Raw genomic sequence first — 60,948 nt, forward strand, 5'->3', positions numbered from 1 at the left:
TACAAAAATTAGCTGGGCATAGTGGCAAGTGCCTGTAGTCCCAGTCACTTGGGAGGCTGAGATGAGAGAATCGATTGAGCCTGGGAAATCAAGGCTGTAGCAAACTGTGATGGCACCACTGCACTCCAGTCTAGATGACAGAGTGAGACCCTATCTCAAAAAAAAAAAATTAAATTAAAAATTAAAAAAAAAATTCTAGCCAATAGAAATGAAATATTAATGTAAAAAAATGATCATAATAACACAGTGGCTGGTAGAGTAGCCAAGTTGCCCATTTGGCAGATAGTTCTTTGAGGTACCAGGATATTGTGCAGAAGAGAGTGTTAACAGGGCAGACCAAAGAGCCATAGCTGGTAAGCCACATAGCAGTGGTCAGTGGAATGACTCACAATGAAATAATCTGGGCGTGAAGTCCAGAAGATCAGGGACGTTGACAACAGGCAACTTTGGGAAAGTCAAGCAGAGGAGACTCCTCCAAAGTTGTGGAAAGGGGATGTGATGGTGGAGGAATTCGTTTCATGCTGACATTCAATAGATGATCACTGACCTGGCAAGGTGGCTCAGACCTATAATCCTAACACTTTGGGAGGCCAAAGTGGGTGGATCCCTTGAGTGCAGAAGTTCAAGGCCAGCCTGGGCAACATGGCAAAATCCCATCTCTACAAAAATTAGCTGGGAGTGGTAGTGGTGTATACCTGTAGGATCAGCTACTGGGGAGGCTGAGGTGTGAAGACCACTTGAGCCCAGAAGGTCAGGGTTGCAGTGAGCCATGATCTCCACTGCACTGCAGCCTGGGAGACAGAGTGAGACCCTGTCTCAAAGGAAAAAAAAAAAAGAATATGATCTCTAAGTAGCCTTGTCTATTCTACACAATCTCATTTTATGTGCATACATTCTGAAAAGAAACTTAAATAAAATTGTTCAATCCTTTTTTAAAAAATGTCCGTGTAGGCACTGACTAGCTCATTGCTGACAGTGGGGTATGTATCCATTGTAAGAGCTTATAGGAGCATGAATTCAGAATTCACCAATGTCTATCATACAAATAGGAAGGTGTACTAATTCTCTAGATGTCTTTTATCATCAAATAGCAATAACGATAGAGCCAAAGAATCCATGCCATAGTGGCTGAGTTTGAGTCTACATAATGAAGACTCTTGGATATTTTGTACACAAGGACAGGATACAGAATCCAACAGCCTGCATTTGCTGATTTCCCATTTATTTCAGTGTATCCACTTTCAGTTACCTGCCATCTTTCTGTGCCCTTGCTGTGGTTTGAATGTGTCCCTCAAAGTTCATGTGTTAGAAACTTGATCTCCAATATGATGGTGTTGGGAGGTGGGGCTTGATGGGAAATGTTTGGGACATGGAGGGAGCACCATGCTCATGAATGGATTGATGTCATTATTTCAGGATTGGGTTCATTATCACAGGAGTGGGTTCATTACAAGAGGGCAAGTTCAGTCCCCTTTTCTCTTTCTCTACCACTCTCTCACCTTCCACCATAGGATGATACAGCAAGAAGGCCCTTATCAGATACCAGCACTTGCTCTTGAACTTCTTAGCCTCCAGAACGGTGAGAAATAAGTTTCTGTTCATTATAAAATAGCCAGCATCAGATACTATGTTACAGCAACAGAAGACAGACTAAGACACCCCCATCATGGCACTTACCATACTTCGAGAAGCAGGAAGCCTGTTTAAGGAATTTACAAATTGGTAGGTGCACCAGAAAATACTATTGTCCATGCCAGATTCATTCTCCTCTTCTTCCTTATTAATAGGACCCCAATTTTATTCAGATAAACAATGTTCTCTGATAAAAGACCACATTTCCTAGCTTTCCTTGCAGCCAAGTGTGACCACGTGGCTAATTTTGGCCAAGGATACGTAAGCTGAGGTTGTGTGAGACTTTTAAAAGACTCCTTTAAAAGGGGACAGACCTTTAGGGAACACCCTTTTTGCTCTTAGCCTTTCCAAAAATTGGTGGAAACCAGAATTCTGTATGTAATGGTATCTCATTGCAAAACAGAAAGAAGTCTACATTCTAGATAACTCAGTGGAGCCTCCATAAAAGAGGCAATGCCTACCTCTGTAAATCTTTGATGTGAGAGAAAAATAAATTTTGATCTTGTCTAAGGCACTTGCATCCCTGTTATCTGCTGTTGAATGCAATTCCCAAAGAAGGAATGCCAGAATATTACCTATTTTAAAAATGAAAACTTTTCTCAAGGCAGACCTGACAACACAGAGCTAGCTGGGTGTCCAAAGTCACTAGAAGTTCAGTGCCTATTTCCACTGTTTCTAACAACTCCAGCATTCCTGGAGCAAAGTATGCAAAAATGAAGATCAGGATAGAGTCAAAAACACTTTTGTGATTGAGGATTTTCGTCTTATTTCTAGGTCTATACTTTAGAGACCCATCTGTGAGATTAATGGGATGGAAAGAAATTATACATGGGGCCCCAAATTATCAGGGAAGGAATATATTACTAAACCAACGGTACTGGGGGAAATTACCATTTAGAGATATCATATAACAGTGTTCCCTCCCAACTTACAATAAAATAACTTTTGGATGGATTTAAAAGTTAATTGCATAAAACAAAACCTTACAAATGCTATAGGGGAGGAAAAAGTGAACATTTAACTGATATCAATTTGGAACAGTGTTTTCAAAATATAAAAGGCAAATTACAACGACAAATATTACCACTAAAATGGACTGCATCAATTTAATTATCTGCTAGTTTGAAAGCATAAATTTAAAAGGCAAATTACAAATTGGATTGGACTAGGAGATTATCTTTCTCAACTAGAAAAACTGTATTAGCAATCAACTGTATTTTACATTTTAGCTTCATCGTTCTACCCACATTCATTTTTTCTTTATTTTCAATGTTGGTATGAGTTTTCTCTTTTTCTGAGTTTTTATATTTTAGCAAATATTATGTATTCAGCAAAAATTTACTGACCATCTATTACATATAAGAACTGCCCAGTCCTGGGCACAGTGGCTCATGCCTGTAATCCCAACACTTTGCAAAGTTGAGACAGAAGGATTACTTGAGGTCAGGAGTTTGAGACCAGCCTGAGCAACATAGTGAGACCCCATCTCCACAAAGAATACAAAAATTAGCTAGGTTTGGTAGCACCAGCCTACAGTCCCAGCTACTGGGGAGGTTGAGGCGGTAGGATTGCTTGAGCCCAGGAGTTCAAGACTGCAATGAGCTATAATCACACCACTGCACTCCACGCTGGACAAAAGAGCAAGACGTTGTCTCAAAAAAAAAAAAAAAAAAAAAAAAAAAGACACTGGAGACTACAAGAAGGAAGAAGGAAGAAGGAAGGAGGGAGGAGAAGAAAGGGTTGAAAAACTACTTATTGGGTACTATGCTAGCTACCTGGGTAAGGGGTTCAGTCATACTCCAAACCTCAGCATCATGCGATATAACATTGTAACAAACCTGCACATGTACCTCCAGAATCTAACTAAAAGTTGAAAAGGGGGGGAAAAAAGTGTCCTAGTTTCTGGGCATCTGGTGGTGAACAGTGCAGTCACATATGCGGAGATGCAATCTACAATCTTAGAGAGTGACAGGCACAAGCAGTGCTCATTACCAATCAAGTATTTACTTAGAATTGTGATCAGTGCTACAGAGGAGAATTATGTAGAACACTGGTTCTACACCTCTCGGGTTTTTTTTTTTTTTTAATATTATAACTTTTTTTTTTTTTTTTTTTTTTTTGAGATGAAGTCTCACTCTTGTCCCTCAGGCTGTAGTGCAATGGCGCAATCTCAGCTCACTGCAATCTCCACCTCCTAGGTTCAGGAGATTCTCCTGCCTCGACCCCCGGAGTAGCTGGGATTACGGGCACCTGCCATCACGCCTAGCTAATTTTTGTATTTTCAGTTGAGACGGGGTTTCACCATGTTGGCCAGGCTGGTCTCGAACTTCTGACATCAGGTGATCCATCCACCTTGGCCTCCCAAACTGCTGGGATTACAGATGTGAGCCACTGCACCCAGTCTAAGTATTATAACTTTTATAGTAATTACAAAGCAACAGATACGTGGGAAAATTTTTTAAGAAAATAAAAGTTTGAAGTACACTGTCATTTTTAAAAGTGAAAAAATATATTTTTATATAACATCATCTGGATTAAAAAGTAAATGTTTCTGAAAATTATGTAAATGCTTCAGTTAGTAGATCTAGACATATTCTGATAAATTACTAAACTTCTTACTTCACGGTATTTGTAAACATTGTATTTATTAGATTCTCCAACTACCAGAATGAGAAGTATTTGTAAAAACTGGTGATATGAAGAAACATTACTTTCTTCCCATTAGGCTAATTCTACATGTTAAAGTGCATGAAAATGCCTCCAGCAGAAGAAAAATGTATTATCGCACAAAAACAATTTCAGAATTTCGCTACCTTAGGTCAAAAGTATAACGGCCCAATGAGCTATAGATTTATCTCAGTTTTTTCTTACTGTGATATTCTATTGTGAAAAAGATACACATATTGTTTCAGTGACCAGTGCAGCTAGCAGTCAAAATGGATGCTTTCAACTCTACTCAGCAAGCTAGCTATTCCCAAAATAATCTTGAGAGAATAGATCAATAAGGAATTTGGAGTTTTCAGTTTAAAATGATGTCTAGTTGTTCCTTAGAGAACTGGCTGATTTCAATTCTAGAGCAGAAAAAGTTACAAGTTGAGCCTGACACATCTTGTACCAGAACACAGGACAAATTTAAGAAAACTAGAAATGTATCAACACCAGTGCCAGCTGGATGGGCTCCCACCAGCCAAGTCTTGGATAATTGGAGCATCAGAAAGAATAATCATTGCAATTGGTTGTCATACACTGATTAAGTAAAAATTCAACTGCTCACTTAAAATATCTCTGAAAACTCAGAAAAAGAGAAAACTCATACCAACATTGAAAACAAAGAAAAAACGAATGTGGGTAGAACGATGAAGCTAAAATGTAAAATACAGTTGATTGCTAATACACATTTTTCCAGTTGAGAAAAATAATCTTCTAGTCCAAAGGACAGAGGAAAAAAAAACTTATAAAATGAACCAAAATAGAGTAGCTTATTTTTACATTTTTCTCAGAAAAAAATAATTTTTATATCTAATTTTATCCTTTTTTAAAATTAGTGTGACCAGTACATAAAACTAATGGGCCATGTGTAGAACACAGATACTCTGCCCTTACGTGGAAGAATTACTTAGTTAACATTCACTGAGCACTGGTTATGTTCTAGACATTATGAAAAATGTCTTACACACATTATTTCATTTCATCTTCACATCCACACTTGAGACAGGCACCATTACAGTCTCCTTTTTGCAAATGAGAAAACAGGAATCTGTACAATGAAAAATCCGTAACTACTAGTAATCGATAACTACTATTAATAGTAGTAGCTGTGGCCGGGCGCGGTGGCTCACGCCTGTAATCCCAGCACTTTGGGAGGCCCAGGTGGGCGGATCACGAGGTCAGGAGATCGAGACCATCCTGGCTAATATGGTGAAACCTCGTCTCTCCTAAAAATACAACAAAAAAAAAAAAAATTGAGCCGGGCATGGTGGCAGGCACATAGTCCCAGCTACTCAGGAGGCTGAGGCAAGAGAATGGCGTGAACCCAGGAGGCAGAGCTTGCAATGAGTCGAGATTGTACCACTGCACTCCAGCCTGGGTGACAGAGCGAGACTCTGTCTCAAAAATAATAATAATAACAATAATAATAGTAGTTGTAGCAGCAACTTCATAAGGTTATTGTGAGGATTAGAGAAAGGAGTACAACACAATAAAAAGTTTAAAGAATTTCAGATAAAGACGATAGAATCAAGTTAGATCACAGAATCCTTTCCTTCCAACATCTAACAAAATAAATAAAGGTTGTAAAAAACTAACCAAAAAACACAATAAAAAATCAACACAGTAAGAGATGCCAAATTATGTTATAGACGGAAAAGTTTCAGCCAAGACAGGATCATAATCCCCATACCTTCTTCCAAGGAATGGTTATGGAGAAAATGTTAAATTCAACTAAATCCCAGGAATTCCCCCAAACTTTGCGAGAAGTGAGAAAAAGTAGTAAGTAGGTAGCTCAGAGAAACAGCAAGGAAAACCCATGACAGTAGAATTTTCTGCTTCTCACTCATGATCTGCCCGGAGGCTACAATCTAGTTGCACACTAGAATCATCTGGGAAGCTTTTTAAATTATCAATTGCTAGGATACAATCCAGATAAAGTATAATTTTTATTGGTAGGATACAGGCATTGGCATTTTGAAAAAGCCCTTCAGGTAATGAATATGCAGAGTTGACCACCACTATGATAGAGCAATCCCTTGTGGTAATCATTTCGCATGGCCACATGCTGAATTGGAGCCAGAAGATATCTCCCATTATAGGCATAGAATAAATTCCAATTACACGGAGTAAGCCTGATGCAGGACATTAACAAAAACATCAAGAGGCAGTAAGACCTAGGTCTTTCACCAAATAATACATGGAATATAATTTTTAAAACAACTAGAAAGATGGTAGATTTTAATATTACTAGATCCATTATTACATTAAATATAAATGGTCTAGGCTGGGTGTAGTGGCTAATGCTTGTAATCCCAACACTTTGGGAGGCTGAGGCAGGAGGATCACTTGAGACCAGGAGTTTTGAGACCAGCCTGAGCAACATAACAAGACCCTGTCTCAAAAAACAAACAAACAAAAAAAAGGTAAATGGCCTAAACACACCAATTAAAGGCAAAGATTATCAAACTGGATACAGAAACAATACATAACTGTATTTTTGTATATAAAACAATACATAACTATATAGTTTCTATATAAAAAATTAGATAAAAGTAACAGGAAAAAAGGAAATTGGAACTCTGATATATTGCTGCTATTAGAGCACTGTAATGTAAAATGGTGCAGCCATTTTGAAAAGTGAAGTGGCAGCCAGGTGCGGTGACTCACGCCTGTAATACCAGCACTTTGGGAGGCTGAGGCGGGCAGATCCCCTGAGGTCAGGAGTTCGAGACCAGCCTGACCAACATGGCGAAACCCCGTCTCTAATAAAAATAAAAAAATTAGCCGGGTGTGGTGGTGGGCACCTGTAATCCCAGCTACTCAGGAGGTTGAGGAAGGAGAATCATTTGAACCTGGGAGGCAGAGGTTGCAGTGAGCCAAGGTCACGCCACTGCACTCCAGCCTGGGAGACAGTGGGAGACGCCGCCTCAAAAAAAAAAAAAGAAAAGAAAGAAAAAGAAAAGTGAAGTGGCTGCACCACTTCACAGTCTAGAAGTTCCTCAAAAGATTAAACATAGTATTACCACAAGATACAGCAATGTTACTTTTTTATTTTTATTTTTTTGGTTTTTCTCCCCCAATAGTAAATAACCAACCAAAGTAATTTGACTCTTAAGTGTATATCCAAGAGAAATGCAAACATATGTCCATACGAAAACGTGTGATACACAAATACTCATAGCAGCATTATTCATAATAGCTAAAAAATATAAACAAGCCAAATATCTATCAACTGATGAATGGATAAATCAAATCCAGAATATTCATACAACAGAATATTATTCAGTGATAAGAATGAAGTATTAAAACACATTACAACATGAATGAACCTTCAAAACATTATGCTCAGAAAAAGATATCAATCACAAGTGACCACATATTTTGTGATTCCACTTGTATGACATGCAGAAGAGGCAAATCTACAAAGACAGAAAGGAGATTCCTGATTGCCTAGAACTGGAAGGTCTGGAGGGAAATAGGAAGTGACTGCTAACATGCGCAGTTTCTTTTTGGGGTGTTGAGAACATTCAAAAATTGATTGTGGTGATGGTTGCACAATTCTGTGAATATACAAAAAATGATTAAACTGTACATTTTAAATGTGAAATATATAGTAGGTAATTATGTCTCAATAAAGCTACACAAGAAAAGTAGATTAGGAAAATAAATTACGTTTGCATCCATTAAAAGATTTATTCAAGTTAAAGCCAAAGTGATTTATCTAACAAATCTATAAACAAGTTTCTCATGGTTTCAAGTAACTTATCTATTCAGAACATCCCTAATTAAAATGGGTCGTTATTGGCATGGCAATAGACAAATAGGCCAGTAAAAGAATGCCTAGGAAAAGGTCAACCTATGTCTAGAAATTTGGTATATCACAATAGTAGTAATAAAAATTAGTTGGTATGGGAATAAATAATTCAATAAACAGATTTGGCACAAATGACTACCCATATGGAAAAAGATAAAGTTAGACTCTTACCTCGTAGTATATACAAAAATAAATTTCCAGCTAGATTAAAAATCCAAAATTGAAAAGTCCTAGGCCAGTCGTGGTGACTCATGCCTGTAATCCCAGCGCTTTGGGAGGCTGAGGCAGGTGGATCACCTGAGATCAGGAGTTCGAGACCAGCCTGGCCAACATAGCAAAACCCTGTTGCTACTGAAAAAAACAAAATTAGCTGGGCATGGTGGCGTGCACCTGTAATCCCAGCTGCTCGGAAGGCTGAGGCAGAAGAATCACTTGAAATTGGGAGGCAGAGGTTGCAGTGAGCTGAGATGGTGCCATTGCACTCCAGCCTGGGCAAAAAGAGTGAAACTCCATCTCAAAAAAGAAAAAAGAAAACTCCTGTTCTGCAAAACTTATTACAAACAACATGAAAAGACCAGCCATTTCTATATAGATTCTCTAGAGAAAATCAAGTACATATGCATTGCAGCATATTTGACAATAGAAAAAATTGGAAACAACTGATACCCATCAGAAGAAATTGTGAATTATTCATAGGACAGAAATCTATACAACACTACATGTAACAACATGGATCAATCTCTAAGATATAATGTTGTGTTAAGAAAGAAATTTCAAAAAGATATATGAAATATTATACCAATTATATAAAGTTTAAAAACAAATATATATATGTAGATATCATGAATGCATACATATATATAAAGGAGAAGTATAAAAGTAGACATGGAAAGAATACACACCATCTTGAAGATAGTAATCATCATGAGAAAAATCTACTGGTCCGAAGAGTACTTTTTATCATGAGAACTTTTGATTATTAAAATTCTGAAACAAACACAGTAAAATCTCCCCAGTGAATGTATAGGTGTCTGTTATTTTCTGTATGTTTCACATTTGAAAACCCCAAAGTAAATTTAGAAATCAAACACAAAAATTCTATTTTTATAATCCTATTTCTATAAGATCTTCCTGTCTACTCCAAATATAACTACATAACCTGTACAACCTATATATAACTATATAACTTATATGGATATAAGTTATATATATGTAAAGTAGATGGGAAGAAATATGTGTGTAACATATATATTATATATAACATATCTATATGTGTTATGTATGTATACATATGTGTGTGTAACTTACATATATCTAACTTACTGTACAATCATGGCTCATTGCAGCCTTGACCTCCTGGGCCCAAGTGAGCCTCCCACCTCAGCCTTCCAAGTAGCTAGGAAAACACGCAAGTGCCACCACACCTGGCTAAGTTTTTTTAATTTTGTAGAGATGAGATCTCCCTATGTTGTCTAGGCTGGTCTCAAATTCCTGGGCTCAAGTGATCTTCATGGGAGGATATATCTTATCAGAATTTTATCTGAATTGTATTCAGATTTCCATATATAATATATGGAAATTTGAATAAAATATGGAGAAACGAAAAAGCAAAGCTTTTTGTCTTTTTATTTATTTATATATTCCTCTCATTATAAATACACGTATGTAACATATACATAACTTACGTATATATAAGTTCTACCTTATAAGGTAAAGATCTTCCAGATAAATAGATAGATCTAGAAAAATGTTCACCTAATATTGACATTTTATAATAAAAATATTGGTATTTTTTCCTATACTATACTTCTCAGTATTAATGAAACTTCTAATAATGATCATGTATCAATATTTTTTCTAAAAGACAAAAAGGCTAGGTGCTGTAGCTCACACCTATAATCCCAGCACTCTGGGGGGCCGAAACAGGAGGATCACTTGAGCTGCGGAGTTTGAGACCAGCCTGGGCAACATAGGGAGATATCACTTCTATAAAAATTTTTAAAAATTACCGGGCATGGTAGCTCCCATCTGTAATCCCAACACTTTGGGAGGCCAAGGCTGGCAGATCTCCTGAGGTCAGGAGTTCGAGACCAGCCTGGCCAACATGGTGAAACCCTGTCTCTACTAAAAATACAAAAATTAGCCAGGCATGGTGGTGTGCACCTGTAGTCTCAGCTACTCAGGAGGCTGAGGCACAAGAATTGCTTGAACCCAGGAGGCAGAGGTCACAGTGAGCTGAGATTGTGCCATTTCACTCCAGCCTGGGCAACAGAGTAAGACTCTGTCTCAAAAAAATTAAAAAATTAAACAAAAAATTAGCCAGGTGTGGTGGTACTTGCCTGTGGTCCTAGTACTTGGAGGGTTGAGGTAGGAGGATCACTTGGGGCCAGGAGGTAGAGGCTGCAATGAGCCATGACCACGCCACTACACACCAGCCTGGGTGACAGAATGAGACCCTGTCTCAAAATCAATTAACTAATTAATTAAAAGAAAAAAGGTTTGCTTTATTTTTCTCCATATTTTATTCGGATTTCTTTAGTTTTTACCTGATGCTCATTTTCTGTTCTGGAATGCCACATTACACTTAGTAGAAGTTTATGTCTCCTTAGGTTCCTCTTAACTATAATGGTCTCTCAAATTATCCTTGTTTTTGATGACCTTGACAGTTTTGAGGTGTACTAGTCAAGTATTTTGTAAAATCTCCCCCTATTGGAATTTATCTGACATTTTTCTCAAAAATACACTGGGGTCATGAATTTGGAGGTAGAAAACCACAGGTGTAAGACACCATTTCCATCATGTCATAAAAAAGGTACATACTAGGAACATAACCCATAGCTATTGATACTGACCTTGATCACCTGACTGAGGTAGTGTTTGTCATGTTTCTCTACCAGAAAATTACTCTTTTTTTTCCCTCCTTCCATACTGTGCTCTTTGGAAAGAGGTCACTACTTGCAGCCCACACTTAAGGAGACAGGACTTTTACTCTACCTCCTTGAGGATGAAGAAGCTACATAAATTATTTGGAATTATTCTGTGGGAGATTTGTCTCTTCTTCTCCATTCATTCATTAATTTAATCTCAGCATGGACTCAAGAATATTTAATTTTTTACTTTGGGTTACCATCCATTACTACTTTATTTTCTTGCTCAAATTGTTGGAGCTTTGGCCATCCAGAGCTCTTTTAATGGACTCCTATGTGTCCTTAACATACCCTCCCATGTGTGTTTTTTCTTTTGTTTTGTACCAATTTTTCAAATCAATTCACAAAAAGATGAATATATTAATAATTAGACTGATACAATAGGTATATTAACAGTGCTTATGTAGTGTTAGGCACAAAGACCTTAATGATAAGACTGCTGATATAACTTAGCTAACAATATTAGCTCAACAACAATATTATTACAAAGTTCTCCCTTTTTGAATTCTCCAAGTTAGAGAAACACTGACAAATCTATGGTATTAGTAGGTGCTAACCTTTGTGGACCACTTACTATTTCAGGTACCATACTAAGCACTTAACATCTAATACTCCGCTTAATCTTCACAACCCCAGAGCTAACCCCTGAGGAATGTGAGGCACTCTAGGAGTCTAGGTCAGTGGTTCCCAAGGTGTGGTAGGGACCAGCAGGTTCAGTATCAACTGAGAATTTGTTATAAAGGCATATTCTTGATCCTCACCTCAGACCTCCCGAATGAGAAAGTCCGGGGCTGGGGCCTAGAAAACTGTGTTTTAACATGTCCTGCAAGTAATTCTTGCTAATGCTTGAGAGAGCGGTGGAGCCAGACTTTAAATCCAGATATTAGACATCAGAGCCCATAAAAGCCCTTGTGCTTAATTACTTAATTGTACTCCCTCCCTATTATACTAAGAAGAAAACCAGTAATAGGTGATTTCTACTTAAAAACCGGTCATAAAAGAGATAGTAATCCAGGGCAATTTCATTCTATTCCCTTTGTCTCCCAGTGCTTGACCAAGTAACTTTAAGTATTAAATTTACCACTAGAGGGAGTCCCGACATTCCTCAAATGCTGAACCTTTTAAGAGCATGTAAATAAACACACACTCAATCTTTTGCTGGAAAAAAAAATTTGATTTACATGTATCATCGTTAAAACAATTTGTTTAAGCTACTTAACATGGAACAGCTGCATCTGGAGTTATATTGTTAGGCACAAATCTACTTTTAACAAATAAATATAATATACCATGATTGGTCACTTAACATCTTTCTTATTTCTAAAACAGAACTGGAGAAGGGAAGGAGGAAACTCCAATTAGCAAAATAACAATATACTTTAAATAAAAATAATCTAGTTTAAACTACATCATCATCTCTAAATTCCTGATGAAATAAGACTGGAAAAGAATTCAACAAAATTAGCCAGTTGCCTCTATAGTATCTCCTTCCACCTTGCTCTGAGAAATGAGTTCAGGAATGTTAAATTCAGCACCTAGTATGTGGCAAGTTCTCAGCAAGTAATGCTGAATAAATATGTAAATAAAGCTAATGCAACTCTCTGCCTCCACTAGACCCCCCTTAAAACATGCTAAATAAATTGGAGTTCATTCAATGTTATACAAAATAATACTGTGTTGTTTTCACAATAAATATATAAATATCACATAGTAGTTCAGAAAAGTCAGACCTTATAATGCTTCTAACCTGGAACAACAATTTCCAGAGATTTTGAAATGCCTTACTCAGGGATAGATGGATCCTATGACACACACCCTCCTTCTTCCAAATATGGAATGACATTCAAATGTTTCAATGTGTTTACGATCTTTGCAAAAAAAATCACTTTTTTGTTATTTTATTTAATTTTCTATTTCAATAGGTGTTTGGGGAACAGGCAGTGTTTGTTTACATGAATAAGTTCTTTAGTGGTGATTTCTAAGATTTTGGTGCACCCATCACCTGAGCAATGTACACTGTGCCCAATGTGTAGTCTTTTATTCCTCGCCTCCCCCTCCCAATTTTTCCCCCGAGTCCCCAAAGTCCATTGTATCATTATTATGCTTTTGTGACCTCATAGCTTAGCTCCTACATGTGAGTGAGAACATCTGATGTTTGGATTTCTGTTGCTGAGTTACTTCACTTAGAGTAATAGTCTCCAATTCCATTCAGGTTGCTGCAAATGCCATTATTTTGTTCCTTTCTATGGCTGAGTATAATTCACTCATATTCCATGGTATATATACATATTTTCTTTATCCACTCATTGACTGATGGACATTTGGGCTGGTTCCATATTTTTGTAATTGTGAATTGTGCTGCTATAAACATGCATGTACAAGTATCTTTTTTGTATAATGACTTCTTTTCCTCTGGGTAGATAACCAGGAGTGGGATTGCTGGATCAAGTGGTAGATCTACCTCTAGTTCTTTAAGGAACCTCCACACTGTTTTCCACAGTGGTTGTACTAGTTTACATTCCCATCAGCAGTGTAAAAGTGTTCTCTCTTCACCACATCCACGCCAATATCTATTATTTTTCGATTTTTTTGATTATGGCCATTCTTGCAGGAGTAAGGTGGCTTTGATTGCATTGTGGCTTTGATTTGCAAAAAATAAAAATAAAAATAAATCACTTTTAAGAGAGAAAGAGATCCTGGTACTCTGGAAAGAACAGTGAAGAAAGAAGACAAAGATTTAGTTCCAGCTCTTCTGCTATCTAATCTCACAACCCTGGCCAAGGCACTTGTCCTCCCAGGCCCCCAGCTCCTCTTTGATGAGATAATGTGTCCCTGGAAAAAGTGTAGCCTGTAAGAAAGAGCATGCCTGCAAGTAGTTAAAAGACTTGAGAACTATTGTGTTAATGCATGATTTTTAGGTATCTGCTGACAGAAGAGTAAGATCAAGGGCCCATATCTCAGGAGGAAGTTTCCTTGAGCACTTTCATTTCCATATATTGAGTGCAGATTGAAGAGGGATAATTCAATATGCGTCTGTTCAACAATTATGACACCATTTGCCAAGCATTTGCTAACAGCTTTAAGAGTTACACAATAGACCTCCCACCTGAGGTCAGGAGCTTCTCACCAGCCTGACCAACATGGAGAAACCCATCTCCACTAAAAATACAAAATTAGCTGGGAGTGGTGGCACATGCCTGTAATCCCAGCTACTCAGGAGGCTGAGGCAGGAGAATTGCTTGAACCCGGGAGGAGGAGGTTGCAGTGAGCTGAGATTGCATCATTGTACTCCAACCTGGGCAACAAGAGCAAAACTCCATCTCAAAAAAAAAAAAAAAAAAAAAAAAAAGAGCTACCCAATAAATAACTTGCTTTAACACATCAATAGCTTCACATTGATACACAGACAATGACTGTGATGGTTAATTTTATGTGTGATTATGATTGAGCCACAGGTGCCCAGGCATTCCAACAAACATAATTCTGCATGTGTCTGTGAGGGTGTTTATGGATGAGACTAACATTTGCATAAAGGAGAGTGCCCTTCCTAATGTGGGCAGGCCTCATCCAGTCACTCGAAGGCCTGAATAGGAAAAAGTCTCAGTAGGAGGAAACTGCTCCCACCAGACTGCTTGACTTGGGACGTCATCTTTTCCAGCCTTCCCTCTAGGACTCAGTCATCTGTTCTCCCTGGGTCTCTACCCTGCTTGCTTTCAGATGGGAAATAAACCATCAGCTCTTCTGGTTCTCCAGCCTTTGGACTTGAACTGAAATGACATATTGGCTCCCCTGGGTCTCCAGCTTGTGAACTGCAGATTTGGGGACTTCTCAGCCTGCATAATTATTTGGGGACTTCTCAGCCTCCATAATTACTCAAGTAATTATGGAGTAATTATATATATATATATAATTATATATAATATATATTTGTGTATATTATACAATGTAATTTTATTGTATAATAAAATTATACAATATATTATATATTATTATATTATATTATATCATATTATATTTACAAACACAGACTATTGGTTCTGTTTCTCTAAAGAACCTTGACTAACACAAGAACCAATCTCTAAACTCCTTAGAATGGCCAAAACGCCTTATACGACCTGGTCCCCAACTACCCCTCCAACTAAATCTCAGACAGAAAATGATGCCACCTCCTCCACTCCACCCTCATCAGCTTTCTTCCATGTCCTCACACATACTGTGTTCCCTGTCATGGGGTTTTCACTCATTTATGTATTTATTCTTTGATAAACTCAACTAATTATTGAATTTCTACTATGAGTCAAGCACTGAGGTGGTAATGGGAATATAAAGTGAACAGGTAACAACATGGCTAGTTTCATGGAGAATATATTCTAGTCACAGAAGACAGAAATAGATCTACGGCCATACCTGAACATGCCTGATCTTGGAAGCTAAGTGGGGTCCAACCTGGTTAGTACATGGATGGGAGAAGACAGAAATAGCATGTAAATAAATAGGTTAATTTCAGGACGTGACATGTGCTTCAAAGGAAACAAAACAGGGTGATAGAATCATTTGATGATCAGAGAAAACCCCACTCATAGGTGCTTTTTAAGCACCATTTTATACGAAGGGGCCATCCATGTGAAGACTTGAAGAAGGAGCATTCCAAGCAGAGAGAAATACAAACACAGAACTAACTCTGAGATAAGTTTATCTATAGATAGACACAGAGAGAGAAACTTACATATATATGTGTGTGTGTGTATATGTGTATATATACACACATATATATGTGTGCATGTGTAGATATATATATATACATATATATGACATGTGTCTATAGGACAGTGGGGCAGCAAGAGAAGGTAGATGGGTAAACAGAAATGAGATAAAGCCTTAACGGCCAGAATAGGATTTAAATTTTTATTTGAAGCACACTGAGAGACTTTGGAGGGTTGACATCATCTGATTTACACGTTTGATTTCACACTGCAATGTTTAACAGTGGACATGGGGAGACTAGTAAGGGAGGATTACAGTAAGGATGGCTGGTGGTCATATCTTGGATTATGGGGATGTAGAAAAAAATGAAGAAGGAATGATTCAGGATATATTTTGGAGATGGAACAGATAGGAACTGCCCATGTGGCTGGAGAAAAGAAAGGGTAACTCCTAGGTTTTTGACTTAACAATCAGCTGGACAATAGTACCATTTTCTGAGATACGAAATTCTGGGTAGGGATGGGAATGGGGCTGGAAGAGGCAAGCGGGCAAACTGCCCACACTATCCTTCTCTTGGGACTGTTTTTCACTCCCTGTTCACCTAGTTGACTCCTTCCTATTCTTTGGATCTTAGCTCAAATGTCACTTTCTCAATGAAGTCCTCCCCTGACAAGTTCAAACTAAAGCTCTATATTAAGTATACGCTCAATTGCTGCCAGGTAGTTTCCCCTAATAGTAGCCTGGAAAAGTAGCCACCAATTCCTCTAGCAACCACACCATCCATAGCATTTCCACTTCCCTCTCACTCTGATCCCTCCAGTCTAGGCCACGTGGCTTGCATCTGCCAATAGGGTATCAGCAAACATAACACAGGCAGAGACTTGAAAGGCACTTGGGCAGTTGACTTGTCCTGCTCCACTATTTTGGAACTCTGAAAGCATGGAAAGAAGCTTGACTGACGTGCTAGACAATGAGAAACATGTGGCCCCTGCTGACGACCTGCCAATGCCATGACACAGGAGTCAGGCCCCCTAGATCATCCACCCGCCAGCTGACCAGAAAGGTGAGTAAGAGCCCACCTGAGCAGAACCAAGGTAAAAGAACCACCCAGCCCACTCAGAATCCCAAGCTAGCCAAACAATTGTAAAAAGTCACTAAGTTTTGTGGTGATTTGTTACACCGCAGAAGTGGATACAGTAGCACATACCTCAGTGGCAATTTTACACATCTTTGTTTGATTAGCTTCTATCCCTGCCACATGACTGTGAGCTCTCTAAAAGCATAGACTATTCCGATCTTAGGTTACTGTGCCAACCTCAAAGCCGAGCATAATACCTGGAACACACCAGGCATCCAACCAATAACATGCTGAGTGAACGCAAGGAGCAAAGAGAGGTACACATTGTAACTCAAGCAAATAGGGGAAGTTGAAAACAAAGGACGGCAGACATCTATTTGTCCAAAATAAAAACTTAATCAGCAGCACAGGGCAGCGAGGAATACCAGAGCAAAATCACATTTCCTCTGTCTCAAAGGGCTCAAAGTCTAGAGTATAGGAGACAGTACAAAATCAACAAAGTGTACCGTTTTAGCATTCCAACACTTTGCACTTCGCTCCTTCAGACAGTATTAGGGCCCTGTCCCAAAGCGTTAGGACCAGGCCCTAACGTTGCCTGAAAAAGCGAAGTGTGGGAGGATCCCAGAGAGGTTTCTCGAAGCAGATAAAGTCTGAATTGAGGCTCATGCGTGTAATCCCAGCACTTTGGGAGGCTGAAGGGGGGCAGATCACTTGAAGCCAAGAGTTCAAGACCAGCCTGGTCAACATGGCGCAACCCCATATCTACTAAAAATACAAAAAATTAGGCCAGCATAGTGGTGCATGCCTGTAATCCCAGCTATTTGGTGTTTGGACGAACGGAGGCAAGATGGCACAGTTCCGGGTTCTTCACCGTCAACTTTCCCGTGCCGGGGAAAGACACGGGTCGACTGCGCAGGCGCAACCCGACTTCCAACGGAGAGAAACCGGAACCCGCCTAGCCACGCCTACCGCCCCGCCCCTGACCCGCCTATGTCCCGCCCACTGCCCTCCCACTCCCGGGCCCAGGACATAAAAGCCGCTCCCGGCGGGCGCGCGGTGCAAACTTCCTCGGCCCTCCTCGTATGCGGGACCCAGGAACCTCGTCCGAGAACGCCGGAGCGACTTCGTCGGCCTCCACCGCCGGAGACTGGTGAACCTCACCCCTCCCTCACATTGGCTTGTAAATAAAGTTTTTTTTTGCCTTGCCTACTTGCCTTTTCTCTGGCATTTGCTCTGGGGGTCGCATTAAAGCAAATCATTTGGGAGGCTGAGGCAGCAGAATAGCTTGAACCCAGGAGGTGGAGGTTGCAGTGAGCCAAGATTGTGTAACTACACTCCAGTCTGGGCAACAGAGCACGACTCCATCTCAAAAATACATATAAATAAATAAAGTCTGAATGGAGTCCTTGCAGTGTTTACTGGGAAAAGCAGCACACGCGAAGGACAGTAGGGTCAAAGGGACAGAGGCGTTCAAAGGACAAAGGAGAGCCTCCTGTTTGGGGTTTTAGTCTTCTTGAATTTTTGTTGCCCCAGGCCAACCCCGAGAGCCAGAACTGTTCGTTATTTATCTCAGCACAGGTTCCGTGTAAGCGTTGCCTCCTCATCCCACGCTCAGGCCCTTCAGGTCCGGGACCCCTGCTTCTTATTTATGTGTCTGTTATTCCCAGTGTCTAACACAATCTCTTCCGCGAAGTCGGAACTTGATACGTATTTGCTGAACAAATGGAAAGTTAGGCAGTAAGCACCGCTCCTTCCAAGGGCAGCTCTCAAGAGCCCACGTTTTCAGATTAAGCAACGAAGTGGACGCGTCTGGTACGAGACTACAAGTAGTACAGGCGGAGACGCGGCCCCCAGGCCTCTGGTTTCACATCTCCCTCCTAGTTCCCGGCGGGCCGGCGTCTTTTCTCTGCTCGGAGTAGCCGAGCAGCCCTGGAGGCTGAGTGTCTGGTAAGCGCGGCTGTTAGGGAGGATGGAGGAGCCGCAGCCCCGCGGTGCTTCCCACACGCTTCGCCAGCAGGGACGCGCGGGACGACCGCGCAGGCGGCTCTGCAGGGGTGGGCGCCCCATCACCCGTCTTGGTCCCTCGCTGCTTTGCGCTTTCCGAGCCCCAGCCGCGCTCAGGCTGCCTCGGGCATTGACCGCGGGGGCGCGCGCCCCGTTTCCATAGAAACGTCCGGGCTGGCGCGGCGGCGCGAGGGGCGGGCTCTCCGGCTCCCGGCGGCTGCTTGCGCCCCAGCGCGCGCCCAGGCGCCTTGGAGTCCCCGTCCTTGGGCCCCCGCAAGGTCCCCTGCCGTGCGCGAGGCAGCATGATGAGGCGCACCCTGGAAAACCGGTAACAGCCCGAGCCCAGCTGCCCAGGGCCGCCCACGCTGGAGGGCTGGGGTGAGGGAAGTGGAGCCTCTGTCCGTGGGGCCTCTGCGCCGTATTCCGACCCTGGGCGGCAGGCTGCACGGTCCCAGCTGTGGCCTGGGGCCTAATTCCCTGGGCTGCAGCGTGCGCCGGCGGCGAAGGGGAGCCCGGGGCCCGGCCGGCTGCCACCCACCCACGCCTCCGGGTCTTGGGTCCCCACACTGCCGCGGGCAGTGCAGAAGCCTAGGAGGCAAGCCGGGCTCCCAGGCCGCGCTGCGCGGAGCAGCCAGACCAGCCACCTCCCCAGTTAAGGCCAGGCCCGCCCGGCCTGGGCCTCTTCCTGTGCCTCTTCCTGTGCCTACACTGCCCGATAAGTGAGGTCAGGACCCCATGGAGAGCAGTCCGCGCCGGGAGACGGTGGATCGTTGGTGGGTTTGTGTCTTCAAAGCTGCAGAATGCCCGGGGAATGTTCGCATGTTACATTAACGTGAAGCCTTCTCATCTCTAACGAGAGTATTTTGCCTTTTGTGTCACCTTTTTCTCTAGGAACGCTCAAACGAAACAACTGCAAACAGCTGTCTCAAATGTGGAGAAGCATTTTGGAGAACTGTGCCAAATCTTCGCTGCCTATGTGCGGAAAACTGCCAGGCTGAGAGACAAAGCCGACCTCCTGGTGAATGAAATCAACGCGTATGCTGCTACAGAGACCCCACATTTAAAGCTGGGCCTGATGAACTTTGCTGATGAGTTTGCCAAACTTCAGGATTATCGACAAGCAGAGGTATGGAGTGAGATCACAGTGTCATTGTTATGAATGAGCCATGAAGTAGTGGATGAAGGAACCGTGGGAACTTTCACTTGTAATCTACCTAACTGCAGAGGTGGATACAAACTTAATGAAACCTACATTTTCATGTCTATAACACTGCGTGAATCTATTAAAGAGAAGCTTTCGGCCGGGCGCGGTGGCTCACGCCTGTAATCCCAGCACTTTGGGAGGCCGAGGCGGGCAGATCACGAGGTCAGGAGATCGAGACCATCCTGGCTAACACGATGAAACCCTGTCTCTACTAAAACTACAAAAAAATTAGCCGGGCGAGGTGGCAGGGCTCCTGTAGTCCCAGCTACTTGGGAGGCTGAAGCAGGAGAATGGCGTGAACCCGGGAGGCAGAGCTCGCAGCGAGCCGAGATCACGCCACTGCACTCCAGCCTGGGCGACAGAGCGAGACTCTCTCAAAAAAAAAAGAGAAGCTTTCTGTGTTTTATTTTACCGTTTTCAAGCTAAATTTTAGGGAATCCTGAAGTCTTGTATTTCCCCACTTTATTTGCCAACTTTTGGCCAAGGGGTGGCTGTTTACTGGGGGGTAGTGGGAATAGTACGCAGGGGGAAGAAAATAAGCATAACTTAATGTCTTGTGTGGCACGTAAGTACATTTTAAAGAATGACTAGGGATGGAAATGTTGGGAATGGTAATGTGGATGGATACATTATTAATAAATGGGCAAGAGATCATTGCTGCATCCAATTGGAAAATTGACCAATGGTTTACTAACAACAACAACAACAACAAAATGCTATGAATTATATCATGAAAGCAAACCAATACTGAGACACCGTGTGGACTTTTTGCTCTGGGTAGCAGGAGAGGTATCCTTGTGATTGTTTTCTTTCTAAAAGCCCATTTTTTTCCTTTAAATACTTAATGAGCACTTTTACTTGTATTTATTTTGAGTTTCACAACATAGGTGAACTTATCAGAAGTTGCCCATTTAGAAATGCATTGCTGTTTTGTACTTTTCTCATCAGAACCTAAAATGGAAATTTCAATTTTCAAAAAATAGAATAAGTATAAAAAAAATTGAACTCATCATTGCTATCCATGCAAATTTGAAGAGTAATCATGTTTGGAGGTACTTTTAGAAAAATGTTGAGTTCTTGTCATGAAACTTCTTCTGTAATAAACAAGTAACTCTCAGTTACATCTAACTGAGAACAATGTTTCAAAGATAATTTATATTCACAGGTAATCCTAAAATCTTATTTTAGCCAATAATTTCAGTGCCCCTTTGTAGAAAACCTTTATGCTATTTATCAAATAGCAAAGTGAATTGATTTGCATTTGTTCTCCTTTTATTTCCCTTGCTTACCAAATGGTGGAGGTCCTAATGAACAATGACAAAAAGGTAGGCAACAAAAAGGAGAACAGAAAAAGACTTAGATAATCCTTAAGCTGAATAATCAGTATGGATTATAAGAAATGGTGTAAACCAAACTGTCCTGAATATCCATGATTTTAGGATTTCTAATATTTGAATACTTAATGGGAAGTTGATTTTTATTTTCCTAACATTTTAAAATGAAACAGTCATATACATTTTGTTTACAGAAACTAAAGAAAAATCAATATGAAATTAAGTGTATTTGTCAATTATATAAATATGTATCATTAAAAAGCCCTTTTCCTGCTATTAAAATATGACATGTTCATTTTAAGCAATTGAATACATGTCACCTGTCTTGAGAGAAAAAATTTTAATGTCCAAGAGAGTTATTTTTCCTATGCTGTATTTAAATACTTGCCTTAAAAAAAAATCTGTCTCTTCAGTGCCTTCCACTAGTGCTACTTGTAAAATAAGTAATTACTCAAAATGTGATTTAAAAACCTATAACGTTTAAGAAAAACTACTTAATTCTAAATGAAACAGAGATGAGACATACAGTTTGACAGCTCAGCAACTCAGACCATTTATCTTGTTCTGTAGGCTTTGATAATTCACAAATGGCTTCTCAGAAAAAAAAATGCAGCAAATACAGTGATCTCTAAGCTTTTTTGCTTTTGAAGGTTATGTTGCTTTAAATGTTTCCAAGATGCTCTTTCAGCTTTGATTTTCTTTTCTGAAAAGTTGAGCTATTACAGTTCAGAGATAATATACCTAAAGTATCCAGTACTGTGCTGAACACACTGAAAATGTTAGCTGTATTAAAATTTGAGCTGTCTTAACACCCTTAAACTACTACTTTAAGGTAACAAAGTAATCCTAAGATGATGATGTGGCCAGGATGAGCTCCTGGGAAACCTGAGACATTTTCTTGTCATTTTGCTTACCAGATGCTTTTCTACTTTTACTATTACTGTGCAGCTTAACAGTTTTTAATGTGTTTGAGTTTAGATTCTGAGTCTTACTAATTTCTAGTGATTAGCCTTTTATTTATAGGCTAAAAGGTTAAGCATTCTAATTTAAAATTTTAATAATTTTCAATAGGTTGAAAGACTTGAAGCCAAAGTAGTTGAACCCTTGAAAGCTTATGGGACCATTGTGAAAATGAAACGGGTAAGTAAATCCATTTTCTCACTTACTATGAATTACTCTGGCAAAGAGTATGAGGTTTCCAATTGTTTTTTTAATAAGAAATACAAAGTAGTGGCCAGGAGTGGTGGCTCATGCCTGTAATCTCAGCACTTGGGGAGGCCGAGGAGGACAGATCATGAGGTCAGGAGTTTGAGACCATCCTGGCCAACATAGTGGAACCCTGTCTCTACTAAAAATACAAAAAATTAGCTGGGCGTGGTGACGTGCACCTGTAATCCCAGCTACTCAGGAGGCTGAGGCAAGAAAATCGCTTGAACCCGGGAGGCAGAGGTTGCAGTGAGCTAAGGTAGTGCCACTGCACTCCAGCCTGGGCGACAGTGCGAGACTCTGTCTCAAAAAAAAAAAAAAGAAAGAAATACAAACTAGTATATAGTCATTCTTTTTACTCTGAAAGATCCCTTAGCTCTTTAAGAATAATGAAATATTTTTAATGAGCTTATTAAGTATACTGTAGCAACATAGATAACATAGGCATTATGGAAACTTTAAAATAATTATAATCATGAAAAATATATGGACAGAAATTGCTTTACTATATGAATATAAGTTTTTGTTTAAAGCAGGTGATAGCATTTAGACTTTTAAAATGTGTGAGAGAGTTCTATTTTTAAAACTAACTTTATTGAAGTGTAATTTACATCAGCAGTCCCCAACCTTTTTGGCACCAGGGACCGGTTTTGTGGAAGACAATTTTTCTTTAGTTCACAATAGGGTTTGCACTCCTATGAGCATCTAATGCTGCCTCTGATCTAACAAGAGGCAGAGCTCAGGCCTTAATACTAGCTTGCCCCCCGCTCACCTGCTGTGCTGGCCGAGTTCCTAATAGACCTGGGAGTTGGGAGCCCCTGATTTATGTGCAATAAAATTCTTCCATTTTAAGTGATCATTGAGTTTTGACAAATGTTTATACCCATGTAACCACTACCACCATCAAAATTACACATTTATATACATATATCTATTATGGTTAATAGTTTTGCACTGAAATTGTGTCATTATTTTGAGAGAATATTAACACATTCTCACATACATAGACACTAATTATGTAATACTTGTAATTCCTGTGGTAATGGTACCAGGATCACACAAGAAGTATTCTTCCATTCTTAAAACAGAGTGTGTGAATTTTCTTAAGTCAGACATTTTTACTAACAAAAAAATGCCAATTTGCAGGATGACCTCAAGGCAACATTCACAGCAAGGAATCGAGAAGCTAAGCAGTTAACTCAGTTAGAAAGAACACGCCAGCGAAACCCATCTGATCGACATGTTATTGTATCCTTTGAATTTGGGTCTTTAAAAAAATGTTTAAGGTATGGAGTACAAAAGTAAATGTATATAGAAATTGTGCATTTTTACTTTTAAATGAGTAGAGAATTTGAATATAAAGATTGAAAAGAAATGCATTTAGAAATTCTCAGTATAGAAATTGTCTAATTTTAAAGAGGTTACACCACCTAATTCAAATCCCCTTATATTGTTTTACACAGTAGACTTTGCAAATGAACAAACAAAAAATTCAGATGTTTTTATAAAGAGTAAATTCAGATTTCTGAATTTTATTTTCACATGGTGATGACTAAATATTAATTCTACAATTAACTTAAAGATCTATCGTTAATCCTAATATATCAGTGTCCTCTATGCCCTGTTTTGAGAAAAGGAAAGAAAATTTTCCCATTTAATTTCCTTCATCTTTTAGAAATAAAGCAATTATGTGGGCCAGGCGTGGTAGCTCACCCCTGTAATCCCAGCACTTTGGGAGGCTGAGGCAGGCGGATCACAAGGTCAGGAGATCGAGACCATCCTGGCTAACACAGTGAAACCCCGTCTCTGCTAAAAATACAAAAAATTAGCCGGGCGTGGTGGTGGGCGCCTGTAGTCGTAACTACTCTGGAGGCTGAGGCAGGAGAATGGCGTGAACCTGGGAGGCGGAGCTTGCAGTGAGCCGAGATTGCGCCACTGCACTCCAGTCTGGGTGACAGAGCCAGACTCGTCTCAAAAAAAAAAAAAAAAGAAAGAAATAAAACAACTATGTGAAATCATGACTTCCAGCCAGTTAACCTCAGGAGGGAGACTTAAGAGTATAATTAAGATCCAAGTTGGACACAAACCTAGACACGACTGTCTACTGTAACAAGGTTCTTCTGTTAAACGTGACTATTTCTTAAACTACAATGTGCCTTGTTCATTACTAAACAAAAGCATACAAAATAGTGCCTAACTGCCAGCAACTAAGATAGGTAGGACTGTGTAGAAAGCACTAACATCTGGCCGGACGCATTGGCTTACGCTTGTAATCCCAGCACTTTGGGAGGCCGAGGCGGGCAGATCATGAGGTCAGGAGTTTGAGACCATCCTGGCCAACATAGTGAAACGCCGTCTCTACTAAAAATACAAAAATTAGCCAGGCATGGTGGTAGCACGTGCCTGTAGTCTCAGCTACTTGGGAGGCTGAGGCAAGAGAATCGCTTGAACCGGGAGATGGAGGTTGTGGTGAGCTGAGATCACACCACTGCACTACAGCCTGGAAAACAAAGTGAAACTCTGTCTCAAAAAAAAAAAGAAAAAGCACTAACATCCCTACCGCCTCTTTTTTCCATTCCTTCTATGTGTCTCCTTCCTACTTCCTTAAGGTTGTTACTGCCCAGCTCAGCCAGAAACCACATGAGGAGTGGCTCTTTGAGAGCATTTGAGGTTCCAGAACACCTCCATTCCTGAGGGGAGTCCCTTGAGCAGCGATTTGGGGCTGCACCAATTGCTTGGTCCTTCTTCCTTTGGACCAAAGGTACAGAAGCCCAGCTTTGTACTAAACAAAAATGGGCAGCCATAGGGCTGGGAGTGGAGTGCCCACTGGAGACTGGGACAGAAACATCTAGATGGTCATAGTGGCATAAGATCTGCAAATGGAGATGATAGAATCTGTGTTTTAAGCAAGTCAGACAAACCAGAGAATGCTGGAAAATTTATGACTGATAGCTAGAGATCAAGGCAGAGGCTGTGGGTTGGGGCCGGGGGGAGGGGGTTCACCAGTGTTTAAGAATTAAGCTAGGGATCAATTTTTTGTTTTGTTTTGTTCTTTGTGGCCTGGAGTGGGGGAGGTGGTGATATATGAAGACATCTGGAATCCTGAGTAGTTGGCAAGATTGAATCAGGAGTACTGGTGTCTACACTAAACACAGAAACGAATCTATTCCTAAGACAAACATTTTTCTGACTTGAATGCTGTGCTGTAAACTGCTGTGGAAGGGAGACAGTCTTAGAGCACAGATGAAGCAGGTCTGTGGGTTCACATGGTGGGGAGATGAATACAACCTAAAAGGTTATTGCCACAGGTGAATCAGCGTGCTTGCTGGGTAAGATCTGCACCTTGTGTATTTTGACAACCTGAGACCAAAACATGAAGGACAATCTACATACAAATGTAGTCAATATAAATATACAAATATTCAATCATAGTATCATGGAATATTTCCCAGGATAAACTCTTAAAATTCATCTATGTAGAAGTATGTTTAAGTTTGATATGTAAGATAAGATAGAGTCACTCTGATAGAGAGGATAGGGAAAAGAAGAATTCCAGGGCTCTGCCTGCTCACCACCAAAGGAGGACTCCGGGTGGCTTCTAAACAAGCTTCCTGTAATGCAGTGTGACAAATACCAATCTGGCTTACCCTTTTAAAAATCATTTTAAACTCTTAACTAATTCCATTTAATACACAAATATCTTTATTCATGGAGTTGTATCTTAGTATTTTAATCCAAAGCATTTCCTATTCAAGTTGGTATATTATAGAATTTTGAAGAATTTTCAGTGAAAAGAAGAAATATTAGAAATCTATATTCTCTTTGCTAAAAATGGATGTGTTACTTTGGGTGAGTTGCTATGCTCAAGTAAAGGGATTTGAGACTTTCAGAAATAAATAGTAGTTGCTGGAGGGTGATAGAAGGTGAAGCTACACATATCCCAGCTATGGCTTCTGTTTCCCCATGCTTTCCTGATTTAGCCAACTCTACTTACCCTTCTAAATTTTAAAATGAAAATATCAGTAAATGAGGAGGGTAAAGACATGAGTCAAAAGGAAGTAGTCACAAGTAAAGAGCTGCATCAGTCATATGTAATAAACAGTATTAGGAATTAGTCTGCTTGAATATTCTCACTAGCACAAGGTTAACGTGTATCAAGTAACTGTTAGAGATTTTTTCATAGTAGTAATTCTTCAGAGGAGCTCTATTTTATCTTTGAATTTCCTGTAATGAAGTTGTAGTTTAAAGAATCTCAAACACAGAAATATAGAGAAATGTTTTTGATTCCTGGTTATGAATAAGTTGAAAGTTTGTATGATTTTTAAAAACTCTGCAGCCCATATGGTAAATGTATATACAAATACAGAGAGGTATAAATGAATATAATTTTAAGTAGTTAGTATCTTGAAAATGTGTAGTTGAATGAACCTAATTACAAAAGTAACCATAATTGATATATGGTTACAATTAATATATAACCTAATTGTAAGTGTGTATAATTCTGTGGGTATATAAATTTATTGAAAGAATTGTTATACTCTCTTTGAAATGTATTTTTTCCTTTATGAAAAATTTCAGTCACAGGTGGGTAATAAAGTGGTGTGTCAAGAAATGGATCCTTATAGTAAACCCTTTTACTTGTTTCAATTTATACATTTTCTTGAAAAAGAAAGCAAAAGCTAAATGTCACGGTATTACTTATCACAGAACTTTGACAACAAATGCAAACTTTTTCTATGATTATTAAATGATGATATATGTGACTTTTGAGTAAATATAATATTAGCACAAGAAACAAAACTTTATTAGGAAGAATTTAATCCGAAAATTGGGCTGTACCTTTTTAAATTTCTGTGTTACCGTTTAAGAAAAAATCTTAAATATTTTGGGGCAACTTTTGTTCTAGCAGAGGAGATGCTTAAAGAGAGATACACAATTAGATTAGAAATATTCTGCGCTTGACAGTACTATAGCCACTGGCTGTATATGGCTATTGAGTTCTTGAAATACAACTAGAGTAATTTTGGAGCTAGTTTTTAATTTTTTATTTAATTTTAATTAGTTTTAATGAAAATAGCCCCATATGGCTAGTGGCCACCATACTGATTGGACAGTACAGATCAGATAATATGAGTACATGTCCAAATGTGTAGACTTGCCATCTGATTCATTAGTTACTAGTGTATTTATTTTTTTGTAATAAGCCTTAACTAAATAGAAGCAGTGTAACATGGTTGTCTTGTAAAGAAGAATCTACAAGTAGAAATCCCATGCTGAAATATTTTGTAGTGTATATTATATTCCACCTGATGAGGATATTATAGAGTTAGGAATATTTAATGCATTTGGAGAACAAGTAGAAGCAAGCAAGGTAGAAAGAGTCTTGGTTATATACCTGCTAACCCAAAATACCTCAATGTTGTACATTTTAAAGATCAAACTCTCAGTGGTAGAACTTGTCATAGCTGTAGGTCTCTCTACTGTGTGCCACTCTCCTTAGTCCTTTCCAAAGATGATTTCATGTAATCCATACAATAGTCCTATGAGATAAGCATAAAGAGTAAGAGATAATAGGCCGGGCGCGGTGGCTTACACTTGTAATCCCTGCACTTTGGGAGGCTGAGGCGGGTGCCCCATCTCTTCTAAAAATACACAAAATTAGCTGGGCATGGTGGCATGCGCCTATAATCCTAGCTACTCAGGAGGCTGAGTAAGAAGAATCGCTTGAATCCAGGAGGCGGAGGTTGCGGTGAGCCGAGATTGCGCCACTGCACTCTAGCCTGGGCAACAAGAGCAAAACTCTATCAAAAAAAAAAAAATGAGATAATCTGTAATTTTGAGAGAATTGAAATAATCTTTACTAAGTCATAAGTCCTTTTCAGGGGAGAAATGGCTAACGGAGAGAGAGAGACAAAAGAAAAATAATTTTTGATAAATGGCACAGATAGTGAAATAGAGGGAAGCAGTAGAAAATATGGGACATGGTTTTACAGTAGGTTATCCAAGGGTGTCTGGAAAAAAAAATGATTTTGTAGACAGAAAAGGAAGGATTTGGGGGTAGTTTTTGTCCTTGGGGTTTTTTTTTCTAGATCGTGAATCAAGTCACTAAATAAAGTTTTTTATTCTGCATGTGCTTACATAGATCATTTTATTATATATGGTAAAATATAATATTAACAATTTACACTGTTATGCCAAAAAGTCGGTACTGCACAATGGTAGAATTTACCAGTAAGCTCAACTGAATGAATTTTCTTTTTTTTTTAAAATCTTTGGTTGGGGAATACTTTTGTAGGCAGAAACGGAATTACAGAGAGCTGCAATGGATGCTAGCCGAACAAGTCGTCATCTGGAGGAAACTATTAACAACTTTGAAAGGCAGAAAATGAAGGATATAAAGGTAATAAAGTAACTGTTAGGGTTCAAAATGTGTTTTTAACCTTATTTTTTACTTTAAACTCATGAAAAATTTAAATTACTCTATATTTTTTAGCCCATAAATACTGCTTATAAAGAAAATACGATAAATAAGGGGCTGGGCACAGTGGCTTATGCCTGTAATCCTAGCACTTTGGGAGGCCTAGGCAGGTGGATCAGTTGAGGCCAGGAGTTTGGGACGAGCCTGGGCAACATGGAAAAACCGCATCTCTACAAAAAACTAGCCAGGTGTGGTGGCACATGCTTGTAGACCCAGCTTCTTAGGGGGCTGAGGCAGGAGGATCACCTGAGCCTGGGTAGGTTAAAGCAGCAGTGAACCATGACTGCACCACTGCACTCCCTGCGTTCCAGCCTGGGCAACAGAGCCAGACCCTGCCCACCCCACCCCGCAACAACAACAAAAAGAAAACAGAAAAAGCAAAAAATATTATAAATAAAATATATCATGGGTTTTTGTTTTTTTTTAAATGGAAACAGTGGTATATAAAAGACCAACATTTCCAAACAGTAGCCAGATATTCAGCTTTTTATAACAAATACTATTTAATCAAGGGGAACTAACATTTATTGTGTTTTTATATACCAGGCGCTACAACAGGCACTTTATATAAATTCTTGCAGTCTTCACAGCAACTCCATGAGGATGAGGTGGTGTTATTAAGAAATTAAGCAGATTACACCTGTAATCCCAGCACTTTGGGAAGCTAAGGCAGGCAGATCACTTGAGGTCAGGAGTTTGAGACCAGCCTGGCCAACATGGCGAAACTCCATCTCTACTAAAAATAAAAAAATTAGGCATGATGACATGCACCTGTAATCCCAGCTACCCGGGAGGCTGAGGCAGGAGAATCACTTGAACCCAGGAGGTGGAGGTTGCAGTGAGCCAAGAAGAGCATGCCACTGCATTCCAGCATGGGTGACAGAGCGAGACTTTGACTCAAAAAAAAAAAAAGAAATTAAGCAGAGACATAAATATTTTACCCAAAGTACAATAGCCAGAAATAGGAGCTATAAACCAATTTTTTAATGTGTGATTTCTGTTATAATACAGTCATTAATTTTTTTATAGCTTAATACTGTGTAGTAACTACATATTATCAAATAAGTAAACAGGGTAATAGTAGCCAACCACATAAATTTGCATCTACTATGATATGGTATCTTAGTCAACAAAATCACAAGAATTGCCTTACTCTAACACATTTGTAGATTTGAAACTTTCTTGGGGATCATGAAATTCAGCAGGTATTTTTGATAACCATCGTGGAAACACTTGAAGGACCTCTTATGACCATCTTACAGACTTTAAAACTCATCTAAGGCTCTTTTTGGCTCACTGAAGATTTTCCTGTAACAAGCTTTAAATATTTGTTTTACTTCTATTGACAAATCTTCCTTCATAAGCTATATTCTTTCAATAAAATAAGCATTATCTGCCACTTAATTATATTATTTATCTCTGAAATCCATGAAACAGTATTCATTTACATCTTTTATTTTCTTTAATTTCCTGTCATAGTTTCAAAGGATTTCTGAGCTTCTCAATTTAGTCACAGGCTCTGTACTCTTCTGTGTAATAGTAGATTGCTACCCACAGAAGAACATCTCAGGGGGCTGTCCCGAGACAAATTCCTTTACCAAGCTAGGAGAGTATGGTCAGGGTATAAAGTTTTATAATTGCTGACATCCCCTCTTAAACTGAGGGAGGAAGGAGAATTATTAAGATAATTAACCTTAACCTGAAACATGGGAATGGAGACTTGTGAGCTATGCCTGATTCCACTGTTGGGTAAAGGCTTCTTTAGTGATGGGAAACTGATTCCTTGCTCCATCGCTGTTCCTCAGACCTGCAAATTTTTCATTTGCACATGGAAATTTGTCTCTACTCTGATCTTTGGGCTCACTTCTGTGTTCTGCCTGGATGCTGGTTTTAATTCCCTGAGCATTAGAGTACCAAACCCTGCAGAGAAAGTGAGTGCAGCATTCCCAGCTACAATTCCTGCTACCTGGGATTTCCTGAAGCAACAGGAGATGGGAGTAAGGTGCTGTACGGTGGAGGGTGCACAGAGAAGAAAAGAGCTTCTAAGTTTTTCTCTATTATGCCCCCAAAAGAGGGAAGTCTCTTGATTTCAGGAAGTCTCTTGGTCACAGAAGAAAATTTTAAAAAGACAGCAAGAAACCTACACTTCAAAAACATTGAGCTATAATTCACTGTGTAACTCTGGTTTTGAGTGTATACACAGATATATATATATATATGTCTCTCCACTCCATGTTAGAACATTGTCGTCACTTCAGCGTTGTACAGTTTAGCTTTTGCCCCTGTCTGCTTCCCAACCCTAAGCAACCACCACTAATCTTCATCTCTATGGATCGAGCTATTCTGCACATTTCATAGAATGGAATCATCAAATACATTGACTTCTATGACTGGCTTCTTTCACTTAGCCTGCTTTCAAGGCATATCCATGTTGTAGGATGTGTCAGTACTTCATTCCTTTTTTTGACCAACTAATATTCCATTGTATGGATATACCACATTTTGTTTACTCATTTCAAGGACATTTCAGTTGTTTCCACCTTTTGGCTATTGTGAATACTAATATAAACATGTCCAAGTGTTTATGTAGACATATATTTTCATTTCTTTTGGATATATACCCAGGAGTGGAATTGCTGGATTATTGGTAACTTTATGCTTAAGAATTTGAGGAAGTGCCAGACTGTTTTCTAAAGTGAACGCACCATTGTGTTTGCCCACCAGCAGTATATGAGGGTTACAGCTTCTCTGCATCCTCAGTACTTGCTATTCATCAGACTTCTTGATTGTAGCCTTCCTAGTGGGTTTGAAGTAGTAGTTTCATTGTAGTAGTCATCTCATTATAGTTTTGATTTGCATTCCATGATGATGCATTTTTTTTCTTTTTTTAAAATAGAGACAAGGTCTCACTATGTTGCCCAGGCTGGTTTTGAACTCCTGGTCTCAAGTGATCCTCCCACTTCAGCCTCCCAAAGTGCTGGCATTTACAGGTGTGAGTCACTGTGCCTTGCCTGATGATGCTTTTTGGCCATCTGTGTCATCTGCCTTGAACAAATGGCTATTGAGATCCTTTACCCTTTTTTTCTCCTTTTCGGTTTTTTTTTTTTTTTTTTTGAGACGGATTCTCACTGTGTCGCCCAGGCTGGAGTGCAGTGGCGCGATCTCGGCCCACTGCAACCTCCACCTCCCAGATTCAAGTGATTCTCCTGCCTCAGCCTCCCAAGTAGCTGGGATTACAGGCATGCACCACCACGCCTGGCTAATTTTTGTATTTTTAGTAGAGATGGGGTTTCGCCACGTTGGCCAGGCTGGTCGTGAACTCCTGATCTCAGGTGATCTGTGCACCTCCACCTCCCAAAGCTCTGGGATTACAGGCGTGAGCCACCATGCCTGGCTCCTTTACCCTTATTTTAACTGGATTGTCTTATTTCTGAGTTGTGAGAGATTTTTATATATTCTAGATAGAAGTCCCTTATCAGCTAATCTGCAGTTTTTCCCATTCTGTGGGTTGCCTTGTCACTTTGATAGTGTCTTTGAAGCACAAGTTTTTAATTTTGATGAAATCCAGTTTCTCTCTCTTACTTGTGCTTTGATGTTATAACTAAGAATCCACTGCCAAATCCAAGGTCATGAATATTTATTCCTATGTTCTCTAACAGTTTTATAGTTTCAGCTCTTATATGTCTTTGATCCATTTGAATTAATTTTTATATATGGTTAAATTTTGTAAAGGTTAAATTTCATTATTTTGCATGTGACTGTCTAGTTGTTGCAGCGCCATTTGTTGAAGAGACTATTCTTTCCTCAATTGAATGGTCTTGGCATCTTTGTTGAAAGTCAGTTGACGTGGTTTTACTTCTGGGCTCCCGTTCCTTTTCATTAATCTATGTGTCTATCCTTATGCCAGTACCACACTGTCCTAACATTGCTTTATGGTATGCTTTTAAATCAGGTAATGTGAGTCTTCGTACTTTCTTCAGATTTTTTAAAATTGATATGGCTATTCTGGATCTATTGCAATCCTGTATGAATCTTAGAATCAGTTTGTCAATTTCTACAAAGAAGTCAGTTCGGGTTCTTACAAGGATTGTATCACATATGTAGATTAATTTCAGGAGTATTGACATCTTAAGAGTAATTCTTCCTGTCCATGAACATGGGATGTTTTTCCATTTATTTTAATATTCTTTACTTTCTTTAAGCACTATTTGTAGTTTTCAGAATATAAATTGTGCATCTTTTGTTAAACTTCTTCCTATTTTATACTTCCTGTTGCTATCGTAAATGGGTGTTTTCCTAATTTCATTTTCAGATTGCTTGTCACAAATGTATAGAAAGACAGTTGATTTTTGCATACCGACTTACGTCTTACAACCTTGCCAAACTTGATTATTAGTTCTAATAGTTTTTTAGTAGATTGGTTACATTGAGATAAATTTAATAAATTGAGATAAATTAGATTTTCCACATATAAATTTTGTTTTCTGCAACAACCTGCAATTTAAATGCAAACTCCCATAACCCTAGCAAACTCCCAGAAACATGAGCACCAGATTATCAATACCAGAGTCTGTTAGGGTTCTCAATCTCCATTCTGCACATCATTCCTCATTGCTGTCAAATTGCTTCCTTTCCAAGTAAGGCCACATTTGGGATCTTTTATGATAAAGAGGGATGTAGAAATCTCACAAGTTTGCCTCAAAGATCAGTCAAAAGGGTTACATTACAGCTTTTTTTTTTTTTTTTTTTTTTTTTTTTTTTAAGAGCTGGTGTCTCCCTGTGTTGCCCAGGCTGGTCTCAAACTCCTGGGCTCAAGCAATCCTCCCACCTCGACCTCCCCAGGTGCTGGGATTACAGGCGTGAGCTACCATGCCTGGCTGGCCCCCTTATTTCTAATAACAATATTCACATATTGCCATGTTGATCTTAGCATGTCTCATAAACATTTCTGCGAGAAGAATACTTGGAAAAGTCAGATTATTGATACCACTCTTAATTTGGGGAGAAACAGACAAAACATTCCTATTCCTACCTGTTATCAGGCTACTGCTTCTGATAAGGGCAGAGTCTGTGGCTCCTTTAACCACTCTGGAAGCAGAAATGATTGGCAGTAGTGAGCACTGCTCATAACTGTGTATGCATTACTGTGTTTGAGGTGAGTTTAATTGATAAGTCCATTTGAATTTTGGTATTGGAATTAAACAGCAAAGTAATACATTTTTGACAGACTTTTCATAGGAACTTTGCAGAGTATCTCTCTGAAATAGGCTGTTACAGAACTTAGTGTACAAAATGAGAGAAAAATCACAATCCCATTTGCTTCCATGTATTAGGAAAAGTCATCAGTATATGATGAATGTCAAGGGAATTTCACAATTACAAAAAAGGTACTTAACCAGGAGTTACTCCTGTCACAAACGGGGATAGGAACTCAGTATGTAGTGAAATAGCTGACATAAGCAAGAAACATCATAATTTTTTATAGCTTTATTTTTATTATAAATATAAATCATAAAACTTATCCATAAAATTATAGAGAAAAATTTAGTCTTACCACCCAAAAATATTCACCATTTTTTATTTTACCCTTCCAGATTTTTCCTATGCATATATACAGAGACATGGTAATAACAATAACAAACATTTCTTAAACATTGACTGTGTGCCAGGTACCATTCTAAGCATTTTGCATGAATAAACTCATTAATTCCTCAAAACATCATTATGAGGAAGGTACTATTTTTAGCCCTGACAGTTATACATTAATGGGACCACCGTATATATAGCATCTCTTCTTAAAACTTATGGATGGATGTATTTATGCCAAGAAACAGATCCATATCATTTTTTGTTATCTTTATGATATTCTGCAGTATGGTTATACTGGTTCATTTAACCAGTCCTCATTGGTGAATGTCTAGGTTATTTTTGCAATTGTAGCTGTCACTGCATCATTACACATCGTTAAATAGCCTTAACTGCTAGCCCAGTTATTTTCTTGAGACAAATTACCAGATGTGGAGCTCCTCCTTCAGAGCATACACTTTTAATGTTAATATATATTTTTAAAACTTCTGTCCACAAAGGTTAAACCAGTTTACATTCCTACTAAACCTTGCATAAGCACAGGTACAATGATGAGTTTGTTTGGTTTTTTTGTTGTTGTTGTTTTGAGACGGAGTCTCGCTCTGTCACACAGGCTGTAGTATGGTGGCATGATCTTGGCTTACTGCAACCTCTGCCGCCTGGATTCAAGTGATTCTTCTGCCTCAGCCTCCCGAGTAGCTGGGATTACAGGCGTGCACCACCATGCCCAGCTAATTTTCGTATTTTTAGTAGATGGGGTTTCACCATGTTGGCCAGGGTAGTCTAGAACTGCTGACCTCAGGTGATCCACCTGCTTCGGCCTCCCAAAGTGCTGGGATTACAGGCATAAGCCACTGCACCTGGTGTGTTTTTTGTTTATTGACACCATAAGTTGCAGTATTTTTAATAAGACGATAGGTAAAAAATCAGTATCATTTGCATTATTACTGCTGAGCTTTTTAAATGTATTTAGCAATACATTTCTTTAGTAAATTATATTTTTCCTTAACCTATATTTCTGTTGGATGTTGGAATTTCTTACTAATTTCTAAAAATTACTTATATGGAGACAATTAGCCCTTCAAATGAAAGAGAAAGTATGTTGCAAATGTATTTTCTCATTTTACTGCTTACAGTGTTTTTGCCACCTCTTAAGTTTTTTTATTGCCAGATTTATCTGTCTTCTTTTTGGTTTCTTCCTTGGTGTCATGCTTAGAAAGGTTTTCATCCCCTAGGTTATATAAGTATTGCTTATATTTTCTTGATTTTTAAAATATTTTAAACATTAAATATTGAGCTGGCAGCTGTGTTTTGCAGTGTTATGACATGGATATATAACTTTAATTTTCAGATGGGTAGACAGTTCTCCTGACATCCTTTATTGAATATCCTATACTCTGGAGAGCTGTCATTTCCTCTTTGCCAAAATGTTCTTAAAACCTTTTCATTAAAGATCTCTTTTGTTAATCAAACAAGATAGAGGCTTTACTGTTAGTCACTACGTCCAATTTAGCTAGTTGACTTTGTTGTTGTTGAGACAGAAGTCTCCAAATGTTGCCAAGCTGGTCTGGGGCACCTGGACCCAAGGGAACCTCCTGCCTCAGCCTGCTAAGTAGCTGGGATTATAGGCACATGCCATTGTGCCTGACTAGTTTACTTCTTGAGCATTAAAAATGGGTGTTTTGGCTTGTCATCAACTCTTAGTTCAGTTTTCCTTCTGGGAGTTTCCACACTCAAGAAAACCTGACTCCTTTCTGGTTTGCAACTATCATAAGGACACTAACAACTAAGAGTAGGTCCCAGCCTTGGTCAGAAGCCATTCCTCCTCTAAAGTATTCCTGGGTATCTAGAGATACTTTAATATGAAATCCAAAATTGTATTTTAGCATAAGGCCATTTATCAGTCAGTTGCCAGTCTGGTATACCTGAGCCCTCTCTAACTTACATGAAGTGACAATAAGGGTGATTGTGAATCATAGTTACAAGTCTCTTTTAACCTAGGCCCTGTCCTCTCAGTTAGAATGACATAAATCACTGAGTAGCAATCAAAGCCTCTTAATGCTCCCTTAAGTGTTTTTCTAATCATCTAGGAAAGAATGGGGCTGGAGGGAAGAATCACAGGCCACTGATAATTATCTGTATGGCTGTCCTCCAAAGTATATGACCACTCTTTTCTGGGTTATCTTAGGAGAGCAGGGATGAAGCGAAATGTGTATTTGACTAGCCTTCTAATATAATCCATGCTTCAGTATTTTCTGCCTTGTTCTTATTCAGCCCAGTTCTCTCTACATTGCTTATTTTGTTATAATTAACAAGATGATACGATCATGTTTATTAAAAACTTGCCTGGTTCCCATCTTTTCCCTATCTACTGATTACCTCATCCCCTGCTTAGATCAACATGCACATCTTCACTCATACTTTTTGTTCATGATCTTCCTTGTCATAAGTTTCCATCATGCTTATATAGAGGTTACCTGCACAGTTTATCTGTGAAGGAAATTATTGATTCTGGCAAGAACAGCACAGTTCAGTGGGCAATAGCAAAAAAACCTTAAATGAGCTATAACCTTATAGCCTTAGAATCAGATCTGTGTCTAAAGAGTTTTATCTGTCAGCAACACTGGGCAAGTCAGTATCTGTAAACTGGAACGCTCTATGCAAATATATGGTATTATCAGTGGCAGGAGTGTCATTACTACCAAGTAACTCCTTTATGTTTAGAGAATACAAGTAGCATATAGTGTGGAACCTAATTCCTGTTGAAAAAAATGTTCTACTGTTTAAACATCAGTTGGAATTGCTAAAACACCAGCTTCATAACTGAACTGCTCTAATAGTAAGTATATGGTATTAAAAGTATACAGTAGCATACATTTTAGTCAGATCTTCTGTTATTATAAATGTCAGTTACTAAGTATAAAGAGAACTAAAATAAAAAATAAGATGGAAGTGAATGGTGATAAAGGAAATACTTTGTATAATTTGAAGGTTTGGCAGCAAAAGGTCTTCACAACTGTTTCTCTTTCAGTTATCTTTTGTACTTTATTTGCCCTGTAGAAAAACAGATACTTCTGTATTTTATAAAATACCAAGACTATAGTGAGGAATAAAGTTACTATATTCATAAAGAAATTTAAATCATTGTTTAAATTCAATTCTTTGGTTTTTTTTAGACTATATTTTCTGAATTTATCACAATCGAAATGTTATTTCACGGCAAAGCTTTAGAGGTCTACACTGCTGCCTACCAGAATATACAAAACATTGATGAAGATGAAGATTTAGAGGTAGGACTATGTCTATGTAAGCTCAGTTCTTCTGTTAATGTGGAAATATTTAAAAGAGAACATTAGTTTGTATGTGATATCTTTTTTTTTTTTTTTTTTGAGACAGAGTCTTACTCTGTTGCCCAGGTAGGAGTGCAGTAGTGTGATCTCAGCTCACTGCAACTTCTGCCTTGTGGGTTTAAGCAATTCTCCTGCCTCAGCCTCCCAACTAGCTTGGATTACAGGTGCCCACCACCATGCCCAGCTAATTTTTGTATTTTTAGTAGAGACGGAGTTTCACCATGTTGGCCAGGCTGGTCTTGAACTCCTGATCTCAAGTGATGCGCCCACCTCGGCCTCCCAAAGTGCTGGGATTACAGGCATGAACCACCATGCCCAGCCATGATTAATATCTTAAATTTGAACACTACAGTGGTTATTATGCATAATCCAAAACAGATGAATTTTTATGATTTTCCATTTATTTTCAACTTTTCAAATTAACCATGGCAAAAGTTCCAGGAGTTAACTTATTAATAGCTAGTAAAATACAATTTACATAAAGCCATTAAATAAAATACTGTGTATCATTTTGACTGGTGATATAAGCCCACTGAAGTGTGCTAAAAAAAACTAACATTTAGTGACTTCAGTAACATTTTAGTGTTTACATCATGCACAATACCCAAAGCTTTACATGCATTTTCTCATTCAAACCTCAAAATCTTAGGTGGTAGGTGCTGCTGTAACTCTCATTTTACAACTACAGAAACAGGCCGAGAGGATTTAAATAACTTATTTGTGGCCACTTAGCTAGTAAATAGCAGAATCAGGATTCTGACTATGTAATGTAATCACTAAGCTATGAAATAAATGTAGGTTATGTAAGCTTGCTTTATGCTGATGGTTTTAGTTAAATGCAGATAATTCTGATTGGCCAACTAACATTAGAGCAAGTAAATATCAAAGCCTGGTCCTCAATGAGCAATTCTGTAAATATCCAACCCTCTTACCTTCCAAAAGGAAAAAATAAAGGTACGAAAGTATTTATGCTGAAGTAAACTGTTCAAGACATACTTTCCCCATCTCTAATACAGAAGTGAAAAAAGCCATGTAATCCCAACATATAACAAGAATTCTGTATTAATAAAATATGGAAGTGTCTACCACTTAACAAATTTGAAGATTCCCCCCAGTTTTTTTTTTTTGTATCTTCCCCCTGCCTCCAAGACAGAGTCTTGCTCTGTCACCAAGTCTGGAGTGCAGTGGTGCGATCTCGGCTCACTGCAACCTCCACCTCCCAGGTTCAAGTGATTCTCCTGCCTCAGCCTCCCTAGTAGCCGGGATTACAGGTGCCTGCCACCACGCCCGGCTAATTTTTCTATTTTTAGTAGAGATGGGGTTTCACCATGTTGGCCAGGCTGCTCTCAAACACCTGACCTCGTAATCTGCGACCGCCTTGGCCTCCCAAAGTGCTGGGATCACCAGCGTGAGTCACTGCGCCTGGCCTAATTTTTTTTTGTATCTTAACTATCAATAAAGAGATCCTCTGAGCCTTCCCGTGCCATTACTCCATGGGCTTCAGGAAACTTAAAACCAGAATATAGGTTAAAGAAAATGAAGAAAGTACATATTACAGTATGTGTATATATGTTTCTAATGTCAAAATCTAATTTGTTTTATATCAGTTATATATACATATTTGTCAGTAATGACTTCCCAAGTGTTACTTCCAAACACTACAGCTAAGGTTTCTTAACTTTCACTCCTTTTCATGTCCTGCTTTTAAAAATTGATTATGAAGGCCAGGCGCAGTGGCTCACACCTGCAATCTCAGCACTTGGGGAGCCCAAGGCGGGTGGATCACCTGAGGTCAGGAGTTCAAGACCAGTCTGGCCACCATGGTGAAACCCCATCTCTACTAAAAATACAAAAATTAGCTGGGCATTGTGGCAGGCACCTGTAATCCCAGCTACTTGGGAGGCTGAGGCAGGAGAATCACTTGAACCCGGGAGGCGGAGGTTGCAGTTAGCTCATATTGTGCCACTGCACTCCAGCCTGGGTGACAGAGTGAGACTCCATCTCCAAAAATAAAAAGGGCAGGCACGGTGGCTCATGCCTGTAATCCCAATACTTTGGGAGGCCGAGGCAGGTGGATCACGTGGTCAGGATATTGAGACCATCCTGGTCAACGTGGTGAAACCCCGTCTCAAAAATTAGCCAGGCTTGGTGGCACAGGCCTGTAATCCCAGCTACTTGGGAGGCTGAGACAGGAGAATCGCTTGAATCCGGGAGTCGGAGGTTGCAGTGAGCCAAGATCACGCCATTGCACTCCAGCCTGGCAACAGAAACTCCATCCCAAAAAAAAAATTGATTATCAAGCTTTCATCTGTCATTTATAAAATAATAAAATAGCAAATGTTTACATATTACAGTGAGTCAGCTATTGATCTTTGCATTTTAATTATATTATTTTAATCCTCTCAACAACTTTGATGAAAGTACTTATTTCTGATTTCTGTGGATGAGAAAACGGAAGCATAGTGAGGTTAAGAAACTTCCCAGAGATCTCATAGCTACTAAGTAACAGAGCTGAAAGTCTGATCCGGAAGTCTGACTACAAGGCCCATTATGCTTTAATCCTCTCTACATTAGACTTCCAGAAGTATGGTTCTTGCTGAGTGACATTAATCATTTCCTGCAAGAAATAACACTGCATTTAGTGGCAGGTTCAAAAGTGATCCCCCAATTCTTCTTCAAGACTGTAGTCCACTTTATAAGTATTTTCATTCTTCTTTGTATAATACATTTGACATGACATTTGTTAACTGACCTTAAAGTTCCTTCAAGCCCTTCAGTCCCCAAGGTTTTCCTTCTTATCCCAGAGGTCCTAGGTATTTTTTTGTTACACCACTTCCTTTATAACTTACCACTACTCTTAATCAGCCATCTAAGTAGTTTGTGGGAAAAGAGCTCTATGTAAAACTAAAGGTCTCAGGAATATGTGGTAGATGTTTTTTTTTAATATCAACTCCCCTACTTTCTAGTGAAGTAATACTGAGCAAGTTAACTTACTCGCTCTTCAGCTTCTTCCTTTCTAAAATGGAGATACTGTAGTACTTACCTCATGTCGTGTTTGTTCAACAACTATTTATTGAGCACCTCATATGCACCAAGCACCATTCTAAGTGTGAAGGATTTAGCATTCTAAGTTAGAAACAGTCCAAGTTGTCAAAGCAGTAACTTTAAATCTACCAGGGAATTCAGACATTTAAAAAATAACTAACCATTTTTTAATAATATGACCAGTCCTATAAAGGGAAAAAAAAAAAGTGTGCTGTGTGTGATGGAGGGTTACAAATAGTCTGGAGAATCAGAGTGATTTCTTAGAATCTTGAGAGATGCATGGGAGGGTGCCTGGCAAAAACTTTCAGGGAGAGTGCATAGATATACATACAAAGGTCCTGCGGCAGGACTGTTGTGAAGAAAGAACAGTGTATTTAAAACAATACAGTTGAGAATCATAGCATGTCATGGAAAAAAACAAAAGCAAAACAGCACAGTATAGGGCACGAGCACATGTTCAATGAACCACGGGCATAAACTATTTATTATTATGCCATATAGCAATTGTGGAGAGAACAGTCTGGAGAGAAATGTGGGACCAGGGGAAGTAACTAATTCATGTAACTGATACAATATCAAACAGGTACCTACCAAGAGGAAGGATCCTGTAAATACAAGGTTTCTTGGAAAGAAGCAAAGAAAACATGCAGAAAAGGACGGAGAAACAACTTGCTATTCTTCCAGATAGTCCATGCTTTGTAAGAACCGCTGAGATTTATTCCAGCTGCAGCCAGTGTTTTGTAGTTAGGCTCCTCTAGTTGTATCACAAACCATCTTAATTGTTTTTCACATAGAAAGTATTGTCAGCCAGGCGCGGTGGCTCAGGCCTGTAATCCCAGCACTTTGGGAGGCTGAGGCAGGCGGATCATGAGGTCAGGAGTTCAAGACCATCCTGGCCAACATGGTGAAACTCTGTCTCTACTAAAAATATAAAAAATTAGCCGGGCGTGGTGGCGCGTGCCTGTGATCCCAACTACTTGGGAGAATGAGACAGAAGAATCACTTGACCCTGGGAGGCAGAGGTTGCAGTGAGCCAAGATCGTGCCATTGCACTCCAGCCTGGGTGAAAGGGTGAGACTCCATCTCACAGAAAAAAAACAAAAAGTATTGTCAGGTCACCTCTGTATTAACTTCAGAGCACATTCAGATCTTGAGAACTGCTCTTAGAAGAAATATTGGACCATGTTGGAAAATGCATTATTGCCAATAAATTGGAGTAAAATGTTAATTTTAATAAATATTTAACTGGTATAGACTTGTATCCCAAGGGTTACATACTGTTTTCCATTTCCCACTTTAAATTCCATCTTTGCTAGAAAAGTTAAAGGAATGTTTTTAAGAAAAATGTTTCTCCTCCAAATACCAGTTGTTTAATGAGTCATTGCATTTTTTTTTTTTTTTTTTTGAGATGGAGTCTCACTCTGTTGCCCAGGCTGGAGTGCAGTGGCACGATCTCGGCTCACTGCAACCTCCACCTCCCGGGTTCACGCCATTCTCCTGCTTCAGCCTCCCACGTAGCTGGGACTACAGGCACCCACCACCTCGCCCAGCTAATTTTTTGTATTTTTAGTAGAGATGGGGTTTCACCGTGTTAGCCAAGATGGTCTCGATCTCCTGACCTCGTGATCCGCCCGCCTCAGCCTCCCAAAGTGCTGGGACTGCAGGCGTGAGCCACCGCGCCCGGCCCGTCATTGCATTTTTATATCATACCAGGATGTCAGTGGTCCATGTCTGGCACCAAAATTGAATTTGGTCCTTGGTAACCTGTTAACCTAATTAGCACCCCTGAGTTACTTTAAAACACAAGTCTCACCTCCTATGTTTTATCCTTGATTCCTTCCGTGTCCTGCAGTTCTCTGAGATTTAAAGGAATGTATAGCCATCCCCTAATTTAGGTCTCCTTTCCCCCCTATAGAAGATGTTAATTAAATTCACTTTTGCCAAATGAATGATGTTAACTATGTTTGCAACTTAACGGTTAACATCATTCATTTGGCAAAAGTGAATTTAATTAACATCTTCTATTTGCCGGGGGGAGATGCATAGGTAAAACAGGGCTCCCTTGCTTAAGAGAGAACTTGAGACAGATATGTAATCAATTACAAAACACTGAGTTAAAAGCCATACTTGAGAGTATGAACAGTAGGAGCTACTCAGACAATAGGGGAATGTAGAAGAAAGATGGTGTTTTACATTGTTCTTGAAGGACAAGTAATTCTTGAAGGACAGTTTGCTCTAATTCTAGGCTAAGGAACCAGCACTGCAAAGGCATAGTATAACTTAGGTTCTGCATTTACAGTCAAGAATCACAAAAAGTTTTAGAATAGAGAAAGAGGCCAAGCATGGTGGCGCACACTTGTAATCTCAGCATTATAGGAGGCTGAAGCAGGTGGTTTGTGGCCAGGAGTTTGAGACTGCCTGGGCAACATAGCAAGACACTGTCTGCACAAAAAATGTAAAAATTAGCCAGAGTACACCTGTGGCCCCAGCTACTCAGGAAGCTGAAGCAGGAGAATACTTGAGCCCAGGAGTTCGAGGCTACAGCGAGCTATGACTGCACTACTGCATTTAAGCCTGAGTGACAGAGGGGTCCCTGTCTAAAAAAAGACAGCAATAACATGTTTTAGCCTTAAATTAAAAGTAAGCTATAAAGGCATAGTATGTAGAGTCAATAAAAGAGAAGTGCCTCAGGTGAAAAAATTTGTATAAGTTTTATATATATATGAATTTTATATATATTCATAGGGTCTCATCCTATTGCCCATGCTGGCGTGCAGTGGCACAATCACGGCTCACTGCAGCCTTGACCTCTGAGCTTAGGTGATCCTCCCACCTTGGCTTCCCAAGTAGCTGGAATTATAGGCACGTCCCACTATGCCTGGCTAATTTTCATATTTTTTGTAGAGATGGAGTTTCACCATGTTGCCCAGGCTGGTCTTGAACTCCTAGGGCTCAAGCGATCCACCTGCGTCAGCCTCCCAAAGTGTCAGGTGAGAAATCTAGAGAGAATGCCCAGGCTTATAGCTTGGTCTTCTAGGTAAAAGATAATGTCTTTTATTGTAATATCTAATCTAGAGCTACACTGTTCAGTAGCCATTAGGCATATATAACTATTTAAAGTTCAATTTAAAAATTCAGCTCCTCAGCCACATGAACCACATTTCAAGTACTTAGTAGCCACACATGGCCAGTGGCTACGTTTTTGTACAGTACAGCACAGCAAGCATTTCCATCATCTCAGAAAGTTCTACTGGACAGTGCTGGTCTAGAGCAGGAGATAATTGGGAGCATGAATACAGCTATCACAGGGTATGCTTGTCAGGGGATTAGTTGAAGGGTAGTCATTAACAGTGTAGGTAAGATCTTGCAGAGAATTTCTGAGACAAGGTCTCACTCTGTTGCCAGGATGGAGTGCAGTGGTGTGATCTTGGCTCACTGCAACCTCTGCCTCCCAGGCTCAAGTGATTCTCCTGCCTCAGCCTCCCAAATAGCTGGGACTACAGGCATGCACCACCACCCCTGACTGATTGCTTTTTTAATTGTTTGGAGAGATGGAGTTTCGCCATGTTGCCCAGGCTGGTCTCAAACTCCTAGGCTCAAGTGATCCTCCTGCCTTGGCCTCCCAAAGCGCTGGGATTATAGGCATGAGCCACTGTGCACAGCAGCATTGTTTTTATATATAAAAAGTGGCCTAACGGAAACCCTTTAAAAATATTTTAGGTATAAGTAGTAGAAAAGGACATGTAAAGAAATAGAGAAGCTAGGACAATGAAAGAGCTTGGTAGCATTTAAGTTTCAGGAAGGGGGTCAGTGAGGATGAAGAGGAAAAAAAGACCTGGTGATGTGAGCAAGAGCAATTTTAGTGGAAGGTGAAAAGCTCAACTGTAGTTTGTTGATAAATAAATAGAAATTTTTTTAAAAAGAAAAAAATGGAGATGGAAGTCGAATATTCTAGAAAGTTTAAGAAGTTATACCTTGAGATAACTAAAAAAAAAAAAAGAGAGACTGATCTTGAGCTTGTTTTCTAGGAGAGGGAACCTGTGGACAACAGAAGCTTTTGTTTGCTGGTTGGGTTTGAAGTTTTGGTTAAAGGAAAAAATGCACATTGGAAATAAATGAGAATGGTATTTTTAAAAAGAGAGAAGGGAAAGGAGGAAAGCTGAAGAGATTCATATCTGATAACCTTATCTAATTAGTCTATTAGAGAAGTGGTGGGGATAGGGTAGAAAAGATGAAGCTAGAAAGGCTTGAGAGTGGTAACATTTGGAAATAGTGCCTTAAGGAAAGAGAACTGACAAGTCTTGGCATTCCAGATCCTAGTAAGGTTGGAATCCATACATTATAGTGGTTCCAATTTAGTCTTATGTAATTTTCATAGCAGTACTGCAGAGTTAAATTGGTAGGAGTTGAGAATATGCAGAACAGAAAGATTCAAAGGCATGAGTTGCAGCCTCCCTACTAGCTTGCACGCTCTTGGAAGGTCTCAACTTTCACAGTTCTCCTGGCAAAAGCATTTAAATGGTTGTTTCATGACTAATTAGTTTAATATCTGTCATCATCTTGCATAGTTCAAATAGAATTTTTAGCTTTCATCTTTCTAGCTTATTTTTGTTTTTTCTTTTACATTTACAATAATTGGAATTTTGTCCATTTGGGGGCAGTTGTTTTTAAATAAAAAAAAAAAAACTAAGGAACTTAATTTGACTGTCTTTTGTTTAGCATCTAGTTTATAATGCTCTTTTATCATTATAATAGGTTTTCCGAAATTCTCTGTATGCACCAGATTATTCATCTCGTTTAGATATTGTACGAGCAAATTCAAAGTCACCTCTTCAGAGATCACTGTCAGCTAAGTGTGTATCTGGAACAGGACAGGTGAGCAAGAAACCATACTCTTAAAGGAATTTGAGCTGCTGCCTTTGGAATTGTTGAGTTCTAAAAATGTTTCCCCTCAGTCGTACCACCTCAGGTAAAATTTACCTTCCCCTGGACCTATTTCCTCTTCTATAATAACAGAAGATTGCACTAAGTTGCAACTCTGTTATTTCTTAAGTATCTTTTATACTGTAATTACATATTACTCTCTAAAGCATAACACTTCAGAGCAGAAGTGGAAAAGACAGAAGAATGCTCATGCAGATGTGTTATTTGCTATAATATGAAGAGCATAGATTCTGAAGTCAAACTTAGGTTTAAATCTCGCTATCAAGACTTAGTGGATCTGATTAAATTATAAAGTTAAATACCAAGTTATACCAAAAAAGGGCTTTTACTGAACACAGAAATCATTTTTGTCTACATCCAGAAAGCCTGAATTTCCCAGTATCTAGAGCAGGGGCTGACAAACTTTTTCTGTAAGATGTGGAGACTAAGTGTCTTAGGCTTTGTGGGCCATATGGTTTCGACCCCAACAACTATAAATAACAACTAGAAGTAACACATAAAGCAGTATGACTGTGTTCTAATAAAATTCTATTTACAAAAGCAGGAGGCTGGCTGGGCCACAACTTGCCAAACCCTGATCTAGAGAGCTGTGCCCTTTTCATATCTAGCCTTCAGAATGTGAAACTCAACAAACTATTTTCAAAATACAACTTTTAGGTAAATTTCATACCTTCTATTTTCATTTGATTCTTCTCTAAGCATTTATTTTGTTTTATATGTATGTATCTCTCCCCCAACCCAGTTATATTTTTATTATTCCAACATTAAGTGCTTTGAACATAAATTCTATAAATTTACTTTTATAGTCCATATAAAGTTTTGCCGGGCACAGTGGCTCACGCTTGCAATCCTAGCACTTTGGGAGGCCGAGGTGGGCAGATCACGAGGTCAGGAGATCGAGACAATCCTGGCTAACACGGTGAAACCCCATCTCTATTAAAAATGCAAAAAAAAAATTAGCCGGGCATGGTGGCAGGCGCCTGTAGTCCCAGCTACTCGGGAGGCTGAGGCAGGAGAAGGGCATGAACCCGGGAGGCGGAGGCTGCAATGAGCCGAGATCGGGCCACTGCACTCTAGCCTGAGCAACAGAGCGAGACTCCCATCTCAAAAAAAAAAAAAAAAAAGTTTTGACTACAACTAATAATGTTACCTTAGCTAACACTTGTATAGCACTTTAGAATGTATTATCCCAGGTTTCTCAACCTCAACACTGCTGACTTTGGGACAAATAATTGGGCCCACCAGGAAGGAAGAAGGGGATGGAATACTGTCCTGTATATTGTGACAGTATTAGGCAGGTATTAGCATCCCAGCCTTTACCCACAACATGCCAGCAGCACACATAAACACACAGCCCCAATAGTGACAAACAACAGTGTCTCTAGACATTCCCAAATGTCCTCTGGGTTAGATATACTCACTCTCAGAGAAGTTTTAAGCAACATGCCCTATGTGGCAGCAGTCAGGCAACTTAAACTGGTGAGTTCAGATTCTCAACTGATTCCATTTAAATCACACTACTTTTACATCAGTATTTCTGTCCCACTGCCTACCTGAAATACCTTCTATTTTTGCCATCCATTTTATGATTCTCAAATGCTGTTTTTGTGACCCAAAATTTATTTTTAATATTCATAATATACTATATCTATACTTTTAAAGCAGTGTTTCTGAAGTATTGATGGCTATCCAACTAAAATCAAACGGCTAATTACACATTTTTATTCAAAAAATATCATGAATGAAAAAACTGGCCTCTGACCTTAAAATTCATAGGGAATTGTCACTACTAAAAATTATGACATGGACATTTTTTTGAAATATTTGTTGTGTGCCCTTTAATAGCATAAAAAGATACCAAGCATGTAAAATTTTTTTAAGTTAGTATTTTTATTTTAAAAAGTGTGTTGACTTTTAACAGGTATCCACTTGTCGACTAAGAAAGGATCAACAAGCAGATGATGATGAGGATGAAGAGTTAGATGTCACAGAAGAAGAAAATTTTCTTAAGTAAACTACACATTTCCATTTTCATCATAAATGACATGGAATCCACAATGACTGAACTATAGAACTTTATACTCACTTTGATATGTTAAGCCTCAAAGTGAAGTCCAACTGGAAACAGAAAAACAATTAAAGGAAACTTATGTTAACCAAAAATGAAGGCTTTAAAAAATAATTACATACCAGTCATTTCAACATCCTACCTAGTGTTAGGTGATTTTTGTGTAAGTACCTCTTTTTTTCAAAGATGCTGTATTTCAAAGTATTTCATATGAATGTACTATATCTACTTGAAGTTCCAATAGTACATTATGACAGAAACCAAAAGATCTAACAATTCTGCTTAGCTTTTTGGGTTAAGACTCCATGCTTTCATTACCAGAAAAGGGTCCTATGTAGTCATTCTGATTACATGTAATTCTATTCCATGAAGCCTTAAGAAAAAATATTTTTTTTTACTTTCCCTTAAAACTTTATCATTTGATAAGTAAATTTACTTTTCAAGAGTATAATCAAAGAGTAAAGATAATGTGACACTAAGATATCAGTGTTTTATGAATACACATAAGGCATAAATTTCAGCTGTAAAAAAAGCCACATTCAATCTGACTCTGGTTTTAAAACAAAACTGCTGTCATACTTATACATGATACTGCAACTTTTGGAAGGCTAATTTAGTGGAATGTTGCCTCATCACAGAACACCATAAATCATCAAAAATTCTATAAAAATTTTACCAAGCTACCATGCAGTTAATAAAAGGGTATACAATCACTTTTATTTCTGAAAATATAAAACAGTTGGAGCCTTTCAGTGTCTCTGATGCTTCTCTTTTGGTAAGGATTTATACTTTTATTTCATGGATCCCAGGCAGGCATATAAAAGTTAGGGAATTTATAAAATCATTTGGGATAATTAGAAAATGCAATTATTCATAACAGAAAAATAAAGATTTCTAGAAAGCTTTTGACTTTGTCATTCATGGCTCTTAACAAAGCACTCCTTCCTGAGAATAGTCCTAAGTGACAAAGTTATTTCAGTACTTTTTTGTAAAATATTTAAAACATTTTAAAACCCTAAATAAATTGATATTAAGAAACTCAAGATTATCATTGGATATTTACTGCTCCCTCACTATTTAAATTTGGTTGTAGTTCGGGGGGAAAACAGTTACTATATTTATTTTGCTGTTTACTAAACAGCAACTTCTCTTGAGCATTATTTGCCTTATTTGTAAAGTTAAAACTGCATAAAACAATAATTCTAGAATAAAACATACATTCTGCCTACCTCAAAGAAATATTCTAAGAACAAAAGGAATACTATCCGTGAAAATACTTTCATTAATGTAAAATTTTCATTATTTAGACCAGACCTAGGTTGGCAAACTTCTTAAAGGGCCAGATAGTAAACATTTTTACTCTTTGTAGGTTGAGGCAAATTCAAGACTATTATACGGGTACTTATGTAACCATTTAAGACTTAAGTACACTTAAAAATGTAAAAAACCATTCCTAGCTTCCCACTGCAACAACAACAAAAAACAGGCAACCAACCCAGCCTGTAAGTCTCCATCTCTTATCTCCAAAATAGGAATACAAATTGAGTATCCTTTATCTGAAGTGCTTGGGACCAGAAGTATTTAAGACTTTGGATTTCTTCAGATTTTGGAGTATTTGCATTATACCAGTTCAACATTCCTAACCCAAAAATCTGAAATCTTAAATGCTGCAATGAGCATTTTCTTTGAGCATCATGTTGGCACTCAAAAAGTTTGCAATTTTCGGAGCATTTGAAATTTCAAATTTCCAGATCAGGAATACTCGACCTGTAGTACATTTACTAGGATTATCAGAATTAAATGATAGTTAATTCATACATAATTATACATCATATAGTATCTAATACACCTCAATAAACAACAGCTATTTACTGCAAAAACAGAGGCAGCAAGGTCACTACTTAACAGGTGATATATGGATCAAGAACCACTGCTCTTAACAGTGATGTCAGTAAATTAATAGAAATGCATTCCTAATATGATTTTTACCTATCTCTTGGTTGTGGGATTGACTTTCTAGACATGATCTACATTTTTTTAGATACTTTCTAGACAAAAATGTTTAAGACAAATGCCACTGGATATCAGACTAGAGAACACACCTCCAGTGTACCTGGTATACCTTGAGGACAGGAGAGGAAAAACTGGCTATGAGATGACAATTACTGAAGCTGAGTGATGTGTACATGAAAATTTACTATTCTTTTTTTATAACTGAAATTGATGAGGTGCTGGGAAGCTGGCTCTCTGAGGGGACAACGGAAGGGGAATTCCTTGATTTGCTGCATTTATCAATTTCCATGGTGTAAAATACTCCTGTCATGGCCAATTTGTTATTGACATATCACTAAAGGCAGAGTTGGAGAGAGATGTGCAAAGATGGCTCCCAACTAGAAGACATCACTTCTGTAATAAACGTTTTACAATGAAGTTTAAAAATATTAAGCCCTGATATGGAGTAAAATGAAATATTCACACAATTTAAAAATCAAAATACAAGGCTGGGCATAATGGCTCACACCTGTAATCCCAACACATTCTGGGAGACCAAGGAGGATGGATTACTTGAGACCAGGAGACCAGAAATTTGAGAACAGCCTGGGCAACACAGTGAGACCCTGTCTCTACAAATAATAAAAAAGTTAGCCAGACAAGATGGCACACACCTGTAGTCCCAGCTCTCAGGAGGCTGAGGCAGGAAGACAGCTTGAGCCCAGGAGTTGGAAGCTGCAGTGAACCATTATCAGACCACTGCACTCCAGCCTGGCCAACAGAACAAGACTCTGGCTCTTAAAATAATAAAACTACAAAGCTTATGTTTACTATAGCTGGCCTCTTATCTACCACCACCATCCCACCTCAGCCTAGTTTGAAAAGCAATTCCACAGTAAGTAATCCCTCACGTTAAGCTTCATCTTAGCTTTATTCCTTTGTATTTGAGAAGTATTTTTTAACTTTCCATATATTCAAGATGGGTGACCAAATGAACCATCTATACAATCTCTGCTCAATTAAAAATATTTCTTTCTACTTTCTTTATTGTGCTTGGTTTGGATATTCCAAACAATGTAACGTTATCCTAGCTACTTACAAGCTTAAAGAATCATACTGCGGTGCTTTTTTGTATCAAATTTACCTTTATTCATTCCATAGTGAGCAGGATATTCACTATTCAAAACAAATTTAAGCAGATTTGTTAGATTTCTTTAAATCACTGAAAAGTAACACAAAAATACATATAGGTAGTAACTAAGTACTGACAAAGTATTCTACCTATGCAATATCCTATTAAATGTCTAAATTACCCTATGCAAATTCAATTGTATTCTTATTTACTCAATGGGGAAAATCTGGATTACAGAACTGAGGAAAATTATGTTTTATGAAAATTATAAAAGGCCAACCAGAGTCAATCATGTTGAATAAAATGAACAATTATGAAATATAAGCCAGTAATATACAATGTGAGTATCCCAAGAGAAATCCTGGATAGAAAGAAACTTTTAAAGTCACTCGGGTTTTTTTTATTAATAATGTTAATGTTTGAGCTTAATGTTTGAGCATGCTGGTTTTACCTTTTTATGCTAATTTTAAACCAACAACCGAAGTGAGAAAATATATCACTTATCCTTGAAAGTATCTTTAGCATGGTCTTCCTAATTTAAAATACTACTTAAAAAAGTGAGGCAGCAAAAGCATGAACTGGAGTCAGTGGTCTGTCTGGGTTAAAACTGGCCCCATGATTTACCTGTGACTTCAAGCAAGTTGCTTAACCTCCCACTTCATTATCTCATTTGTGAAATAGAGGTAAATAATTAACCCTGTACTCATAGGGAATACTGAGATTATGCATGTAAAGTGCTTACAGTGCCTAGCACATAATAAGTGCCTAATAAATGTTAGCCATAAATATTATTATGGGTACAGAAAATCAAATTCCCTATTTGCAAAAATGTACGCACTAAATGCTGAATATCAAAGAAGTCAAAATACAACCACACAAGTCTTAACAGTTATGGAGTCTTTGCATGGACACAAAGTTTTGAAGCTAAAAAATGAGAACCTAACATTACATGCAAGTTATGTGACTCATCAGTAAATTCTTCCTAGGAAAACTATACCATTTGTCAGATTCTTTCCAGCATAAGCCTGAGTCCTCTTGCACCTATAATTAGATTCTTATTTTACTGTCTTTTGCGTATGTTGTATTAATCTTATTTGGTTGATAAGATGTTGAAGAAACCATGGAATTATACACAGCACTATACATTATTACTATAGAATGTCTGGTCCCTCCCATCATAAATATAGTTTAATGAAGTTACTGAAAAACTTCACAGTATCAAGCTGCAATTCTTTTTTTTTTATACAAATACAAGTTAATTAGTTGTTCTATTAAGTTGCAATTTTATTGTTATAAAACTTTGTAAAGTTATGAACATGGAAACCCTAAGAATCACCTAAGCTTTTTACATAAGTAAATTTCAAGTTGACAGTCTGTCCATTTTGAACTATTTATAATTAACAGGACACTTAACACAGTAATATCTCAGACAAGGAAGAGGGCATTAATTCTGCAGGCAAGTAGCAATGAAAATGCCAAACCTGAACAGTCACTATTTCCTTATACAGTTTGAGTAAACGATGTAGACTACAGAATGAAAAAAAAAAAAAAAAAAAAGTGAATATAAAATGTATCTTCCCCAAATACAACTCAACTTCAATAAGTCTTGAAGCTTACCCATGACATCAACAAAAATGAATGAACTCAGGGAATTAGTTCTTTCTCCCCATCAAAGAAAAAAACAGCATATGTAATTTTAAATTAGAAAAAAAATTAATGGCAATTTGCAAGCAAAAGAAAACCAGATTCACATTCTACTATTTACATTTGTTCTATTCACAGGTCAAAAATAAAATATTTCATTAGATAATTTAAAAAAAAACACTTTTTAAAACAAATGTATTTTACTCCATCAATACTGCAAGGAGGATAACTGAATTTAGAAATGCTCTCTCTCTACAGCAAAGTTAACTTAACTTTTCGGGGCCCAACTGGCCTATCATTCAGATCTTTAATAGCAGCCATAGCTTCGTTATAGTTTATCATAGCAACAATGGCTTCCCCTGTAGGTAAGCCTTGCTCATTATACTGTATTGAAACTGAATCAGGTATGATTCTGTAACCATGGAAAAAGTCTAAAATTTCATTAACATTAGCTTTAAATGGAAGATTCATTATTTTAATAGGAGTTACTCTACCTGAACCACAATTTATCTTTGGATCAGGCATAAATCTCCCCTCAGGAAAACTTCCCATATTATGCTTTCCAAAATCAAACTTGCCACCTTCTGGACGACCAAAATTCACAAAAGGGCGGTGACTTCTAAAATCATCAGGCGGGCTCCTAAAATCCTCACCAGGTGGTCTAAAATTGTCAGGAAGTCTAGGGTCCTCCTCCGGAGCTTCCCTAAGGTCTTCCTCTGGGAGCTGCCTGAAGTCCTCATCAGAAGGGCATCTAAAATCTTCCTCCTGGGGGCTCCTGAAGTCCTCATCAGGAAGGTGCCTAAAGTCTTCATCAGGAGGGCCCCTGAAGTCTTCATCTGGTGGGTGCCTGAAATCTTCCTCTCGGGAGCGCCTGAAATGCTCCTGAGGCGGCCGCCTGAAATGCTCCTGGGGCGGTCTCCGGAAGTGCTCTGGGGGTGGGCGCCTGAAATGTTCTGGGGGTGGGCGCCTGAAATGCTCTGGGGGTGGCCGCCGGAAGTGCTCTGGGGGAGGCCGCCTAAAATGCTCTGGAGGTGGTCTCCGGAAATGTTCTGGGGGTGGCCGACGGAAATGCTCCTGAGGTGGCCTCCGGAAATGCTCCTGGGGTGACTGCCTGAAGTCTTCCTCAGGGGAATGCCTGAAATCCTCCTCTGGGGGCCGCCTGAAGTCATCCTCGGGTGGTCGCCTCCATTCTCCCTGAAGAGGCCGCCTAAAGTCCTCCTCTGGGGGCCGTCTCCAGTCCTCCTCAGGTGGCTGCCTGAAATCTTCCTCTGGGAGCCACCTGAAGTCCTCCTCAGGGGGTTGCCTGAAGTCCTCCTCCGGGAGCTGCCTGAAGTCCTCCGTGGGAGACCGCCTGAAATCCTCCTCCGGTGGCCGCCTCCAATCCTCCTCAAGGGGCCTCCTCCAGTCCTCCTCCCTAGGGTGCCTGAAGTCTTCCTCCCAAGGACGCCTGAAGTCCTCCTCAGAAGGCCGCCTGAAGTCTTCCTCCCGAGGTCGCCTGAAGTCCTCTGGGGAGTGCCTGAAATCCTCTGGGGGGAACCTAAAGTCCTCTGAGGAGTGTCGGAAGTCTTCTGGAGGGTGCCTGTCAGGCTGCCGGAAATCCCTCTGGGGATGCTTGAAGTTATCCAGTTGCCTCAAGTCCTCTAGCTGATGTCTAAAGTTTTCAAAAGCACCAACTGAGTATATTGGTGGGTCTTTTGAGTCAAATAAATGAGAATGGTCACCTCGCTCATGTGACTCTGAGCGAGCTTGCATTTTTTCACTGGACATCAAGGAAAAATTTACACCAAACTCCTGCATTTGTGCCTCCGATATAAGTCTTAATAATACCTCTGTCCCTAAGAATCTTCGTCGGTTTAAACGTTCAGCTTTCATGGCCTGTTCTTCTGATTTAAATTTCACTAATGCTTCTCCCAGACCAACACCTTTGTCATCATAAAGCAAGTAAATGTCATCCTCAGCAAGAAGAAAGTCTGCAAAGAACTTCTGCACTTCAACTTTTGTAACATCAAATGGAAAATTTCTTATATAGATGCACAGCTTTTGGCCAGAGTTACCTTCTTGAGAGTATTTTTGTGAAACATGTCCAGGCCTCTCTCTCTCTACTGACCCTGATCTCTTCTTTTCATAACGTGCAATGAACTTCAACATTTGTTTTCTAGAAATTGGATCAATATGAACTGGACGATACTGTAAAACAGTTTTATGTAAACTCAGAGCAGTATTATAGTCTTTCAGAGTCTTGAACATGACAAAGGCATATCTTGTTCTGTTTTCATCTTTATATAAAAACCTAATCTGTTCATCAGTCAGATCAGTACCTCTAAAGAAATTTCTTAAATCTCTTTCATCAATACTGAGGGACAGATTTTTTAGGTGAACATAAAATCCAAGAGGGGAACGAGAACGTGTTCTTCTGGGAGATTTTGAATGAGACCGTTTTCGAAAATGTCTATCATTAATTCCTCTTGGTGGAGAATGTTCTTCAGATCTCCTAAGAACGTCACCCTCCTTAACTGCATTACCACCAAACTCAATCCACTGTTGTTCTGATCCTTGCATTACTTCTATAAATCTTGAACCCATGAAACTTCTATGACATTTAAGACCTCCTGAAGCATCAACACATGAAGCAAATTTTACTATGGCATCACCATTATTTCGGCCATCATGATGTTTTAAGAAAATTACTCCATCCACGCACAAACCAGAGAAAAAGACACGTACATCATCTTCATTTACTAGGTAAGGCAAACCTCGTAGAAACAAGAAAGGATTCTCGGCCTTCAATGGCCTTGTCTTTCTCGGCCTTAAATTACCATGTCCTGTACCATTAGTATGAAACCCAGCATCTTGATTAATTGAAGAGCCATATCCAGAATTACTTGCTTCTTCCTTAACAGACTCAATAAAATTAGACAGGCTGCCAACCCCTGAAGTCCCAGATCCTGGACGCCCTCTTCCTACACGATCAGTCCTTTTCATTTCTATAGTCTTCTGCATTTCTGCCTTGCTACTAAGAAAGAGCTCTACAGATGAATCCTTGATAAACCCTCCTGAACGACTTATGGCACGTCTTGCATCTTCATCTGTTGCAAAAATAATAAAAGCCTCCCCAATTTCCCCTCCAATTATATGCACTCCTCCATCAGGAATAGTCAATCCCGTGAAGAAGTGACGAATATCCACAGGCCCCGCAATAAAAGGAAGCCCCAGTAAACGGATGACTACAGCCATGCTGAGTTCAAACCACAGCAATAATGACCTGCAGACAAAAAGGTACACATAATAGCAAGTCTTATTTTTGAAGTACCTTAGCCCAAACTAAGCTTAATAATTACCTGGTTCCTGCTTCCTTCAACATTTATAAATGAAAACAAGATACAAGTTCACAAAAATACTGATCATATCTAATTATTAAAGAAAACTTTCTCCCATCTAAAAATACAAATAAACCAACTACCTTGAAGAAACATTTCGTATCACCTATTCTATACAATAGGAACATCAAAAATATCAAATCTTCCTTTGTAGGTCTGCCAAATGCTGCTTCACAAGAAGACCAAACTACTTTCAGACTCATTTAGAATCTTATCTTCTACTGAAACATGACAGCTTTGTAGATTATTTTATCAACTGCAATGAATTTTACATATTTAGAAAAGTCATCTATGGTTAGTATGTAATTTCTGCTCATGATAATAAATTGCCTACCACTGGCCAGACACAGAGAACAAAAGCCAGGGCCAGCATGATAGCTCACGCCTATAATTCCAGGCTTTGGAAGGCCAAGGCAAGAGGATTGCTTGAGGCCAGGAGTTCAAGACCAGCCTCGGCAACAGAGCGAGAGCCTGTCTCTAAAAAGAAAAAATTAGCCAGGCAGGGTGGCATGCACCTGTAGTCCCAGCTACTCAGGAGGCTGAGGCAGGAAGACTGCCTGAGCCCAATATGAAATTTTCAGGATACAATGGGTTGCAACTGTGCCACTGCACTCCAGCCTGGGTGACAGAGTGAGGCCCTGTCTTTAAAAAAAAAAAAAAGGGAACAGAAGCCATGGGTACCTAGATGTACTATTCTATTTCACATGTTTTTTGTCAAGCCTCTGTAAAAAGCCTTAAACTCTGGATATCTTACCTTTTTTACAATTTCTTGGAGACCTGTTAATTCTGTAAAAGCAACTTAACTGTGGAAAGAAAATGAAATATAATTAATCCTCGAACCCTGTAATTTATCTTAAACAACGCCAGATTAGGATATCCATTTCAGAATTACCTATCAAAAGTGAAGCAGTATAAGGAACCACAATTACAGGTGTTACAAAATGGTATTTTGTTCCAAGGGGAAATTAATCATCCTTCTGCAAAAAGGAGATACAATATCCAAATAGACATATAAAAATTATTTAAAAATTTAAAACTTGCTGAAAATTGAACTGCTCCTTGATTGGAAGTAGCATGAAAAAAGGAGTGACCGAAATGTTATATATTTTGAATGTAGTAGTAGTTACACGGGTGTATAAATTTATCAAGTTTTACTGAATTCTATCCTTACGGTCTATACATTTTGCTGTACACAAGTTTTACATCTACTTCAAAAAACTGTTCTACAAGTAAAATCTCAATACCAAAAGTTAAAAAAAAGACCTTCAATCATTTTTGCCACATGAAAATTCAAAAATCTAGTACATATTTATATCCAACTCTCGTGCTGTTCTCCTCCCTTTCAAAACATAAGACCAAATCAAATTAAGGCAACCATTCAAAATTATACAATAAATGAATAAAACAGCAAAGCCTGAAATTCAAAAATCAATTTTTAAAACAATAAATCCAAACCTATGGGCTACTGTTTGGATACAATTTAAAGGTCTACATAAACAGCTCACACGTCTGAGCATAGAACCAAATTTCAGAATACCAGTATAATTAAGGCAAATACTACAATATCCCTAAAGTTAAAAATCTCAATAGCACTCCTTATACTGCAAAAATATTAACTGGTAAAATTCTTCTCAGCCAAACAGAAAATGCTATTTATCTTATTAGTAATGCCAATAGCAGATTTCCATTTCAAACAACTATTCTGCACTCTACTAAGGAAACCCAAATGATGATGTAGAAAGTAAAAGTAAAAATTAACCTGGAATACTGGGATTACCAGTTTACTGAAAATCTCAATGTATTTTTTTTTAAAGAAGTTTGTGTTTAATACTTTCAGGGATACCCAAACTATTTCACGAAGACTTGTCAAAATAATAATTATAATTTACACTCACTTTTTTTGGTGGAGGAGACAGGGTCTCTCTCGCTCTGCTACCCAGGCTGGAGTGCAGTGGTGCGATCTTGGCTCACTACAGCCTAGACTTACCCAGGCTCAGGTAATCCTCCCACCTCAGCCTCTCAAGTAGCTGGGACTACAGGTGTGCACCACCACACCGAGCTAATTTTTGTATTTTTTGTAGAGCCAGGGTTTCACCATGTTGCCCAGGCTGGTAGGGAACTCACGGGCTCAAGCAATTAGCTCGCCTCAGCCTCCCACAGTGATAGGATTTACAGGTATGCTCCACTGTGCCTGGCGTAATTTATATGTTTTCAATGTACAAATAAATATTACGTTAATCGAGAATCCAGTACTTACACTTAAGTACCACTGTTCCCCAAAGTGGGGGTCTGAAGATATATTCACTGAGGTCTGTTTGTTTTCCTTTAAAAAGGGTCCATAGATTAACTAGAAGCTAAACTAGCAAAGACATCAAATTACTTCGCACATTCTACATCTGAAAAATATTAATGAGGTTTGCTATTCAAGTATTTGCACAATGACAACCAAAAAAAAAAAAAAAGCCTATTTTCTTCAACAAACCAATATCCATACAAACACTTCAACAAAAACTATAAATGGCTTCTGGAATGCTTATCCATATTAAAGTCCCAAGACTCCTTCCTATGCAAATTGGCTTAGCTACTCTTTTACTGTTAAGGTATTTTAGAAAGCACTGTAAGATATACATATTCTTGTCTCTCCTAAGCTTTTTTTAAAAATTTAAAGGGATTTACCCTGGGAACATAAATTCATCTACAAGAGAAATTAGAGACATTTCAAGGAATAATTATATTTCAAATTCAAAAAAATCTCTAGTAAGATCTTTTAACTAAGTAGTTTCATGAGCACAAATCTCATGAATTCCAATTCAAGCAGACTATTTAAAAAGCTTACTCTCATTTGCCACAGTTAAACACAACTAATGCTTAAACCTCTCTGCCCTTGAGACAGTAGGGTAATGTACCATTTATGCCTCCACAGTAACACACCTTGGAGACCAACTATAAAAGACCAGCTCTCAAAATGGGCACTTCTGTGGTTCCAACATGCTATTTCTTTAAGCAAATTCTCCAGAAATTCAGCTCTTAACACACTAAATTACACAAAAGCAAAACACGAAAATTACCCTAGTCTGCAATTAAAATTTTGCATTTTTCTAGTTATGAATGCAAAAAGTATTATTGTGCCTTTGTGTTCATTTGAAGACAATAATCTGTTAAAATTTCTATGAAAATAAGAAAGTAGGTCCCTAAAAGGTCACTTAAGTCAGTGAATTAAAGCGCATTTTAAATAACTTCTATTTTTATACAACGATTCATCCCACTTAATCACCATTATAGCTAAACAATATGTAATGTGTATCTTCTAATCAAGATTTAACGGGATACGGAGAGGGAAACGGGAGGGAGGCAGAATTTGAATAAGTAATATCTCATTAGATCCATTTGATTTTTAACTAGCGAAGAAAAAGTCACTTTCCAGATATGGTGAGAGAGAGAATTTTTTTTAACTCTTTGCGACTAATTCGTAAAGCCCAAAGTCATGATGTAGCATATTCACACTCTAAACGTGAGTTTCCCCTGGAGAAAATAATCTACACCAACCCACAATTATTCTTTATGATGATCCACCTTTTATAATGTAGATGTTTAAAATAAAAACCAAAGGAATGACCAATGAGAGCCATAGTCCCTAAGAAGAACTGTAAATGAAGACGAATCCACACGGCACAGGATTTCTCCCAACATCCTCAAACGGGAATCATCCGAAGGCATCCATTCTACAGCCCAAAGCCTTTGTCCACAACTCCCAGGGGTCAGAGCTTCCTTCTTTCGCGCCAGGCCAAAGTTGCTACGTGGGATCCGATGTTGTTGCCAGACTTTCAGCCAAAATCAGCCTTCAAATTAACCTGGACCGCCCAACCTCTGTGCCTTTCCGTCACGCCGTCTCAAGGGCAAACATTCCACCCTAACTCGCCAGTGGGTGAATTGCCCCCAAATCTAACTGAAAACACTTGCCCTTCTCAAGCCTAACGAGCCAGGCCTGCAGCGCTTTTCTGCCACTACAAACTACGATGACATAGCAAAGAAAAAAAATACCTATGAAATCCTTCGAGATCTTCACTCTCAAGATCCCTGGGAAGCGCACATACACCACCACATGGAAGCTGACGGGAAAGGGAGAGTCGGTGTTTTAGCAAAAAAAGAGGGTGCCCTAACGGCAGGAGCTACGCTAGATACTGGCGCGGCCGCCGGTCCCGCCTTTCCCCGTTCTTCCGACTTGGTCGCCCAGCCCTCCCCGCCCCCGGCGCCCCGAGGGGAACTGCTTCGCACTTGGCAATAAACACACACCACTGCTGCCGAGTCGGACACACAAAGGCCGGAGGCTGAGGGCACTCCTCGTCGCAGCAGCCTCCCCAGAACACGTAGAGCCCTCAGTGAGCCTAGAAGAAGATGGCGCCCACTGCCCCTCCGGTCCGGACAAACGGACGTAAGATTTCTCTGCCCATGCGCTCTCCAGGCGTAACCCACCACCACGCTTGCGCACGCGCGCTGCCGCTCACCCGCTTCCCCTCGCTAGAGGAGGGGAGGCGGAGCCCCGAGTTGGCTGAGCTTCTGCACATGCCCAGATTGTGCCCAGTCCAGGGACCTCGATTTGCAACAGGAGAAATTCGGAGACACAGTCAAGGCTCACATGGTAGATGTACTGAGAATCTTCGGTAGACAACTGTGGAAGTACGGCGGACAAACTTTCAAGATTTCCAGAAGTTAAGGAAAG

General features: G+C 39.1%; 2 protein-coding genes across 10 annotated transcripts; one reads left to right on the forward strand and one right to left on the reverse strand.

Annotated features, from left to right (window-relative positions):
* Positions 1–19,035: 19,035 nt before the first annotated feature.
* FAM92A (family with sequence similarity 92 member A) lies at positions 19,036–48,988 on the forward strand. 4 transcript variants are annotated; one of them, XM_010358629.2, is made up of 9 exons: positions 19,036–19,196; positions 19,760–19,994; positions 22,478–22,546; positions 23,759–23,860; positions 27,191–27,196; positions 28,908–29,012; positions 37,853–37,966; positions 45,827–45,946; positions 47,937–48,988. In XM_010358629.2, the coding sequence occupies exons 1-9, from the start codon at positions 19,171–19,173 to the stop codon at positions 48,027–48,029; spliced, it is 870 nt and encodes a 289-aa protein (XP_010356931.1). In that variant the 5' UTR covers positions 19,036–19,170; the 3' UTR covers positions 48,030–48,988. The 4 variants fall into 4 exon arrangements, with proteins under 4 accessions (XP_010356931.1, XP_030793498.1, XP_030793500.1 ...); XM_030937638.1 differs by lacking the exon at positions 19,036–19,196 and adding an exon at positions 19,253–19,641; XM_030937640.1 differs by lacking the exons at positions 19,036–19,196; positions 45,827–45,946 and adding an exon at positions 19,253–19,641.
* On the reverse strand, positions 47,887–60,678 carry RBM12B (RNA binding motif protein 12B). Of its 6 annotated transcripts, none has more exons than XM_030937635.1 (4): positions 60,522–60,678; positions 60,270–60,337; positions 56,983–57,031; positions 47,887–56,113 (listed from the first exon to the last, which is right to left on the reverse strand). In XM_030937635.1, exon 4 carries the CDS (start codon positions 56,083–56,085, stop codon positions 53,104–53,106), a length of 2,982 nt encoding a protein of 993 aa, XP_030793495.1. In that variant the 5' UTR covers positions 56,086–56,113; positions 56,983–57,031; positions 60,270–60,337; positions 60,522–60,678; the 3' UTR covers positions 47,887–53,103. The 6 variants fall into 6 exon arrangements, with proteins under 6 accessions (XP_030793495.1, XP_030793496.1, XP_030793494.1 ...); XM_030937636.1 differs by having other exon boundaries at positions 58,486–60,337; XM_030937634.1 differs by lacking the exon at positions 60,270–60,337.
* Between the last annotated feature and the right edge of the window lie 270 nt (positions 60,679–60,948).

This window comes from Rhinopithecus roxellana, chromosome 9, assembly GCF_007565055.1.
Source record: "Rhinopithecus roxellana isolate Shanxi Qingling chromosome 9, ASM756505v1, whole genome shotgun sequence".
Lineage (NCBI taxonomy): Eukaryota > Metazoa > Chordata > Mammalia > Primates > Cercopithecidae > Rhinopithecus > Rhinopithecus roxellana.

Coding starts and splice junctions, on each gene's coding strand:
- FAM92A (XM_030937638.1), top strand. CDS start 19,604: ATGGAGAGCAGTCCGCGCCGGGAGACGGTGGATCGTTG. Junction 19,995..22,477: donor AGGATTATCGACAAGCAGAG/GTATGGAGTGAG, acceptor AATTTTCAATAG/GTTGAAAGACTTGAAGCCAA. Junction 22,547..23,758: donor CCATTGTGAAAATGAAACGG/GTAAGTAAATCC, acceptor GCCAATTTGCAG/GATGACCTCAAGGCAACATT.
- RBM12B (XM_030937634.1), bottom strand. CDS start 56,085: ATGGCTGTAGTCATCCGTTTACTGGGGCTTCCTTTTATTGCGGGGCCT.